Raw genomic sequence first — 72,089 nt, 5'->3', positions numbered from 1 at the left:
TCCAAAGTCACTTTCCTTGTTGCCTTATCTCTCATTCTCTGTTCAAACCTAGAAGTTTGCTTAGGACCAAAAAGCCGTCACCACCATGCCCAGAGGAGGTGGAAGGCCTGCCTTGTCACTGACATGGGCCTCATGAGCCTCCCTTCAGCCTCCCTGGAGCTGCACTCCTGTTATTCGTGTGCAGAAACTCTTCTTTATCTCCTAACACGATACAACACTTTTCTACTAAATATCAGTTCTAAGGTGTTTTGATGCCTTCGATTATCCCACAGGGGTAGTCCCAAGCTTTCTGTCAAATGTAAGGTTAAAAATGATGGCTTTAGGCAACAGAAAATGGCAAATCTCCCATCTGCAGAGCTGACAGCTTGCCAGGGAGGTTCCTTATCAGAACCAAATTTGAAATGTGGGAGTGGGTTCCGCCTGTTCTAAGAAAAGATGTAAAAATCTGCCTAACAAAAGGAGTATAATTTGGAATTCTACCAGCATTACTTTGCTACTGTCTTAAGTTTTATTTCCTCCTAAGTCAATAGAATTTCAAAGGGCTAAGAAAGGAACAGTGACCAGATAGTTGTGAGATGACTGAATAAAATTCTTTAAGGTGGACGTATTCTACACTGTGCCTGTTTTCTTCCCTTGAAACAGAAAAGAAATATCTTCATTTTTCTTCCCCTGATCTTAACGCATATATAATTTCAAATGCTGCTTTGTAAAACCTAACATTTAACAGAATCATTTTTTATATCATAACAAATCCCCCATAAGCATTCTTTGCACGGTTACACAATAGTCTACACCATGGGTGTTTCTTAACTGTTTTTCTGCTGTTGGATGTTGAGATTCGTAACTCTCTGCACAGGTGGAATCCACGCAGTGAAGTGGCATGGTCCCCTGGCAGACGCCCTGTAAGAATAGACCCCCTGGCAGATGCCCTGTAGGAATAGACCCCCTGGCAGATGCCCTGTAGGAATAGACCCCCACAGACAGGGACAGACGCCCTGTAGGAAAAGACCCCCTGGCAGACGCCCTGCAGGAATAGACCCCCTGACAGACGCCCTGTAGGAATAGACCCCCACAGACAGGGACAGACGCCCTATAGGAATAGAACCCCTGACAGACACCCTGTAGGAAAAGACCCCCTGACAGACGCCCTGTAGGAATAGACGCCCACAGGAGGGATACAGCCCGCCCCACCACTCACAGGAAAGGCTCTGCAGGCCGCACTGTATGCGGGGACTTCGTGGGGCTACCAACTCTCCCAAACGCCGTGATCTATGCCTTTTTCCCTGGGGGTGCACTGTCTTTTCTCCAGCATGCCGCGACTTTCTGTACGCTCTGCCCTCACTGCGTGCATTTTTAGCTTGGGCGAAATCCCCCTGTCTCTGGGGACGTCTCAGCTCCACACTGCTGTCTCTCGAATTCTTTCTGACATCGCCTGGGTAGAGCTGGCTGCCCTCCACTCTGCTCACAGGTGTGTCTGATGCAGTGCTGCAGGCCTGGGGGGTCCAGAGCTTTTAGGAGGCCCTGATACCTTAGCCCGCCCCAGGCGTTCTGGTTCAGTTGGCCTGGGGAGGAGCCTGGGCACTGGTAGGTCTGAAGTCCCCTCATTAATTCTATCCATGGGCAGCCAAGTCTGAGACTCGCCGGGTGAGTGGCTCAGGGCCTGGGCAACAGCATCCTGCCCCATCACTTCTTAGCTCTGTGACCTGGGACAAATCACTTCACTAGTCTCAACTTTCCCCTTCTGTAAAATGGGGATAAAAATGTACCTTGTGGGATTATGGTGGGAATGAAGAAAAATAACACAAAACATTTAGCACAGAGCCTGGTATGTCATAAGCGTTCAGTAAATACTAATTTGCTGTTTTTCAGTGATCACACAATTCTATCTTCATTGCTTACTTCCCCAACCAGACTGTGGGGTCTTTGGGGACACAGTTTTCCCCTCTGTATTCTCAACACAGAACCTGGCATGGGAAGGGTGTTTTATGAACTGGAAGTTGACAAGTTCTGTGAAATCAAAGGTGGATTATCATTCTTCTTGTGTAGGAGATCCTTTTGGGATGTTCTGTGGTCGTTCCGTGTGCCTCATTTTGCTTCTCACATCTATGAAATGGGACTTTTCTTGTCCCTCAGGAGGCTGAGGATCACGCGAGTGGTCACCACCTCTGGGGATATTTCTCACGTGTCCAGCCGCATAGTATCAAAGGAGCATCCACAGCACTGCACACAGATGGTGTTTCTTCTTCAAGGAGGTGAGATAGCAAGGGTCTTATTCTTCTCCAGGTTATTGTCTCTGAATAAGGAAATGACTCAAAAGGGAAGTGTGGACAGACGGTGAGTGGCGAGTCTCAGGACCACGACTGTTTTGCTGCCGGTAGCAAGTTCCAGTTTCTTTTCTGCCGTGACTCACTTGTTGTGATGAGGCAGGGGCACTGTCATGTCTGAGAGCCATGCAAATCAGCACGGTCAGAATTCTGGCAGATCCAGGAAGGACCGCTGGGAGCTTCAGTCTCCACGGGAGGGATGAATGTCTTCTCTGTACAGAGGCGGTGCTGTCAGCTGGGAAACTCCACTAGTTGTTTCTCTTTCTAAAATCTACTGGGCAACAGCTAGAGAAAGCTCGTCCTCTGTCTTCTCATAATCATTTCTGCCAGTAATAAAATAAACACTTTCGATTTACTTAAAGGTCAGGACAATAAAAGGACTCTGCATTTGCCTGTGGGCATGGCTGGGGACTGTGAAATGCGTTTTGAGACTCTCAGGGGCTTCCAGAACATTCTACTAAGTGCTTGTGAGGTCCTCAAATAATAGCCATTCTCACAATGCCTCTTTAGCATGTGTGGTAAAAGACACATAAAACGTACCATTCTCATCATTTTTAAGTGCAATTCATTGGCATTAAGTACATTCACATTGCTGTGCAACCACCACCACCAGCCACCTCCAGAACTCTCCTCAGCTGGTAAAACTGAAACTCTGCCCCATTATACAGCAACCCCAGACTTCCCTTTCCCCGGCCCCCATCAACAACCACTCTACTTTTTCTCGCTATGGATTTGACCACTCTATGTTCCTTCTATGTTCCTTCTATGACTGGAAACCTATAGGATTTTCTTTTTATGGCTAGATTATTCTACTTAGCATAATATCCTCAAGTCTCACCCATGTGACAGCATATGCCAGAATTTCCTTTTTTTTTTTTTTTTTTTTTTGAGGGATGAATAATATTCCACTGCTTGCATACACCACATTCTGCTTATCCACTCATCCATAGGTTACATCCACCTTTTGGTTGTTGTAAATAGTGCTGTTGTGAACACAGGTGTACAAACATCTCTTGGAGAACTACTTGAGTTCTTTTGCATATATACCCAGGAGTGGAATTTCTGAGTCATATGACAATTCAATGTTTGATGTTTTGAGGAACTGCCATATTGTTTTCCACAGCAGCTGCACTTCTTGCGTTCCCACCAACAGCACACAAGGGTTCCAGTTTCTTCACATCCTCACCAACACTTGTTCTTCTCCAGCTTGTTTGTCTGTTTGTTTGTTTTTATAGTAGCTATCCTAATGGATGTGAAGTGGAGAAATGCTTCTTTGAAAATCAGGAAATGCTTAGTATCTTCAAAAACGAAGAAGAAATCTCTGTAGCTGGACCCTGGACACTACAACCAGGCCAATAATAAGTGTATAATGTGGCCACACCACACTCTAATCCGTGAGATCACAGGCCATTTCCATTTTTAAGTCTCCTTTGTCACTGAAATCGCAAGTTAGAGGACAAGTGTATCCAGGAATTCTGTCAGCAAGACCGTGATCAGCAGCAGAGTGTCCTCGTGGCAGCTCCATGTGCCATTGGATCATCTCCTCTCATGCCCCCGAGCTCTGCAATTAGAATAGGAGCCTGAACCTCCCGTTCCATCACACAGCTAAAAAGCAGCAGCGATAAGACTCAAACTAAGGGCCTACAGGCCTCGAGTCCAGGAAACTGCAGCATCTCCGCTCATCTCATACTCCACATTTTGGTTTGCGGGTTCCCTGGACTGGAAGTTTGTAGGCCCTTAGTTTGGGTCTTGTCTCTGCTGCTCTGTAGCTGTGTGGTCTTGGGCACATCATCACGTGGTGTCTACTTTTTTTATCTGAAAAAATGAAGATAGTGACACCTTCTTCAAGGGACTGTTAAGACGGCTGAACAAACACATGAAAGTACCACTCAAAACCAACCATGAGGATTCAGCTGCCTGTAGGCCAGGCCCTGTCCAACATGCAGAGAAGAGATCAACGTTTCCCTCAGCGTAACTTAGAAGGCCACATTCTCCTCTCCACAAATGGCATAAGATTTTTCAATAAAAAGGGGACCCTTAAAAAATATTGTGTGGGTTGCGGTGAGAAAACAAAGGGACAGTGAAAACAGAAGAGCAAAATATCTTCTCTTTTGTCTTCCTCGGGTAGGACCCTTTCACCTTCCTTCCTCCCAGCATTGCAGCAATGCTGCTGTTACACAGAGAGCCCAGCCCTCTTGTTTTCTTCTTTCTCTTCAGGTAATGCTCCCTTACTCCTTCACTCTCTGACATTTCAAAAGCCAGTTCATTTAATGACCTTCCTTTACGAGAATGTGACAGGCACTCCTATATGGCCCTGGCTGTTTTATCTTCAATTCCTCATAATCTGCCTGCTGTGATTTGAATGTCCCCTCCAAAACTCAAGGTGAAACTTAATTGTCATTCTAACACTGCGGGAGATGAGGCTTTAGGAAGTGATTAGGTCATGGGGCCCCACCCACATGAATGAATGGGTTCATTATAGCAAGAATGGGCCCCTTGGGCTTTCTCTTTCACACACACTTGCTTGCCCTTCTACTCTTCCATTGTGAGATAACATAGTAAGAAGGCCCTCGTGAGATGCAGCTGCTGATCCTGGACTTCCCAGCCTCCAGAACCATGAGTTAAGTCAATCTCTATTCTTTATAAATTACCCTGTCTGTAGCATTCAGTTACAGCAAGAGAAAACGGACTCATACACTGACACACCTTTCCATAAATCAGACACATGGTTTGAAAGTGTAGACAATCTATGTATGTCTGCTTCCATAAGCCAGCACAACCAAAATGCAAAAGGCCCCAATGTCGTTGGATAATAAGTAGTTCTTGTTGACAAAACCTGTGAGATAAGCAAGGAAGGTATCAATATCCTCATTTGTAGATCAGAAAACTGATATTCCAAGAGGCTCAGGAGCTTGGCCAAGCCTGCAAGGCCACTAAATGACAAAACCGAGATGCAGTCTTAGATCTCCTGGAACTGCTCCAGCACTCTTATTTTGTGGTCTCCTCTTGTCTTAGTCCCTTTGGGCTACCCTAACATAACACTGTAGACTGGGTAATTTATAAATAGCAGAAATGCATTGATTGCAACTCTGGAGTCTGGGAAGTCCAAGATAAGGTGCCAGCAGATTCAGTGTCTGGTGAGGGCTGTTCTCAGCTTCAAGGATGGCACCATGTTGCTGTGCCCTCACACAGCTGGGATTACAGGGGAACACCATCATGTCTGGCTAATTTTTGTGTTTTTAGTTGAGACAGAGTTTCGCTATGCTGCCCAGGTTGATCTCAAACTCCTGGCCTCAAGTGATCCACCCACCTTGGCCTCCTGAAGTGCTGGGATTAGAGGCATGAGCCACCATGCCCAACCCTACCACCACAGGTTTTAACATGAATTTTGTGGGGAACACTAACCTTCAGACTATAACCCCCATTTTTCTCCTCTTTGTCACCTTTGTCTTTGGGCTTCTTTTCGCTCACTTATATTTTGATTTTCTTTATATCCAGAGGTGTTCTGGCAAACTGACTCTCTGTAGGAAAAGGAAAGCAGTAGAAAAGTAGCATTTTATAGTTTCCATTGTATATATACTCCCAGCATGGCTGGTGTCAAGCTACCAGCAGTTTTAACAACTGGCTGTCCAAATTCCTAAATATTTCACAGCCGACTCTCCAGAACATCACTGCCTATGACCCCTTCTCTGCTGTGCCATCAGTCCCCAAGAGCTGTGTGTCTGCCACTCTTGACCTGCTGTCGCCCATGCAGAATAGAAGACTAGGACAGAAATGAAATATATTAAAGGCATCCAAAGAAGAATTTCCTGCAGACCCCAATAGAAAAACGTCTACAAGGGTTGGCAAGGAGAACAGATGCTGAGCTTGGACTCAGGAAGGTGCCGGAAGCCAGTGGTCCTGGCCAGCATTTGACCCTGGCAACATGCTTGCTTGCTGTCAACTCAAATGCATCACCTGCACCTGGTGGAAACTTTCGGAAACATCTTGCCATGAAATCTCTTCTTAAAGGCCACCACACAGTCACCAAATCCAGGCACCCAGAAGAAACTCAGTGAAATGCTTCACAGCTTTATCATTTAGTAACTGAAGGATGACAAAGGCAAGGCCTTTGATTTCCAAAGAACTAAAACAAGGCAAGAGGCTGAGACAGATGATGCATGAAGCCAGACATCCTTGGATTAAAATTCCGGGTTCTCATGTGTCAGTTGTAACTTACATCCTCCAGTAAGTCACATAACTACCTTGTTTCCATGTCTATAAAAGGGAGGTCATGCTAATCTCTACCCAGTAAGGTTCTTGGAAACATTGAATTGCTAAAGCAGCCTCCTTCAACATGAGTTCATGCCAACGCTTGTCCTTGGAGATGCCCCACAGGAGAGTTCCATGATGAAGTATGTTTGGGAAACACTGAATTCTGCACCCTTAATGGATCAGACTCTGCCTTTTTGTAATGAGTGAATAAAACAGCAATGCATCTACAGATATGGGAAATTGAGATTATTTTGGGGGAATATTTTAAATGAAAAGAAAACTTAGACATGTAAGAGCAACCAAAAAGTGCTACAGAATTTCTCTTTTATAGATTTTATTCCAAAAGTATACAATAACATGGAACCGTTGTTTTGTTGTATTTAACATTCCAATAAAGGATAACAGCATTAATATTGGGCCCAAACTACTTCTTGTTTCCTAAGTTAATATTTATTAATATTATTTAATAATATTATTAATTATTAATTTATTAATAACATTAATTTAATAAATTAATATTATTTAATAATAATTATTATTATTTAATAATAACTAATTAATATTGGGCCCAAACTACTTCTTGTTTCCAACTGAGTCCAACATGGTAGAAATTGTAGGAATTGGGGAAGAGGCTGGGTCTCCTCCATGGCTCATTAGCAGATGGTAACCAGTTTCCACCCTGCCCACCCTGACTTTCTTGCCTACACCCCATCTTCCCATGCAGGCCCCAGGATGCTCTTGTATGAATCATGATGATGTTTATGACATACTTACTCTAAGACAGGTATTTATTTATCTTAAACACAAATGGGATAAGTACTATCATTAATGCCCATTTTACAGATAAGAAAACTGGGAATGTGAGGGTTGGAATAACTCACACAAACTCACACAACGAGCAAGGGACAAGACTAGGACTCAAATGCCAGATGTAGGCTCTAGGGGATGGCTCCGCCCTCTCTCCTATCTGCTGGTGAAACCTAGGGACTGCATTTCCCAGCAGCCACCTGCTTCCAAAAGTCATACAAAGACAAAAAAAACTGAGTTTGCCAAGGAAATGAGTTGGGCGAAGACCACTAACTTGGTGTGTGTCAACCTCCTCCCCTGGGATGTGGCTGCCAACTCAGGCTGTGGCCGCTTAGAGCACATGAAGGAATCCTCTCTGTCAGCCCAGCTCAGCCCATAGAAAGGAGAACAAAATGCTCCCCACATCTTCATTCAAAAGGGACAGTTTGCTTAATGTGCCACTTTGAGTCAACAAGGGAATTGAGTCTTCCTTCTGTGACATTTCTCCTACCATTTTCACTTTACATCTCCAGCAGTTTCTGGAGACAAGCGTGGGATGGAAATCAGCCCCAGAGAGTTTCCCTTTGCTCCTAGATGCCAAGGCAGCCCTTCCAGGCAAGAGGCATCTCTGTCTACAGAGGAAGAAGGGGGAGGAGAAGGAAGAAGATGAGAGGGAAGGAGAGAAGACATCAGACCCCGACATGCGCCCTCTATTAGACCCAGAACACCTGCTTTGCCATCACAGACCTGGCAGCTAGGGTGGGGAGCAAGTTCCCAGGCTGGAGGCTGTGTATTGACCACTTAAATACCGTTCATCTCACAACCCTTTAACTGGCTGTCCAAGGCCTAAATTCAGCTGACCGACAAATTTTGATTGGCTCACCAATAATTTTAAAACGTGCACATTATATTTAGTCGAGTTGTTTTTGTTTTTCAAGTGAGTCTCAGCATTTTTAAAAGGCTAGATTTCAGCTCTTCTTGAACACCGGAAGATTTGCAAGCCCTGAGCCCTCACTCCCGCTCTGCATTGGCTGGGCCGAGGAGCTGGCGCCCCGAGGGTGTGTGCTCACCCTTCTCCCATTCAGGTCCCTGCCTCATCCCTGCAGGCATGTATGTGTGTGGACCACACCTAACTGGGTTTCAAACATCATTTTAGTGTCCCTTCCTTGGGAAGTATGATGCTTAATTTCATCGGTGAACCTGGCTGGGCCATGGTGCCCGATGGTCAGACGCAAGTCTAGACGCTGCAGCGGGCGTTCACTGAGGCTGTGATGAGCACCTGTTCTCAGTTGACTCTGAGTAGAGCAGGTGACTCTCCACAGTGCCTGTGGGCCTCATCCCATCCCTTGGCTTTAAGAGCAAAATCCGCGGGTTCCTGGAGAAGGAATCCCGCCTCCATTCTGCGCTTGAGTTTCCCGCCTGCCAGCCCGTCCTACAGGCCTCAGACTCGCCCGCCTCAAGCTTGGGCACCAATGCCTTTAAATAAATCCCTTAATCTACATGCACCACTTGTGATTCTGCCTCCCTGGAGAGCCACGGCTGACAGTCAGGAATGTGCCGTGCAACCAGAGGCAGCGATTTCGGGGATGGCTAGTGGTGCAGATTTTCAAAAGGTTTCCTTTTACCCCTTCATTTCCGTTTTCACCACCTCCAGCTTCTCTCACCCACATGTGCTTTGTGCCTCTTACTTTCAGGCTTTCCTCTCCTCCCTCCCGGTGCCCCCCGCATCACACAGCACGGCAATCCCCAGACTCCCCTACTAAATCCTGCTGTGCTCTGTGGCCCCCAGAGCTGTGCCATGGCTCTGTTCTACACAAAACCAAACAGTTCTCATGCAACACCACACCAGTTGTATATTTGTATGGTGCTATTAAAAAACGAAAATTCACCAGATTTCCTATTGACCTCTGGACAGGGCTGAGAAACTCAAATTGCTCTATTAGCTATATATTTATATTACACTTTCTTCATTCAGCAAGATAAAAGCAGCCAACTCTCACCACAAACCTATCCCCACTTAACACATGCGTGAAATGAATCACCAATTCTGAGTGAAGTGCTTTTGCCATTTGAAACACATTAAAGATCTATTTAACAATAGTGATTATTTTTAACTTTTTTAAGTACTGGCAAAAGAAACCCCCTTTAAACCTGAGCAGGCACTTGGGCTGGAATACATTGGACGTTCTAGAGCAGGAAACGTGTTGCCAGAACACGGCCCCTCTGTGCTGCTGGCAGAACCTGCCAGGAGAGTTTCGGTTTCTAACGCACACGTCAGTGGCTAGGAGAATTCCTCCGGGAAAGGAAACACTCTCGTCTTTAATGACTCCTTCTTCTCATATTTACTAAAACTCTGAGGCCCTCATACATCTATTTTCAAAAGACTCCAATCCGGTTCCATAATAAGGAGCCCACGGTGCCTGGAGCACACATGTGGTTGCATTATTTTACTTACAATTGCTCTGAAAGCAATTAGAGCTTTTATTGTATTCCAAAACATTTTGTCTTTCAAAAAATTTCGAACACCAGAATCCTACAATTTTAAGAGCTTGCTGTCTAGAAAAATGCATTAGTTGTTTCTTTTGCCAATATGAAAGTTACAAATAAAAACCTGCTTAAAAACACAAAAACAAACAAACAAAAAAAAAAACAAAGGAAGGAAACAAAGAATTAAAATGTAGGCAAAATGTACTGAAAACCAGTGACTTCATCATCGAATTGCTTGGTACATAAGGAGTGTGTGGGTGAGGGAAGTGATGAAAATAGCTTCATTGGTAGACGGGGCAGAGGACACCCACCACCCTTCATGGGTGGCAGAGGGGTGGGGCTAGAAGATGACACAGACTGATCTGGAACCACCACAGGCACAACAGCCATTCATATCCAGACGGCAGATGGAGGCACCCTACGGAGCGCTGCGTAGGCGGGCGCCCTCCCCTCAGCCCAGCGCACCTTCACTGAGACCCTGTGGGGCCCCGGCTGCCCTCTGAACCACAGCAACTGTAACAGCCAGCAGGAGCCTCAGGGTAACCGTGGTTGGCAGCCAGCTGGCCCAGCATCCCTTCTTTAGTTGCAAAATATTGACATGGTCTGAAAATCTCCAGGCGAGAGTCAAGGAAGCCAAACCTACCATTTAAAAGACAAGATCTACGTAATACCCAAAAAGAGGGTTACACATTTGCTTCTCTGAGAAATTCGGCATCAAAACAGACTCAGATAATAGCACATGTTGCTTTGACCCACCTCACAGTCAACTTATTACTACTAACCATGGCTTAATAAATTCACTGCTTATTCCACGATGCAACCTCAAGACATCTCACCCACCCTGTGACTCATCTTACCGAGACAAGCCTGTAACAGCAACATTGGTGCTGTAGGTTGGACTGAAGAGTTTACGGAGAAGAAAACATCTAAGTGACAGTTATATGCCTGATGGACGAACTAGGGACTCAGAGTTGAAAAGCTATTCCCTGCCAAAGAACTCACTTTAGGGGCCTCCTATCATGCAAACAAAAATAAAGGTGATGCATTTGTAATCGCTCGAGGTGGTATTTATTTACAAAGCACATTGGAATCAGAAGTGCAGCCCAAACCAAGAAGTCAAGGATGGTTGGATGGACGTGGCCCTTGAAGTGGTACTAACAGCCTTTTCTTTACCTGCATATTAACTGGACATGGGTCTTGAGCACATGACTCTGCATGACACAATGCAGCCCTAACTTTGCTTCACCTCCATGGGAGACATAGACTACGGAAGGTAAGATGCACAGGACAAATCCATGAACAGACAGATAGGCTAGTGTATGTGAAGCAAGGAGGCCAAGAAGAGGGTGCAGCATCAGCAGGAGGGTCCTCAAGTACAACCTTACAGGGTGAGCCCACCCAATCCCTGCCAAGGGGCCAGAGAAAAGTGCAGCAGTGAGGACTGCATGGGGTCAGGCCGGGCAGGGTCCTTGAGGAAGGTCTAGAGTTGAGATGCACATGCTGGTGCCATCAGCCTGTGTGTCATCCTGAAGTCCAGGGGTGACAGGGTGGCCTGGGGAGAGCATGCAGGGAGAGGAGAAAGGGAAACCCAGCCTGGCATCAGGACCACCACTGCATGTCAGGGTCAAATAGAGTTGGAGGGGCCAAAGTGAGGCAGAGATGGAGCTGCCCACCTGAGAGGGAGGAGAGCAAAGCCCACTGCCCAGGCCCTGGAGAGGGGCTCATGCTACCTGCAGGAGGTAGCTGAGAGGCGTCTGCTGCATTGGCTACATAAGGCACAGGGCAGCCTTCTTGAAGATAGCTTGGTGGGATGGGGTCAGGGGCCAAACTTCAGGGCCTCCAGAGTGAATGGGAGCATTGGAAACAGGTAGAAGACCAGGAGAGAGGGCAGAATACAGAAGTGGGGTTCGGAGTTTGTGTCCATCTCACTTTCCTTTTTACTATTAGATTGGAACAATCTTCCACTTGACCCACGGCAGGCCCAGGGCAGGGGTGTGGGCGTGCAGCACCGCTACCGGGAGTGGAGTTTAGGACAATCAACAGGCACCACAGGTGCATCCAAGCCCAGACCAGATCGGCCTTTGCTGGGGAGGGTGACTTCTACCTTTGAAGCTGGCGATAAAGGATCAGGGGAGAGCCAACGCCCTGGGCCCTGGAACTGGCCACAGAAGATGGCAGAGCCCCTGCAATGGCACATCTCCTGTGCAAAGCTTCCACCAAGGCTGATGGGCACACGTGAGTGGGGAAGAAGGGGGGCAGGTGGAAGGATCCTGGCCAGAGCCATGGAGAGTCAGGCCTGGGGACAGCACAGAACGATGGCCCATGCCTCGGATGAGTAAATCATGAAACAAAATTCAATGTAGGTTGACTCAAACCCAATAGAAGTTCATTTCTTGCTCACACAGGAGCACCAGGCATGTGGAGGGTCAATGTATTCAGGTTCTGCTGTTTCCAGCAGCTGCTTCCAAGATCTCCTGGGTGTGCTCCATCCGGCCATCAGGAGAAAGCCAGCAGGCGCACCCATGAGTGGTTTTGAGCACCAGACCTGGAAATGATGCATTTCACCTGTGTTCATGCATCTCTGGCCAGACCTCAGTTCCATGCCCCACAGAGTCCCCAGGGGCTGGGCAAGGTGACTCAGCCATGGGCCCAGGAGGCAAGCGTGGTGGGCAGCTGTCCACGCCGCAAAATAGATGCTCTGTAGCTGGTTAGAGTGAGCGGTGAGCTGAGCAAACAGCTGATAGGAGAGATCTCAGGTCATGAACACTTCCCTGGTTGCACCTCCAGCCCCGCCACCAGCCACATTGTCTCTGTCACGTTCCCTGGAGAAACGTGAGTGAGGAGGCCCAGGAGGCTGAGGGACAGGGCCAGCGTGCTGGTTCTCAGAGAGCACCCCTGGCCATGGCCTCTGATGCATTCGTGTGAGACAGAGTCAAGTCAGGTCTGTGGAGGACGAGAGAAAGAGGGGTCCTCAGAAGGCTTTTCCTAAGGAGAGACTGCCTCCAGGCAGAACCACCTCTCCCGCCCCACCCAGACACCGGGGTCCCAAAGAGTAAGGACAAACATGAAAGCCAGCTCGCCCAGGGCCACACGCACTCCTCTGCCGTCCTAGTGCACAATCAGAGGAAAACAGTCCTATGTGCCAGGATTCACCAAGCTGGAAAAGGGAGGTTGCCTGGAATGATTATTTACCTTTCTCCTTAATTTTGGACTTGTGTAAAGAATTCTTCGTGAGTAGAGATTACATCATTTTATATATCTTCTTTTTATTAACTTAATATCCTAAAAGTCATTCTACATTATCTGCCATAAAAATATATAGAGGCTGTATTCCCTGATTTATACATATATCTATTCTGCTACATATATATTCACATAGCAAAAACATAAAATAAAATAAAAAGGAAAGAGCCGGCCGGGCGCGGTGGCTCAAGCCTGTAATCCCAGCACTTTGGGAGGCCGAGACGGGCGGATCACGAGGTCAGGAGATCGAGACCATCCTGGCTAACATGGTGAAACCCCGTCTCTACTAAAAATACAAAAAAACTAGCCGGGCGAGGTGGCGGGCGCCTGTAGTCCCAGCTACTCCGGAGGCTGAGGCAGGAGAATGGCGTAAACCCGGGAGGCGGAGCTTGCAGTGAGCTGAGATCTGGCCACTGCACTCCAGCTCGGGCGACAGAGCAAGACTCCGTCTCAAAAAAAAAAAAAAAAAAAAAAAAAAAAAAAGGAAAGAGCCAATCTACTATTGTGAATGTTAAAAGCAACAAAGAAAAAAATGAACAGCAGCAATAGTGCAGTGATATTTTTCTGAAGATTTTTTCGCCACAGGTGCAAAAAGATAGTATAAGATTCTATTAATTTCACATACTTGTTATCCAAAATAAACTGTAGAGTTTCCCCACTAAGGAAGGTGAGTGTCTCCAGGAGCAGGTGCAGGCGCTGGGAGGCGGCTCGTGCACCAGAGGGCAGCAGTTCCCCGTCCAGGGCAGGGGCACTCCTGGCCGGCTCAGGAACTCGGCTCCTGGTGAAGCCAGGACTTTAGGAATCACATTTGCTCCCCACTGGCGTGAAGTGCTAGCTCATCTATTTACATTCTAGGTTCAGAAAAGGGACCCCAAAATGTCATGTGAAATCCAAGAATCCAGTTCTTTCAATGTTAGGCAGGAAAATGAAACCTTATTCGAATGTTAACACTAATTCTAAATACAGTATTCTGAACATTTAGATGGACCGGCCGCGGGCACTGTGGTAATTATTAGTGGGCTACAGGAGAAAAGGCACCTGTGTACAGGGCGCATCCCAGGTGACCCCAGCCTCGTTGCACAGGGCCAGCCGTAACTCCTGAACGGCCTTGGCCTCGTAGGCTGCCTCGGCTACCTCTCATCTACCGCTGTGGAGATGCAGGCCCTCCCCTCTGGTTAAAGAGAAGAGTCCGGCTGCCTCCCCTCCATGAAAGCGCTTTTCTCAGTATCTCTCCCCCTTCATACATGGTGTGTTTGTGATTACTGAGTGCACGTGGACACATGGCCACCCGCTGAAGAGCGTCCCAGACTTTCTTTCCCCTGGCTGTAACCATGTGACTAAATGAAGGCTCCCACGCTGGGAGCAGAGATGATTTCCACAGCTTTCCAGTTGTGTCTTGAAGGCCACCTGCTTCCCCCATCCTGCTTCTTGTTGTCTAGAATGGAAATGGGCTGGAAGGAGGTACGGCAGCTCCCTTGGGTTAGGACAGCCTTGAGGTGAGGAGAACAGCGCTCTGCCCATCATCCCCGGCTGTCCACCTGGACTCTCGAGAGGAATCAGCCAAGAAGTAGAAAATATAAATCATTCCTGCCTTCTCTCTTAGATGGATTTACCTAAATAAGGCACAGGAATATCATCATCATTCTTGCCTTCGCTCTTATATGGATTTACTTAAATAAGGCATCAGGAGTATCATCTATTGGCAAATGCAGTGCAAGGAAGAAGATTGCAGCTGTGTGAGTCATAAGCATGAAATCCGGTCACAACAGACCACCCTGAGCTCTGCAAACACACCAGAGTGAGGGGCCTGCACCCAAATGCTGCAGCCTCTTTATTCTGTGAAATCACAAGATTGTGAGTGCGTCAGGTTCTCAGAGCAGCCAGCAGAATGTAGCATGCAGACCACCCCAAGCTCTACAAACACGCCAGAGTGAGGACGGCCTTCATCCAAATGCTGCACCGTCTTTATCCCGTGAAATCCCTGAGCACAAAGACCATGAACACGTCAGGTTCTCCACAGAGCAGCCAGCAGAATGTAGAATGCATCAGGGCAGCTGTGCTCTGTGAGGCTGCAATGACTCAAATCGTCTAATGGTAAATGTAAAATGCCACCTCCTTCTGTGTCCTACAGGAGAATCTGCCCCAAGAATGAGATTAAGACAAGAGAGAGCCCCCCTGAAGTCATGAGTCTTGAATGCTCTGTTTATACAAATAGGGGGCACAACAGGGCCTGGCCTCCCCTGGACTATCACAGCTGCTTTCTGCTGTCACAGCTGAGATCACCATCCTCAGGTCCTTGAGAGGGGGATGTCTCTGCTTTGCATATGGAGGCCACTCAGACTTGGGGAAATTCCCCACTTCCCTACCAGAGAACTGGGAGGGGAGGAGATGCTACCTCTCAGGGCAGGGACCAGGGCAGGAGGTGAACCACTGGGATCAGATGCTGAAACTTGCACCACGGGTGGGTGCTGGGGCTCAAGGCTGTGCACGGGTGGGTGCTGGGGCTCAAGGCTGTGCACGGGTGAGTGCTGGGGCTCAAGGCTGTGCACGGGTGGGTGCTGGAGCTCAAGGCTGTGCAGGTTAGATAGGCAGGCGTTGTCTCACCGGGGACCACAGCCCTTCTCTGCTATCTCTCTGTGAGATCTGTACCTGAAAAGCCGAAATGGGAATGAATGTTTGGAACATAACTTATTGGAAAGGAGGAAACTATGTAGAAAGAAATTCTCACGTGTCTAGGTTAACTTTAATAGGAAAATACGCCCTACCTTCAGGGAAATAGATGTTAGGGGCTGAATGGTGTCCCATTAAAATTCATATGTCAAAGTCCTAATCCTCAGTATCTCAGAAAGTGATGATATTTAGAGACAAGGAGTTTAGACTAGTGATTAAGTTTTAAAGGGCCTTTGGGGTGGGCTATAATCCAGTCTGACTAGTGTCCTTATAAGAAGTTTCAGCTCACAGAGGAAAAGCCATTTGAGGCCTCAGGAGAAACCAACCCTGCCAACACCTTAACCAGCCTCTAAAAATGTGAGACATAAATGTGCTATTCAAGCCACTCAGTCTGTGGTACTCTGTTACGGCAGCCCCGGCAAACCAACGTTCTAGCATACTTTAGCATAGATACTGCATTCACGGAGACCACATTCTCTGTACGTATATCTCCAGAATGCCTGTCATTTGCACACATTACCACAAGTCTTAAAATGATTGGAAAATACTGTGTTTTCCTGGCCTCATTTAAAACCCAGTCTGTCTGTCCTTAGAAGCAAATCATGTACAATTTGCAAGGTAATACTTAAGAACCTAAATGTTGAGATTTACATATAGTAAGATCTCATGTATCTAGAAATAATTGAATACTGGGAGGTTCTAACACATTGCCACTATTAACAGACAATTCTGACAAGCGCAGAGAGCTGAATTCCCCACCAAACATATAGAATAATGTTTGCAATGAGTGGAGAGGAGGACTAAAGGCAGACTGTTAAGGTTCAGGAAGAGACGGCCAGAGCCTGAAAGCGAAACCATATGGGGAGAATCAGTGGGAACCACTGAAGAACAGCTCCTTCTATCTTAATGTCTTCTAAGAGTGTCAGGTTACCATGGCACCTGTTCTGATGCCCAAGACAGCACGAAAAATGATGTTACCTAATGTACTATATTTAAGAAGAAATACAGCATGTGGTATATTTTAGAAACATTTTTATACATCATAGCTAAAATGTTTAAAACGTTATTCTTAAAGAAGTCAGTTTCATTTATCTGAACATTTAAATTACACAGAGAAGGTCATTTCCCAGTTTTGGCAAATAAGCAAGATGTTTCTGTGCCAGTTTTGAAGCATGAATCATCTTCTTAGATCACATCAGTGCATTGGTCACACCGAAAAAAGTGTCTGGGTAACAACTCCTCTGCTTTGCTTTCTAGAGTCAAACACTAACAGATTTGAAAGACATGAGAAAGCCTGAATACCACTTTCTCCGGACAGTGGGCCCCTCACTCTGAACCTTGAAGCTGAAAGACGATTCCTACTTCATGTACAGAACGCATTTTTTATTTTGCAAAGCCAAAGCCATGCTTTAAAAATACAGACTTTGAATCTTAAGACATTATTTTGCATTTTAAAGAGAGATACAGTTAAAGCTTATGAGAACAATATAAAGTTTCAAATAACATCATAGTCAGGTTTAAACATATCGGTATTTTTGTAATTCATGACAGTATTTATTTTCCTTTTTTTTTTTTTTTTGAGACGGGATCATGCTCTGTCACCCAGGCTGGAGTACAGTGGCATGATCTTAGCTCACTGCAACCTCTGCCTCCTGGGTTCAAGCAATTCTCCTGCCTCAGCCTCCCAAGTAGCTGGGATTACAGGCACCCACCACCACACCTGGCAAATTTTTTGTATTTTTAGTAGAGAGGGGGTTTCATCATGTTGGCCAGGCTGGTCTTGAACTCCTGACCTCAAGTGATCTGCCTGTCTTAGCTTCCCAAAATGCTGGGATTACAGGCATGAGCCACCGTGCCTAGCACATGACAGTACCTTCCTAACACGTGTTTGTATTTTTGTAACACAAGTTGATATTTTTCTAATGTTCATATATTTACATAGCCCTTTAAAAACATGAGTTCCATGAATTTTCTATGTTGTTGAAGAGAGTTGTTAAAATCTGATTCCATCACAAACTTCAGACCCCTTTAAAATCATTATCAGAAGCCAGCATAATTCCAGCTGTCCCCTGGCTAATCTGCAGCTCCTTATAACAAAAGTCTTCAGCCACACATTACTCTTCAACCACATTAAAGAAATGGAACAAAACTTCTTTCTACATTGCCTCAGTACAGTTGCTTTCTTTAAAAAAAAAAAAAAAGTATTCTATTTATTTAAAAAATTAAAAACATCTAACATTTTAAACTGTACAATACATCCCAACTTCATTACAATTCATTAATCACATCTCTGTTGAGTCTATTTTGTTTGCTGGAACTCCCCCAGGCACTCAGAGCACAGCCGGGAGCACGATTATTCTAGCTCCTGTCTTCACAGCACTCTCAGCCTAACGGACATTGAGAAAAGAGTCACTCATGACAGAGAACAGCTCCCAGGGAAATAAAAGCAAACTGACACTTTCCTAATGGCCCACTACAACCTGAGCTGCTTTATCCAGTTGGTGACAATTGTCACCAACACTTGTTCTGCCCTTGTCCCCATCTTCCCGAAGCGCTTCCAGGTTGTGAACACTTGAGCTTGTCTTTCCGCCTCCGTTTTACAGGGTCAGACTGTTGCCCGTATCAAAGAGAAATGAGAGAAAACACCAGCCAGCCAATCCTGCTGCTTATAACCAGCAACAGTAACATTCTGATAGATAAAATGTTTAAACATTTGCCTAAAATGAGTGATGTGCAGGCTTCCGTTTGTTTTTTTCTGTTTTAGTTTTTCAAACCATGCCATCATTTTGTGTTGTAACCAAAAGACACTGTGATCTGTGACCACTTCATGAATATTTCTGAAAATGTTTACATTTGTCAAGAATTCACTTGAATTCAGCATTTCCCAAAGGCTGTTTTGTGAAACGCCAGGCAGATATATACCCCAGAGCTACAAAACATTCCTTGTAAAGTGTGCTGGAAAATGCTGCCTATCAGAGACCACCCCACCCTGAAGAGATCACACAGCCCATGAGCACGTTAAGTCCCGCAGGAGAGACGCTTGCTTGATTTTGCTTAATTCCCACATTTTCCATGCATATTTGGCCACAGACTTTTTTTTGCGTAACATCTATGAGTATGTTTCACACATGCCTTAGGGAGACTCAGCTTCCCGTCACATAGTGAAGGACGACGCATTGTCGTTATCTGCGGTCTCACTGGTCTGCCGAGAAATGTTTTCTGAGTACCTCCCAGCACAGGAGAAGCCCGAGGACTTGTACTTCCTTCTCACACACCACAGGTCCTTCATGATCTTCAGAAAGTAGTTTCTGAACTTCTGCCCAATAAAAGCATAGAGCACAGGGTTCAGGCAGCAGTGCAGGAAAGCCAGGACTTCTGTGACAGTTTTTGTATAGCCAAGTCGCTTTTCGTTCTGGCAGGATCGGTTCATATTACCCAAATTTGCAGCCGTCACAAGCAGGACCATGTTATGAGGAATCTGACAAGCCAGAAACACAAGCACCACGGCTATGATTACACGGATGGCTTTGTGCCTTTTAGAATTCTGAGCTTGCACCAAGGTTTTGACAATGAACGTGTAACAAAATATCATGAACATCAAAGGGATGAAGAAACCGAAGAGTAGCTCAAGCCCCAACATCAGCAGCTTCCACCTGATGGGCTCCGAGACGGTCTGGTACTTGGGTTCACAGACATCGCTGCCTTGGGTGTTGTATTTCTGGTTGAAGATAAAAGTTGAGCTGGAGATGATGACTGACACTCCCCACACAATAAGGCAGATGACTTTGCTGCGCAGCAGCGTTCTGTATCGGAGCCGGAACGACTTCGTGGCCTGTACAATGGCGATGTACCGGTCCATGCTAATGCAAGTCAGGAGCAGCATCCCGCAGTTAAAGTTGATGGCATACATACCTTTCATCAACTTGCACATGGCATTGCTGAAAACCCACGCACCGGTGGCGTGACTCACTGCCCAGAATGGGAGAGTAAGAACAAAGAGGATGTCTGCAATGGCCATGTTCAAGAGATAGACATCTGTCATAGACCTGGCCTTCTTATAAAAAGCAAAAGTGATCACCACCAGAATATTCCCCAGGAGGCCAAAGACACAGATCAGGGAGTAGGCAATCGGTACAAATAGCCTGGCGAACTGCCTGACCTCCCGCAAGGAGCACAGTAACATTTCAGAATCAACTGAGTAATATGAAGTATTGACTGACACAAAATAATCTTCACTGGAGTCGAAAACATCGCTGAAATTCATTGATTCCTGGAAAGGAAACAAAGACAGAGTTAGCGGCAGTGCAATGTTCAAGTAGCCACAAAGAACCCAAATTATACTCCTTGCCAAAAATAAAGATCTTACCCCGCTCATTGTGGGCAAAAAAATGCAGGCTGGCTGTAGAAAAAGGAAGGTATGGTTCAGGCCCTTCAGCTCACAGGCAGTGGTAGCAGGAAAGTGGAAGTGATTCTAGGATGGAAAGAAGGCAGAAGGCACCACAGTTAACACAGGTATCCCTGGAGAGTCAGACACTTAAGTGAGCAGCATTCCATCTCATGTGAACAGAGTGCACCGCACACTATTGTACATACAAATATTTATTGAGAATAGGCATCAACAACCTCTTTCTGTAAAGGGCCAGAGAGTACATATTTTAGGCTTTGCAGACCATATGGTCATTGTCACAGCTCCTCAAATCTGCCTTTGGAGCTTGAAAGCATCTACGATTATATAACTGAACTGGCCTCACCGGGCTCGGTTGGCTAGAGGCTGTAATTTGCCAACCCTTTATCTACAGTTTAAATAAGGTGTTCTCAGAAATCCATAGGTTTGATCTACACAAAAATCTTTATGCAAAATTTAAAAACATTCAACAAATAGAAGTGTGAATGTGCATAGAAAATGTATAATTCATAGTCCTGGGCTTTCAATCATTCACAATATATGTCAGTGATGTTCACCCCTGGGCATGTGAGAATCTCCAGTAGAATTTAAAGTTTGACTATGAGTGCCGTTCTCAAGACACACTGAACAAGCTGCTCCAGCCTGGGAAGGCGCTGGAGAGGAATGCACCTGCTTCTCCACAGCCGCAGACCTTTCCAGTAGACATTCCAGTTCACAAGCATGAATCTGCTGTGGCAGAGGCATCCTAATTATCAGAAATCCAAGTGCTGGAGGAAAGGTGGAGGCTGGCACAGTTAGGAAAGGCTTCCTGGAGGAGGAGGCTCCAATCAGGGTCCTTGGAGAATGGCGAGGCTGTGGGCCAGTGATTGACAGAGAAGGGCCATCTCCTTCAGGTGACCAGCTCATCTCAGACTGAAGAGCAGTCCTGAGTCGTGAGCCCTTTATGTTTGTGAAACAGCTGAGCAACTAGCCTGGCTGAATCAACTGGATTGTTAGGAAACAATGGAGTATACGATGTGCTGGGAACACCAACGGTAGCGGTGCATGGGTCCATATGGAGTATACCACATGCCGGCAATGCCAGCAGTGGCCGTGCATGGGTCCATATGGAATACGCCACGTGCCGGCAGTGCCAGCAGTGGCCGTGCATGGGTTCAGGCTAAAGAAGTTTAGCAGGAGACCAGGAAGAGCTGGAGCAGTTGTGGAGGGCCTGAGGACGAAGGGCTTTGAAATCCACCATTTGAAGCAAACTTAAAAAGAAAGAAAAACTCTTCGCTATTCTCAGGCTCACTCCTGCTTTCCAGCATTGTCCCTCGTCCTGTTTATTAACACCCCCTGGGCGCCCCCCAGTAACATCCATGGCCTGAGATGCTCTGATATTAATGTTGGATGTGCTTCCCAGCCAATCGCCCATCTTCCTCCTCTTTTCCCTGCTCTCGCACCACATGGGCCTGGCCACGCCAAGCGGGAGCAGCTGGGGAAGCACAGCCCAAGGTGCACAGGCAGAGAAGGTAGAACTCCCCTCCTCGCCCCCACACTGTACCATATCAGCCCTCACTTACCAGTCCACATGGATACTGACCTTTTGGAGAGGAAGCCCATGTAACACAAAGTTCACCCTAAATTATTTTCCAAACCTATTTCTTCCATAATTTTGATTCTCATTTCATTGTTTACTCCACCCCATTCCTTCCCTGATGCCTAGAGTCACAGCTCAGAGATCAATTCTTCACTGCCCCTCAGTCACTGCTTTGAACCTAAAAAGCTGGAGGAAGGCATGGAGTCACCTCTGCACTTTTGTAATCCCAACAGGTATACAGTTGAGTGCTTTAGAGTATGCAGAAGAAGCAAAATATAGACCCCAGGGTTGCAAAAGCATGTGAAGAGGTAATCATATCAATCCCAAGAAGCACAGCAATCAGAACACCACTGCTAAACTTCAGCTTCCAGCCACAGTGGATTAACAGAGACCAAAGGCACCCCGCTGCATTAAACAACCAGAAAAACCTGCAAAATGTGACAATTTTCAGACCTTGGCACTAGGCATCACGAGATTATGGCTTTTGGCAGGAGGAAAACAAATACAGTGAGAAATGATACACGCTCTTTCTTTCTTTCTTTTTTTTTTTTTTTTTTTTTTTTGAGACAGAGTCTCGCTCTGTCGCCCAGGCGGAAGTGCAGTGGCCGGATCTCAGCTCACTGCAAGCTCCACCTCCCGGGTTTAGGCCATTCTCCTGCCCCAGCCTCCCAAGTAGCTGGGACTACAGGCACCCACCACCTCGCCCGGCTAGTTTTTTGTATTTTTTTAGTAGAGACGGGGTTTCACCGGATACACGCTCTTTCTAAGCTGCAGAGCATGGCAGGGGTGGAGGGCATGGGAAGTAAAATATACAATATGCAAAATAAAATACACCAATTGGAAATAGCATTTGGATGTTAAAACTATATATATACACATATATCATATATAATGTACATAATAGTATCAACAATTATATATATAATTGCATCATAAAATGTAAAATAGTTATGGATAGATCTAACAAAATTTATGCGAGATTTATATGCTAAAAAATACAAAACATTGTTGGGAGAAATTGAATAAGACCTAAATTAATGGAGAAATTTATCATGTTCAATTTTCAATGACTCATTTCATGTTCAAATGAAATGATTTCATGTTCAAATGTATCCATGATTCAATTTCAAGATATCATTTCTCCCCAAATCGATATGTAGATACAACATAAACTAAATCAAAATTATGGTAGGGCTTTTTTTTAAGAAATTGACAAACCAATTCCAAAATTTATATAGGAATTCAAGGAAATTAAAATAGCGAAAACAATTTTGAAAAAGATTAAAAAATTGGAGGACTCACACTACCTAATCTCAAAGCTGACAAAGAAGCTACAGTAAGTGTGACAGCGTTGGATTTCTGAAAGGACAGATACATAAATCGGTGGAACAGAACAGAGTCCAGGCACAGACCCACATATAGATGGCAGACTGATTTTTAACTTAGGTGCCAAGGTAACTCCTTGGGAAAAGAACAGTCTTCAATAACTGGTCCTGGAATGACATGAACAAAAAGTTGATCCTTACTGCTTATCTCACACCATTTGCAAAAGGTAACTCAAGTGAGTTATAAATCTAAATGTGAGCACTAAAGCATAAAACATCTAGAAGGAAAAACGGGAGAAAATCTTTGTGACCCTGGAAAAAGAAATTTCTTATATAAATTGCAAACAGAATGAACCGTAAAAACATTGATAAATTGTACTTGATTGTACAAAATGTAAAGTTCCTGCTGTTTGAAGACACTCAAGAAAATGAAAAAAATATATATTGAATACAAAAAAGTATTTTAAAACTTATGTCTGATAATAGGTTATATCCAGAATATACAAATAATTTTTACAACTCCCTATCAAAAACATAAACAAGTCAATAAGAAACAGGGGGAAATGTGAACAGGCAATTCACCAAAGAAAATACATGGATGGCAAATACACACACATAAAAGACGCTCAATGCCATTAATCATAAGGAAAATGCAAATTAAAACCACAATGAAGGCTGGGCGCAGTGGCTCAGGCCTGTAATCCCAGCAATTTGGGAGGCCGAGGTAGATGGACCACTTAAGTCCAGGAGTTCAAGACCAGTCTGGCCAACATGGTGAAACCCCATCTTTACTAAAAATACAAAAATTAGCCAGGTGTGATGGCATGCACCTGTAATCCCAGCTACTCAGGAGGCTGAGGCAGGAGAATCACTTGAACCCAGGAGGTGGAGGTTGCAGTGAGCTGAGATCACACCACTGCAGTCCAGCCTGGGTGACAGAGAGAGACTCCGTCTGAAACACATACACACACACACACACACACACAGAGAGATCCCATTTCACACCTACTGGAAGGACTGCGATTAAACAGGGGGCAGGAAGCTGGGAGAGGACATAGTGCATCTGGGGCTCTCACATTTTGTTGGTGGGACCGCAAGATCACACAGCCACTCCAAGGAGACAGTGGGGTCCTTTCTTGCACAGCTGAACATGCATCCACCATAGGAACCTGCAACCAACTCCTACATGTCTACCCAAGAGACATGGGAGGATTAACACTGGAACATTCCCAGCAGGTTTATTCTTAATAAATAAGAATAAACATGCATCCACCATAGGAACCTGCAACCAACTCCTACATGTCTACCCAAGAGACATGGGAGGATTAACACTGGAACATTCCCAGCAGGTTTATTCTTAACCGTCCCAAACTGAAAAAGACCCAAATGTCTGTCAACTGGTGAGCAGACAACCAAGTTGAAGTGTATCCATACAATAGAATATACTACTCAACCATGAAAAGGAACCGGCGACTAACGCATGCTCCAATGGGGGTGACTCAGAACCTTCGCTTGGTAACAAATCCAAACAGAAGAGACCACGCACTGCATCATTCCATCCCTAAAATTTCTAGAAAAGATACAATAACAGTGGCAGGAACGAAATCAGGGATTGTCATCGGGACGGGAAGAAGGAATTGGCTGGGGTTGGGCGGCACAAGGGGCTTTTGTGGGGGCAGAAATTTCCTCTGTCCTGATTGTGGGGGTGGCACATGGCTGTGTGCCCTTGTCAAGACCTGTTGAATTGTACCCTTCAATCGGTGACATTTATTGCATATGAATTAGCCTCAATAAAGTTAATTTAAAAATACCTGCATACTCTTCCATGCAAATGTGTTGGAACAGAAAGTGCCATAAACAGTCAAAGCAAGGATCTGCTGCTGAGCACTGAGGGCTTATGGGAGGTTCTGGGGCAAGAAGAGCTTTTAGGGACTCCCTAAGGACTGAGGCGAGGACGGTGGGAAGGAGTGGGCAGTGTGGGTGGAAGGCAGGGGCTTGGGGAGAGCGAAGGGGAGACCTGCAGCAGGGGCGCAGCTCGGGAGAACAAGGGAGCAGGGGCTGTGGGAAGCGGCCGCTGGAGGGTTGGACGGATGCCAGGCCAAGGTGGGGTCAGCAGCACAGGTTCCCAGGTGAGTGGGGCTGGGACGGGACAGGAGGGAGTGAACTCCCCATCACGTGGAGGCTGAGTTGATGATGATGGGAAGGGCAGCAGGGGCCAAAAAGAGAGGAACGGCCCAGCACGCCATGCACTCAATGCCCAGCGGGGCCCCCATTTAAGGTAAATATTTGTTTAACTGCACCGTGACACACAGTATTTTCTGAATTTAAGTTTAAGTCAGTTCAACAAATGTTTATAAACTGTCTACTGAGGAGAGGCATTGAAGTACAGAGATGAATCAAATACATACTTGAGCTTCAAAAGGCTGCCAGGTAAACAAATAATTACAAAACAGTACCATGCTAGAATAGAAAGCCAGCATTGGGAAGCCTGTGTGATGGATCCCTGTCAGCAGAAGGAGTCGGGACGGGGCCCAGAGAGAGGGGATCCAGAGGGATAGGGGTCCCAGAAGGAGGGGTCCCAAAGGGAGGGGTCCAGAGGGAAGGGGAGTCCTAGAGGAAGAGGTCCCAGGGGGAGGGAGGGAGTCAGAGGGAGGAGTCCTGGAGGGAGGAGTCCCGGAGGCAGGGGGGCCCGGAGGGAGGGGTCCCTGAGAGAAGGAGGCCCGGAGGGAGCCAGATACACAGACCACAGGGCAGGAAGTTTCCGGCAGAGATATGAGAAGCTGACCCACCCTGTCCTGTTCATAAGACACTACTTTAATTTCCTTTCATTTATTCTCATGTCGGAATAAGTCAATGAACCAAAATTTATAAATTCTGTATCTCTCAGGATAGTGTTATGCACCTGTTAGGTATAAACAATGTACAATTCTAGATAATGACAAATTTAATGTTACTGTGGTTAAGAATCAGGATTCTCAATGAAAAAGACGGTTGTCAAGTTTACTTGTATGCCAGCCACGGTCATTGGAAATGATTCGGCCTGTGCCTGCCCCAACCCACCGTTTTCACAGGAAAAATGGTGTGAATTGTTTTAAGGAAATTGTGTTGGTGACAGATCGGCATGGGTGTCACCTCAACGTGTAAAGAATCCTGTTCACAACTTGCTCCATCATCTCAAATCTCGGGCAGAGTCACCAGCAGCTTGGAGAAACAGGCTGCAGATTTCCTATTAAGGAAATTTTGATGGTGAAGACAGTAAGAAAGTTTTTTAGTAGATATTTATGTTCCTTCTTTAATGAACTGAGAACAAGATACCCTGTTATCTACCAGTGGCAGATGAGAGATGTAGGGAAATGTGCTAAGTCCTGGTGAACCAGTGAACCCACCCTTGCAAAGCAGCCACCTGCAGCACATCTCATGCTGTCTCTTTGAGGTTCAGCACTTCCTGTCTGACACGTGGTCCCCATGATGACCATTCTCACCAGATCTCACTGTGATGTCATTAAATCACATGTAAAATACATTCAGCTCAACTGATTCTTAAAGTGTAATTTTCTTGTCTTTGGAATTTAGATATTTCCCAAACAAGTGGGCAGAGAAATACTTCTAGAGCTTCTGTAGGACATACTGTTCTTTGCAGGAGGAGTTTCAGGGGCTCTAAGGAAAAGTCATCTAATGACACACTTTAGAAATGTCATTCGACTCAATTTGTTTTTGCAGTTGAGAGGCTTCTTTTCCAATATTCAGCTGCCTCAAGTAAAATGTCGATTATTGCTGTCCCAGTAACTCATTGGCACCCCCATCTGAAGGTTAGCCTCTCACAGTAACTCATTGGCACCCCCCATCTGAAGGTTAGCCTCTCACAGGACTTGTGAATCCTTTCAGGCCCCCGGGGCACCCTGTAGGGCAGGTACACTACAGCATGACACCAAATGAGAGACTCATCATGTCACATCCCCTGAGTGTCTCCTTCACCAGGGAGGCATGCCTCGTTGGCTGAGCTTTATCACATGTTCTGAAAACAAGAGAAAGCAGAATTTCTTGATTCCTGTTTTGTACCTCTCTACTCTTTTTTTAAAAAAAAAAAATTATTTCAAAGATATTCAGAGAATGTTGCAGTGAAGTTGCCTGGCTCCAGTGAATGGTGCCTGTGAAGTCCAGGAGCACAGAGCTGGAGCAAGGAAGCTCAAAACCCATTTGCAGAGAGAAAGAAGACGAATGCCTCCGACTGAGGTAAAATGCTGGGTGTTGGTTCCCAGCAGGGTGCTGAGGGCATTCTAAGCCAGTGCAGGAGCGTCTGGAATGGAAGTGGTGAGCCCTTGGGGGTCCGCGTGGGTTTGGTGATACTCGGTCTTCTCACACTGATTTCCAAGCCATGGTGGTCACAGTCACTAAACTGCAGATCAGGGAGGTTTTACAGACATTGAACACTTACGATAAAATCTGAAACTTATAAGCAATCAAGAAGAGCAACCATGAGCCAGGTGCAAGTACAATTGGGTGGCTTGCTAGGTGTCTGGACAATCGGCTCTGTGATACCACTTTGCTGGCAGGCTGGCACAAGGCCCTACTGACATTGCACTGATCTCAGCCTTCAGCTGTGTCCTGCCCATTGTTCTATTGATAAGAGAGGCAAAAAGAGACGAGGCAAGTTCTTTAGGTCTGAAGACGTCAAGAAGCCTAAAAAGATAATTAATATATTGGATGACAGAATCAACATACAAATATTCTGGACAGAATCAAGCAATGGGTAAATCTAATGTGGTAAAATGCAGTAGGGAAAATAGAAGCTTCTCCACTTAGATTTACATAAGCAGGCTGGGTGCGTTGGCTCACACCTGTAATCCCAACACTTTGGGAGGCCAAGGCAGGTGGATCACTTGAGGTCAGGAGTTTGAGACCAGCATGGCCAACATGGTGAAACCCTGTCTCTACCAAAAATATAAAAAAATAGCTAGCTGTGGTGGCACAGGCCTGTAATCCCAGCTACTCGGGAGGCTGAAGCAAGAGAATCACTTGAAACCGTGAGACGGAGTTGCAGAGAGCTGAGATCGTGCCACTGCACTCCAGTGCACTCGTGCCACTGCACTGAGTGACAGAGCTAGACTCCTTATCAGAAATAAAAAATAAAAATACAAAAATAAATAAGCAACTGTACAGATATAAAATGAAAATGCAGCAGCAGCAAAAATCTTAAGAATTTTATTTGCTAGTAAGCTCACCAAGAGGCTGGTGAATCAGTACTGTGTGGCCACAGACATGCAGCCAGCCGGAAAGCCAGCCAGATCTGCTCATCTCTGGATACTCTCCACCCTGGTCACTAAGGCTTTCCCACCCAATAATAGATGCAGAGTGCTGAGGCTCCTAACACAGGGGACAGCACTTGTCGGCAGAATCATGGCCCCATGTCACGCCTGTGGTTAGCAGAATCATGGGCCCATGCCCAGGCCCTGATGCAGGCACCAGAACCTGTACATGTGTTGCCTTACACAGCAAAAGGGACTTTGCATATGCGATGAAGCTAAAGATCTAAGGGCCTGGAGGTAGGCAGAGATCATGCTGGATTATCTTGTTGGACCCACTGCAATCACGAGTCCTTAGAGGTGAAGAGTCCTTCTCCCTGGAGATGGGAGAAGAAAAGATTCAGAGGTGAGAGTTGCAGACAGAAGAGGGGACCACAAGCTGAGCCATGTGGTTGCCCCGAGAAGCTAAAAAGGCCCTCTGCTGACAGCCAAGAGTGAATATGTGGATCTCAGTCCTACAGTCACAAAGCACTGAACTCTGCCCATGATTGGATTGGGCGAGGACCAGATCTCCTTGTAAACATGCAGATAGTATTACTAGGGGAAAGAAGCCTGGGAGCCCCTATCTAAAAGCGCAGAATAGCTGGGCACAATGGCTCGCACCTGTAATCCCAGAACGTTGGGAGGCTGAGGTGGGTGGATCACTTGAGACCAGGAGTTCGAGAACAGCTCAGCCAACATGGGATGCATCTCTCTGCCTAGTGTTTTTGTTATTGAATCATTAGTAAAGTTTGACATTAGGTAAGATCTATAGATCCTATGGATGTCTGCTTCAAAGATTCAAATCCTTGCATTAACACAATCTCTGTATTATTCTAATGCACACTTCAATTTAGGAACTGTTGCCTCTTGGGGAATTCAAGCATCCAGCATCTAAAAGTGAGTTCCAAGAGATGCTCTGGGTAGAAAGAAGGGAGGGAGACAGACAGGGGTGGGAAATGATTTCTCTGTGGCTGGTATATTAAGACATAAATAAGATGCTAACTACATCCTTCCCTGGTTTATTCCTATTAGAGCTTGTTTATCAATGGCCCTTCAGAGCCCTGATGGAATAACTCAGTATTTCCCAAACCTTCTCACTCACAGAACCTTTTCAGTTCCTGTTCTTTGGAAACACTTTGGGAAATTTTTGAGGCCAGGAGTTCCAAGCTGCAGTGTGTGATTATCGTGTCTGTGAATGGCCAGGGTGCTCCAGCCTGGGCAACACAGCGAGACCTCATCTCTTTAAAAAAAGGTAGTTTATTTATATGGTGATATAAATCATATAATCTGACTATATAATCTATATTATCACATATGTATGATTATATAAACCATATAATCAATAAGTTGACTGTATTAGTCTGTTCTGACGCCGCTAATAAAGACATACTTGAGACTGAGTAATTTATAAAGGAAAGAGGTTTACTTGACTCACAGTTCAGCATGGCTGGGGAGGCCTCAGGAAACTGACAATCATGTCGGAAGAGGAAGCAAGCACATCCTTCTTCACATGATGGCAGGAAGGAGAAGAATGAGCCCAGCAAAGGGGGAAGCCCCCTGTGAAACCATCAGATCTCATGAGAACTCACTCACTATCACGAGAACAGGATACCACCCCGTGATTCAATTATCTCCACCTGGTCGCTCCCATGACGCGTGGGGATTATGGGAACTACAATTCAAGATGAGATTTGGATGGGGACACAGCCAAAGCATAACACTGACCTAGAGGACTCTTCATTCATTCATTCAAAGACAGGTCTGAGCAGCTCCTAGGGGCCAATCCCTGTTCAGGGCAACAGCAGAGGGAAGACGAGAAGATGGCTACATGCACCCACCACCTGACTGCAGCAGCTCACAGGCCCCCCAGGGCTGGCATCACCTGACCCAGGGAATATGGCAAAGGGTGCCACCAAGGCAAACACAGGAGGAATCATTAGACAGTGTGCTGGTCCCCACACCAGCCTCTGAGTTGAAGTGCCTCCATTCCCCTAGCAATTGCATGAAATAAAACCGTGCAGGCCTCACGTCTGATTGATTCTCTTCTCATTGTGGACATATGTTAGACTTAGAAATAAACTTGTATTAAAAGATATTTTTAATGGCTTTTTCTCCCCTTACTTAGAGGCAAATAATGATAAGCTATACTTCAATATGTATTTTGTATTTTAGGCTTGAAATCATATAAATAAACTACCTTTTTTTAGAGATGGGGTCTTACTATGTTGCCCAGGCTATAGTGCAGTGACCACTCACAGACACAATAATAGCACACTGCAGCCTCAAACTCCTGGCCTCTAGCTATCCTACCACCTCAGCCTCTAGAGTAGCTGGGACAACAAGCCACCACCCTGCTTGTTTAAATGAAATGCAAATGTACTAACATCTCATGAAGATTAAATATATGCACATGGTAAGTAATAACTTAGCCTCTGAATTTCAATTTTAACACTTCAAAGATCCTGTTATCACACATTTTTAAAAGTGTTACTTTAAGAAAAACGTAATTCCAGAATAATATTTCTAACATAGCATTTTAAAAGGTTACTTCAATTTTTATTGCAATAAAGTAATGTGGCTTCCTAGTAAAATTTTTGTTATGTATAATATGCAAGAGAGTATCTCAGAAAGTAATCGTTCATTTATTAATTCATTTAGAAATGAAAAGAATACCTAATTATACGTTCTGCTAAAAAGCAGAACCAGTGGAAAGAGGGAGGGGCCGCCCCCACTATAGGATTTAAGGCTGTGTTCAGTTCTCCAAACACAGCCACACTCATCTCCCCCTGGCCTTCCACAGTGCCTCTACCTTTTATGTTTTTGGACTTTGAAGGCATTGGGAGAACTCTAATCACAGGCAAATGGCCCCAGAAGAGGTGGGTAGCCGCAGCACGCACTCTCAGGGAGGCCAGTACTGGGGCTGGCTCTGTGGTGGTAGCAAAGAGAGAGGGCCAGTGAGAGCTGTGGGGGGGCGCTCCCCAAGAGGAGCAGGGGTTGGGGGAACCAAGCAACAGACCGACTGCCATTGTTCATCCCTTTGGCCAACGACAGACTGTGCCCAAGAAAATTCAGTATGGGGAAAACATTAGTAATAGTTATCAAAATATTACTGGTAATCAAAACTGTTAACTTATAATTTAAAAACATGTAATAACTAGCTTAACAATGTGTTAAAATTAAGTTGTCAGGCAGTTTTACATTTATGCTTACTTTCATAAAGAGTATTGGCCCTGCAAAACAAGGAGCAAGAACTAAATAAGAGTATGTGTGTATGTGTGCATATGTGTGTGTGTATGTGTATATGCATGTGTGCATTTGTGCAGTGTACATATGCCTGCATATATACATGTGTTTACATCACGTATGCATATATGCATGTGTGTATATAGGTGTGTGCATGTGTGTATACAGGTGTATGTGTGTGTTTGCATGTGTGTGCATGGGCATATATTGGTGCCTGCATGTATACATACATGTGTGTATACATGCATGTGTGTGCAGTATGTGTATAACTCTGTGTGTGTGCATGTGGATGTGACTGTATGTATATATGCACGCATATGTGTATGTGTGTGTTTGTGTGTGTGTGCATATGCTGTAAATTAAGTTCTAGTTACCTGCTGGGCATTAAAATCACTGGTTTACAGCTGTTTATCACTTTTAACCTCATGAAACCCTTTAAGGTAGACATCATACCCATTTTACAGATAGCGAGCCTGTAGCTTATCTAGGACTGTGAGTACTGGTGAGACTTTCATTATTGTCTCTTACTCACCGTTCTGATTCACTTTGCCACCAGCAGGTCTTAGTGAAATGCCACAGAATTCCCACAAGATCTTAAATAATATATTTATTTTAAAACATCTTATTGATATCAGAGTTTCACAAACTATAATGGTAGGTGTTCAATACATGTATGTTCTCTAAGTTTATCTGAATCATGGGCACACCACATTTTATACTTTTTTAGATAAGCACCAGTGGAGCTGAAACTCTAGACTGGCTTCCTTCTGCTTTTGAATGAGGGTGGCTAAGCAGGAGACCAGGAGGTTTGATTTTTTTTTGTTTTCCCCCGGTAATTTGTTTATTAAGCTTCTGTGGGTTTTTTTTTTTTTTTCAGTTCCTTTTATTTATTTGGAAGTTTGCTTTTATGTTTTCTGTTTTATTTGTAGAAATTACATCTTTAACCATTTAAAGAATAGCTTTAGTTATGGCCTTGCATTTTTGTTTTCCTTTGTAACGCTGATCTCTATTATATCTATGCCTTGCTGCTAAGTGGACTTTGGAGCTGATCTCCAGCTGGAGTGCAGTGGTGTGATCTCGGCTCACTGCAACCTCCGCCTCCCAAGTTCCAGTGATTCTCCTGCCTCAGCCTCCCGAGTAGCTGGGATTATAGGCACACGCCACAATGCCTGGCTAATTTTTGTATTTTTAGTAGAGATGGGGTTTCACCATGTTGGCCAGGCTGTTCTCGAACTCCTGACCTCAGGTGATCCACCCAGCTCGGCCTCCCAAAGTGCTGGGATTACAGGTGTGAGCCACTGCACCTAGCCTGGCTCCTTTTAATATCACTGTGTATTATTTTCTGGTCATAAGATACTGGCTTCATAATCACAGTGGCATTGGCAGCCCTCATGAGAGTTTTGCAACTGAGACTTGTTGAAATTTCCACCTTGTCAGTTTCTCTTAACCCCCCTCACAAACTCCTTCCTGCTCGATCTTAGGCTGCCTTGGATGCCCACTCATCAGCCTTCATTGCATAAATGACTTACTGCCTCCAAAATATTTCTTAGCTTAATTTTTTTGTTTTCCAAAATCTTTTAGTGTATTAGATCAAGTAAAGAATCACATTCCTCTCCAGACTGATGCCCTGAGGATATCTCCTGTATGAGGAGCAAGTACCCAGACCATCACCCAAGCTCCAGTGCAGGGAGCAAGTATGAAATCCCTTACTATCCACTTAGAGGAAAAGTGGGCTTCCTAAAACCGCAAAGTCAATGCTTCCAGGAAAGGAGGTCTGCGTCGTTAAGCATAAACACAGTCAATATGCCAGCATTCTGGAAGATTAATGAGTAAAACAGTGCCATTCCTGTCAGACTAGGGGATCAAAGAAGTTACATTTTTGAAAGAAAAGTTTCAGGGGCCTTGGCATGCTCACCTCAAGCAGTACTCTGATCCACTCCCTTCAGCCTCACTCTGAGCCCCACAATCTGATGACTCCGGGTCCCCAATATGATGACCATCTGTCAATAAGATGCAGCTTCTAGCGTTCATTAAGAAAAAAGCTGTGAGCTACTAGAATTGCCCAAAAGCAAGTTCTGGATTGCCACTTCCTATTGAAAAGTAACGCCTATTCGCCCAAATGCAAATGGTTAACCATGTATATCCTGCAGGGTATTGAGTAATCGTAGGATCCCTGAAATCAAAGTCCAACCCATGGTAAAGTGGTAAGAAAGAGGGAGGCATTGTAGCTCCCCAGAGGAAGACAGCCTTTGTGTGGTTTTCAATTTGCAGCAATGAGTTTGTACCCAAACTTTCATACTCCTTTACCCGATTATCTTCTGGGAGCAAGGAGTGTCTGCAAGCCGACTGGTAAGATTCGGGAATGTTTGGAAGAGGCCGTGTGAGTTAAAGAGCTGGGTCGGGAGCACTTTTGTTTGGAGTCAGTCAGTCCTGGCTCCACCCCGAAAGCTGCGCAGCCACAGAAGGGCCACTGAGCCCCGGCAAGCCTCGGTTTCCTCTTTCAGAAGAAAGACCATGACAGCTCTAACCTCAGAAGGTTCCGAGAAATAGCCAGGCCCATCCACGGAAGCCCAGGAACAGCGCCTGGAGGAGAGGTGGTTCTCCGTACATATCAGCTATTATTACCGGATACTTTTAGACCAACAGATGAGCCCCTCAATCAAAAGCGGGGCACCTAATCTTCATGTGGCACAGAGACATAATCTCTGGGTGACAATGGGGGTCACTGCCCCGTCATTAGACATACCAAGAAAAACAGCTGACGACAAGTCACTCAGAAATTTATTTTTAGATGCAAGTGATTAAAACAATAGAAAAGAACCCACGAATCATAAGGTTATTTACACCTGGGTTGTTGTGAACCACATCTCAGGAAATAACAAAAGTTTTGCAGACTAGAGGTTCATGATCAATTCGCAACCAGGCTGATGGACTCACACTTTCTCCACCTCCCAGTGCACTGTGCCTCCCCACCCCAGGCTGCCCGCGAGGCCCCACTGACTGCTGCCCAGGTCTGCTCTGTCTTGACCACACTTTATCCGGGTCTCTCCTTCCTGCAGAGCCCTGAGCTCCACGTTCCCAAGCCTGAGCGAGCCTAGAAGCTGGAGTGTACCCCTTGTCATCTCTCCGGAGAGCCAGCTGGACACAGCAGGACCTGTGTTCTGCTCATTCCCACTGGCCATTTTCCTGGGCTTGTACAGGGTCTCCTCCAAAGACCCTGCTGGCCCCAGTGGCTCCTCCTTACTGGATAAAAGAAGAGCCTTTTCTATTTGAAGCGCCTGCAGACCCATGGTCATGGGGTCCTCTTGCTTCCATCATCCCTTTCCCTGCCTTACAACAATCCTTCCAAACAAAGCATCTCCTGACTAAGTCCTGGCTGTTTTCCTCTGACAGAGCTCACAACTTCCTTCACCCTGGGTGACCTGTCCCTCCGCCATCTGAGAGGAGCCCAGCGGCGCTGCTCCCCAGTAGTTCACCCCAACCTGAAACCTGCTGATTATTGGATGGGAAACAAAGCAAGACCCTCCCCTCTGATCTTCCAACCCCTCCCCTGCTACCTCAGCTCCATCCCCTTCTCCTCACTTCCAGCATCTCCCCTGAGGCTTCTGCTTCCTGTAGAAAGGCTGCCCATAGGAGAAAGAAACAGGCTGCCGGGGAACACACCCCCCCGCGTTCTCACGTGCCCTCTAACATTGCCCTTGGATGGTCTTGCTTAGTGTGAAGGTAAGAAAGTAAGCCCTTTTATAGATGATTAGCCCTGGCAATGCCTGCCTGGAAAGAAAAGAAAGAAAATGAAAAACAGATTGGACTTTGCAGGAGACCAAAAATGAACATTAATTAAGCAGAAATGTAACGTGTTGAACAAAACCACATTGTGTGGCCACACAGAGGGTGAGGGACCCAGGAGGCCCAATGACACCCCCTTCCTTGATGAGCAAAGAGATTCACTGCCACTGTGGGAGCCCCTTCAGTTAGACTGCACAGAGGCAGGAATCTGGAGGTCTCTAAGAGCGGCCTCCTCCCTGTGACACCCTCCCTGCCCCAGAAAGGAAGGCAGTGGATGGAGATTGGGACCCTGTTGCTGACTGGCTCCCAGCCTGGACCAGTTGCCTTTTCTTTGAGAGCTGAGGCAGATGCACCATGTGGCACTGACCTCTGCAATGCTTCTCATATCCTTTACCCCATATTCCTTCTGTAGTTCCAAGTCAAATCCAAATTATACACCACCCTGAGAAAGCTGAGACCCATTTGGTTTTTATCTCCCTAAAAATGCCCCTGTATTAAAGATCCTCTTAGATCTCACTCTTATTGAACCTTCCTCAAGTTTAAAATCACACTGTTCATTTGCATAGACACTGTGAGGCACATGAAAGGCGAGGAATGTGGTTTACGGTCACATGTTTCATAATGATAATTTTCCAGGCAGAAAATTCCACAGCAATGTCGAAAGTTCATTCCAAACAAAAGCCAGGGACAGTTTGGTAAATTCAGATAATAGTCATAAGGAGTTGCTTTAAAACTCACATTGAGGCATTTCTAGGAAAGCCATCTGCCTCTACAGAGGACACTGTGTATGGTTCAGAATGGGTCACCATGACCATTTCTCCTTGTGATTGCCTTTAATTCACAAACAGGCCCTGCACACACTGGAGGCCACAGCACACACACTGGAGGCCGTGGCACACCATGTTGTGGACATTGGTCATCTGGGTATCAGTCATCTTTTGAAATTATCAGCAAAGTTGAAAAGACAGTAAATGCTTTGTTAACCCCTAAAGTAACACTCTGTACAGACTTTGAAGAGGTCAATGTGGTGAGCTGGTTGGGAATTCTTGCTGAGATACCAGGCAACAGCAGTGTCCCACGTGCCAGCCACATGGGGGAGCCCCCCAGCCCAATCGAGCCTTCAGATGACATGGCTCCCACCCATTCTCTGATGGTACCTACAGTGGGGGCCCCAACTGAGAAGCACTCAGCCAAGCCCAGTTGACCCCCAGAGCCACGAGACATTGTAAATAAATCACTGTTAAAGCCACCATGACTCAAGGTGGTGGCTAAGCAACAATAGATAAGCGGGGCAGCTTTCTACTCTCATTGTGTGCACAAAACTTCTGAAGTAATGAACATGTTTTAAAAAAAACAAAACAAATAAAATAAAAACCTCATTTGTTTGTTTTTAAAAACCCTCCCCAGGAAAGCCTAGAGTGAGCACAGGTGCTGGGAGTGGAGGGACAGGAAGAAGAAATCTACAACAGTGACAGCGGGCGGGCAGGCAGCCACAGGCTCACATACATTACAAAGACATAGACCACCAAGCCCAGCAGTGCTTGGATCTGTGTTATGTGGTTTGGATGTTTATCTTTTTCTCAACAATAAAGTAAAAAAAGGCTACTTAACAAATTATGTCAGCAAATTCTCTAGTAGGGACAAAAACACATTTTATAGGAGGAAGTACAAGCTGTGCTGACACCTTGAATTTTGGAGTTTACAAAGACGTCAAATGGTGTATCCTTCAGTGCTCACTGCATATGCTAATACATTCGGGCCTGGGGAGACACTCTGTGTTATTCTACCCCATAAAGCAGCTGGCCTGAAAATTACTCTCCCAAATAGCCAGGAGAACACCTGTTATAAATTATTTTTCAGATACAAATCATTTTTTCAGGTAATTACTGTGTACAGCACACAAGGTACAGAAATAGTTAAAAGTGTGCCATTGACTTCCCACCTTTCAGGAATTCATATAGTTGGAAAGTTGAGGCCTAAATACATGACAATACAAGCAACATGTGATGCACAGAGAGCCTGTGTGTGATGGATCCGTGAAGAAATGCCACTGGGAGAGTCCAGTTCACAGGAGGGAGCACACAGGAGCCCCTTCAGCTCCAGCCTCCTGGACTTCAGGCTCTTAGTGAAGGGCTGGGACTCAACCAGGAATGTGACTCAGAACTGACCAGGTAGGCAGGGGGAGGAAGGCAATTCGGGGACAAACAGCATGAGCCTGGGTGGGGAGGCAGAAAGGCACCAAGGTGGAGAGCAGTGAGGACAGGTGGGGGCACCAGCCCTCAGTGGGGAGCCAGGGAGGGTGACTGCAGGACTGGAATGCTGGGGACAATGCAAAGACACAGATGTCTGTGGGCCGTAGAGGGACGGGGAGCAAGTTTACAGTAGGGAGAAGAGCAGGGCACAGGGCAGGGGCACCCTCCTCCTGGCGGCAGCCCTGCCCGACACCACAGAGCAGGGAAGGGAGCCAGGACCACGGGCGTCCAGCACGTGTGGCTGACCCTTGCCATTTCACCCGTTCGGTTTCATTAATCCTCCCTACAGGCCCGGGGCCCTGAGGTTGTCATAGTCCTCCCTAAGTGACAGATGAGAAAACTGAAACTCAGAGGAAAAACACAGCTTCTTCAAGTTCATACGCCAATAAGTTGAGCAGCCAGTCTCAAAGCCATGTCATCTGATCCAAAAGTTCATACCTTTCTGGGATACATGTGAAGAGAAAATGATTTGGGGAGACATTTTGGAAAATATCAGTAAGGAACAAGCAGAAGGGGAATCAAGATGATGCCAAATTTTACATCGGGACAGATATACGGAAATCAAACTGAAAACTTACTTTTTGTTTACTAATGTATTTCTACACAGAAGAACAGTTACAGAAACTGGTCTAAGAGGGAAGAAAATGGATGTCATTTGAAGTACCTGGAATGTGAAGAGATTGATGTCTCGTGTAACTGAAAATTCTTGGAGATTCTTGACATGACTTTAGATTCATGTCAAGAATCGAAAGTCACTTTTCAGGTTAACCTCTAGATGTCTGTCTCCTAATCAATACATAAGGATTTTAGATTTGTAAATGATTCATGAGAAGATCAAAGACAAAGTTCAAGCTTCACACAGCATTAGGTGCACAGTGACAGCTTTGTGACGATGATGATTGTGGCGGTGGTGGAGATGGGGTGGAAGTTACCCTACTGTGTCATAAAGAGGGGCTTAGCAAGAGATGCAGGGACAGTCTCGCATGGAGAGGTTGTAGTTAAACTCAGAGATGCAGATGGAACCGCTGGGAAGTTGGGCTCATGTTTACGAAGCAGAAGGACAGATCGAAGTTGGAAAAGAGACACTTCAGAAGCAGCCAGAGGATAGGTCCTAAAATATCAGTACAGTGTCTTTAAAGAAAAAAAAAAAAACCCTGCAGAGTGAAGAATTTGAGGACTGAAAACTGACCTGTGTGTTTCATCACTACTGTTCTCAGTGCTCTTTGAGACAAAATCTCTTTAAGAATGTCCGAGTGAAAGCTTAACTAAAGGGTTTAAGAAGGAAGAAGAATACATTGAAGGAATAGAGACCACAGGAGTGGAAAACATTTAAGGACTGACAGGGAGACTCAAAAAAAGAGAATAGAGGTATGGTGAGGAGCAAACACAGGTGAAAGGTTATTTCGTTAACTGTGAAAACAAGCAGGTAACACCTTCCATTTCCCTCAACCCAGATCTCTCCAACACTCTTCTGATGAAAGATGCAGCTGTGGTAGGCAGAGATGCAGCGGCAGTGGTGGGCAGGGATGCAGGGACTGTGGTGGGGACGGTGGTGGGGAGGGATGCAGAGACTGGTGGGGAGGGATGTGGGGACTGTGGTGGGCAGAAATGCAGGGACTGTGGTAGGGAGGGATGTGGGGACTGTGGTGGGGAGGGATGCAGGGACTGTGGCGGGGAGAGATCTGGGGACTGTGGCGAAGAGGGATGCGGGGACCGTGGTGGGGAGGGATGCAGGGCCTGTGGTGGGCAGGGATAAAGAGGTTGTGCTGGGAGAGGGGATAAAGAGGCTGTGGTGGTCGGAGATGCAGCAGTATTCTCGGACGCTTTCCATCTGAGCACCCAGAACTCTGGTTTTCTAAGAAGGTTTTGTGATCAGCCCTCGAGAACAGCACAGAAGTGGACAGGAATCAGTGACAGATGATGGACAGCCCTCCGGCCACAGGAGGACAACAGGAGTCATCCTCCACCCACCACAGGAGGGTAGGGAACCCTCACCCATGGGACGGGTCAGCATCTCCTGCAGCATTATCCTCCTGGCTCTTCCTGTTGGACTCCCAGGATTAGGGTCCAACCCTCCCAGTTTTCCAGAGACTTCCCGGAGAGTAGAAACGTCTGTGCTAAAATCAGGACAGTGCTGCCACAGCAGGAAGGCCAACTGCTCTGGGGCTAATAGAAGTGCAGGCGTCCAGGATTGGGAGGCGGTCGCCCTTCTCTTCTGCAATGGTTAGGGTACCCCCGGGGTGCCTCTCTGCTAGCGGGTGGCATAGGCGGGAAGCCCGGACACCTGAGAAAGCAAGAGAGTCACTGGCAATGAGGGGCGGGGTGGAGCAGGAGACCGCAGGAGCGGCTGCCGTTGGTGTGTGCAGGGTGCCTGCAGGAAGAAAGAGCAGCTCTACTCTCAGTTGAAGCAAAAGAAAAACTCTGGCCAAAAGCCATGCAGGTGGGAGGAGGTGGCTTGGGCTGGGAGGAGGGAGGACACATTTCCCCCCACGGATCTGCCGCGCTGTGGGCTGAGACGAGGCCTCAGAGAAAGGCCCAGCTGCCTCTTGTGCCGAAGGAAAGGGTGTCAAGCCAGAAAGGTCAATTTGATCTAAAACAGAAAGCATCCGGGGTGCTGGAGAGACAGAATTCCCAAGAGGGAGCGAGGGCGGGGAGGCCCCTATGAAAGACTCCAGAGGCTCTGGAGAGTTCAGGAAGGAGAGGGCGGCGTAAGAAAGCGTTCCGTCCTGCTCCAGGACAACCTCGGGAATGTTCTCCAGAGACAGAGCGAGGAGTTCAGCTTTGTCTCTCATGATCTCTTCTGGCAGTGGGACCCTGGAGCTTTTCAAGAAAGGAGACACAGCAACAACACCCATCCACGCCTGCTGGTGTGCTCCGTCCTGGTGGCAGCTACGGCTTCAGAGATGAATTCCGCCTAACCAGTACTCATTCACTTTATAATGCCTGAGGATCTTTGAACTAGGAGAACAATGGGGAGCTCTTCAGAGCATCCCCCTTGAAAAATTTTCTTTGAGGTCTCAAATTTAAACTTCCAACCCTGACCATGACATTCTAGATACAGCCTCAGTTGTGCAAAATTTTAGCAATAAAAGTGAGAAACTGACACAAGTATGAGAAGAGACATGAAAATCATAATGGTGTTTGTATAAGGAGGTAGAAATATAAGAAATGTAATAATTACAAATTTCTCCTTGTGCTTTCATTTAATAACAAAATAAGTTGGTTGTATAATGAAACAGAATTTCTAAGGAAAGCAAAAGGACTAATTATAGTGACTATTATGGATATCACTAATTTTCACTGCTGGAAAAATAACACCTTCTAGATGTTTCCAGATACACTATCGTCTGAGTGCTGCCATAGTCACAATTTCTTTCTGTGTTAGTTTCCACAACAGTGTACAATACTATTTTGCTTCAAGTGAGATATAGAAAATGGGGGAAAGACACTAGGTTTTTGGACAAGGCACCCTGCTTAAACACCAGGAATGTGGAAAAAGACTTATTGTTGAACTAACAAAACTTTATGATTAATGAAATAGCTCTCAGCAGCTCTAAAACTGACTTCCAGCAGAATCAGGTTTCCTCTGACTTACTTAAAAATCTCGCAATCATATTCCACAAAGTTTTGTTCGACTGCCAGAAAGGACAGGTCCACTCACAGAATGAGGACGCCGAAAGCCTCCTTTGCCATTCTGCAACATCTAGAGCGCGCCGGGCACTGGGGTCTGGCTGGCGCACTCTCTGACCCGCCAGCCAACTTCGAGGTGGACCAGTGAGACCCCCACCCAGCGTCTGAGGAGTGGGCAGCACAGCCCCCGTTAGCCCGCCGTTGTCTTGGCGATGTATGTGGGAGGAGACAGATTCTTTACAGAACCTGAAAAGACTCATTCTGACAAAAAGATCAAAGGAAAATGACTGATTTTATTACATAGTCATTTAATTACACTCACAAGGCTGATTTTTCGATTTACTAAAACATCTGTTTGTGTACCAGAAAGAAATCTGAAAGCCACATTCTTTTTAAGTTGGGGACCTCCTATCGAATGATCTTGCCGTTGGATAATCACACAAATTTATGTGTCTAAAGCCTCCTCCCTTGGATCTGTGAAGACATTCTCGCCTCAGGTCCTCACTGGACGCAAATCTAAGGGCCGGGGCCTCCCCTGGGATTCACTGCTCAGTGACCCAGATTCAGAGTGCTAATTTCCATTACTGCCTGCCGGGAACAGCCCCACTGACTTATAAACTGCTACAGAAATGAAAAAAGGTGACGTGTGCACAGTGACATCAGAGCCACAGGCTGGTTACAGCTGCCGTCACAGCAAGCCTCGGCCAGGGAGCTCTGCATAGAGAAGAGAGCCCTGCTCATCTCCATGCCAGGGTTTGAAATTGAGGCCACTCAATGGCAGTAACCCCTCTGAAATATGAAGTGATGCCTCTGGACTGGGGTTTTCTATGCCTAGAGGAAGGATTTCCAAGTGCACTGTGCTAATGAATTGCTTGTCCTTGGGGTTCAAATGCAGGTTCTGACTGGGTAGACCAGGGCTGGGTCCTGCAGTCCTGTGATTCTGAACTCCTCTTGAGGTCTACCACTGCTCAGAAGACCACCTCCCTCAGGAACAGGAGGGAGCTAGACCTTATCAGCTAAGTCACGTGATTTATAACCCGTCAAACCTCCATCTCCACCAGCCCCTAGGATCTCAGGCAGCTGGTGTGGCAGGAGGTGGGGACGGCACAGGGAGGGTGATGCCCTCATAACGTGAGCCTAATCAAGGGAAGGTGAGGAGGAAGAGACAGAAGCTGCCAGAGAGACCTCCCACACCCAGCTCTTGGTCTCTGGCGTGGGCTGCCGAAGGCCCTGCTTTGCATCTTTTTTTTTTGTAGATGGAGTCTCACTCTCTTGCCCAGACTGGAGTGCAGTGGCACAATCTCAGCTCACTGCAAGCTCTGCCTCCCAGGTTCACACCATTCTCCTGCCTCAGCCTCCCGAGTAGCTGGGACTACAGGCGCCCGCCACCTCGCCCAGCTAGTTTTTTGTATTTTTAGTAGAGACGGGGTTTCACCGTGTTAGCAAGGATGGTCTCAATCTCCTGACCTCGTGATCCGCCTGCCTCGGCCTCCCAAACGCCTGGGATTACAGGCGTGAGCCACCGCGCCCGGCCCCTGCTTTGCATCTTGATCCTGTCTGCTGCAATGCGGTTGTCAGAGCCCAGAGCCGCCTCTGTCACGGTTGTGTGATCTGGCCCCTACCCGGGTCATGGCTGGCCAGTCCACCCCACCCCACCCTAACAAACTCTGCTCATAAGATCTCCTGTCTATTTTATCCTGGAACCTCTTCCTTGCCCTGCCCTTTCTCCTTTCTTTGTTCCATTTTCCCTTTCTTCATCTATCAATCTTCTCATTCTACCCCCCAAATAGGAGCACTTTTAAAAGTAAAGAAGAATGCATGTCTTACCTAGATGCTCCGTCCTCTCTGACAGTCAACTGAACGCTGAAGGATGCACTGGCTGTTTACTGTATTTTACTCAGTAACACAGCAATGTCCAACCAACATTTTGGTCTTGGGGAAGCCTATTCCGAATTAACTTTCAACTGATCATTTTAAACATTTAAAACTTGGGACCTGATGGGTGAAAATATTGCTAAGACACATGATGAGATTTCTGGCTGTCTCCAGGGGAGCTGGGCATTGTACAACCCTGCCTGGGCCCCATTCGTGGAGCCGCTGGGGACGTGTGCTTTCTCATCTGTGGCAGCACACCAAGTTCCACGCTGAGATCCTTCCCAATACTTGGAACTACAGTATCGGCTTCCACATTAAATGGGTTCATGTGAGGTCTACTGAGTTGCCCTCTCTGTGTTTTGGGGTTCTTCCAGCGCACCTCTTGACTGCACCTGGCCATCTGCCATTCCTCATCACTTCCAGCATGCCTGACTCCAGCAGGTGACATTCCCACTGAATGTGCTGCTTCTAATAAGCTCTGGGGTGGGAAAGCAAACAGCCCCCCTTATCAGAACTGAGCCTAAAATAGGAGCCAGTGTATGTGAATGTGCACCTGAGGGTCTCCCCTGGGAGAAAAGCACACCAGGTTTGGGTACGGGCTTTGTAGTATCTATTTTGGTGCAGAGTTTCTTCGGGTTCATTTCCTCTTTCTCAGGCTGCCTTAGAGGTTGATCTTATGAGACAGGAGAGCTCCAGGTAAGTCAGGCCTTAGAGGTTTCAGATGTTTAATTAGGGAAGACATAATGCAAAATTAAAGCAAGTGCCTCTGAGATGGTCATACAAATGGAATCGCAATATTGTTAAATGACATAAATACAGTCACCCACCACACAGTGAAACTGATTGTCACTCGTTTATCGCTTTCACTTGGGAGACAATGGTATCACTAGAACTCCTTCTGATGCATTGCAGCATCAAGAATTCTCTTGAAGCAGACCCATCCATGTATGCAGGGACACACGTTCCAGACACATCTGTGCATTCCATGGAGCTGGCTCTGGACTTGTCTGTGTCCCCCCCACCTCACCCCTACCCCACCTTCGTCAGCACGCTGTGGCTCTTTCCTCCCTCCTGGCCTGTCCTCCTCACCTGTGATGCCGCCTGCTGCCCTTGTTCATCCCAACTTCCCTGCACACAGCCAGCCCCTCCACCGAGCCTCATTCATGTTAGATCCACCAGCACCCCCTGTTCTGCAGCAGCCACAGTCCCCAGGGTGAGCTCAAAACCAAAGTTTGGGAGGAGTGTTCCATTTTGGTTTGTGGGATCTGCATTTCTTCCCTATAGTTATGGTTCATAGAGATGACTGCTCTTTCAAAGGTGATTGCGGTCTATTAGATCATTTCCAATGTCTCTATACTTCTTTCTCTAGTGCTAGTCAAAAGTGACTTGCAGATGGTATGGAATGTCTTTGTGAGATAGAAAGAACACAGACTAGGATCAGAAAAATCTGCCTCCCAACCCTCCACGGCCATCTTCTGGCTGTGTGACTTTACCTCCCTAACTCTTTAAAACAGCCCAACACCTACCTGCCAGGATTGTCTTCAGAATTACATAAAATAACACGTACCGAAGTCTCTAGAATAGAGCATGTCACATAATAGACTCAACAAAGGTTAGCATCTCTTCTTTCTTTTTGGCATGACTAAAGTAGCCTAAATAAATAAATATTCACAATGCATGACTTGATGATAACATAAACTTTTGTAATACTCTATTACCTCCAAAGCATAAAATAATTATTGAGACAAAAGAAATACAGTATTTTCTAAATTCCAAGACAAAAATAAAAAACTTACCACTAAAGAAGAAGCTGTCTGTTCCACAAACTAGCAGCCACAGTTTCTTCTCTTAAATGTCAGACTTTGAAAAGGTTGAGATTTCTGTTCACCAGCATATGCACGCGGGCCCTCTCTTACTGATGACCACGGAGTCCTGGGGACCTTCCTGTGCTCCCAGCCCAGCTCTCCTCTCCGGCTGCACTGCTGCCTCCTTCACCCATACACTGGGTGGTGTGCTGGGCTGCCCTCCTCACCACAAGTTTTATTCCTCAGCACACACTTCAGATCACAGAAAGAAGACAAATAAGGTGGAGGAAGGAAGATGGGTTGATGTAACTAGGTCACTTGGTAATTTCAATTTCAGATGTAAATTTTTCTTTGTTTCAGAATTATTGATCTGTGGAATATTTCTTGATTCTTCTTGAAAATTACAAATTAATTCAAATGATTGTAAAGTTCTCTGAAAGGCTCTACAGGTTTCTTAAGAGAATTAAAAAAAAACCTGAAAATACCATATGACATATGCTTTATGAGTAAAGACGCAGTGAATAGAGAATCAGCATCTCACCAATATCCCACTGCAGGTCAGTGGCAGCCACAAAAGAAGGCATACCCCAAGAGTAAAGGAGAGTTTCCACCCTCAAAATACTCACGTTGTTTTGTTAGCCATTTTCTACAATCTGTGGCCCTCATGTCACAATTTAACTGATTTGAGGACGCAGAAACCCCTGAGTTTCCATACTCCCAAGGCAACTGTCAGCCCTCGGTTTAAGAATAACCTCGTAATTTGAGGGGAAATCTAGGTTACCTTCTCCACCTAAGTCTACCATAAACAAGCTATAAATCCCCTAAGGAAAGTCCAAAAATTGTCGCTTGATAGGTAAAGCCAACGGCTTCTGCAGGGACAGAAGTGAGAGTCTACAACTCCAGTTCGTCCACCCCCTCCTTCCTTTATCAAATGATTATAAATCACTTTTCAAATGATTATAAATAGCATTGTTCATTAATGCATTTGTAATACAATTTAGAAAGTACTTATCATGCTTATTATTTCATGTAATCCTGACAAACAATTTTGGGAAAATGGACATTGTGACCTTCATTTTATAGATGGAAAGAAATCAGCACAAAATGCGTTGAGTAATCTCCCAAGAAGGTATGAGCCAGGAGTAGTGAATTCAGAAAATAAGCCCTAGGTCTTCCACGTCCTCTTTGTACTACATGGCAGTTCAGTGACTCCTCCAGTAAACACTTCCTGATGCCCACTGTGTGCTGGGCACTGCTCCAGGCACAAGGGATACAGCAGTGACTGAAACAGGTAAAAGTCTTGGCCTCATGGGGTTTCCATTCTAGTCATGCAACACAGGTAATAACCAAAAAAAAAAAAAAAGAATGAAAAGATACGTACTATGGAAGTTGGCCAATACCATGGAGAAAAATCAAGCAGGGAAGTGGGTGGGGATTGTTGAGTCTGTTGCAATTTCAGTGAGGGTGAACAGGGGAGGTTTCACTGAGAATGTGGCATTTAAATAGAGCCCCGGAAGAGGGGAAGGAGTGAGCCACGTGTGTACCTGGAGGAAAAGCACCTTGGGTGAAGTCCTCGATGCAGAATTTGCCTGACATGTTCAAAGCAATGAAGGAGCTCAGCGAGGGTGAGGTGAGCCAGGGAGGGATGAGAGCTGCAGTCAGAGACTAGGGGCTGGTCACAGGGCCTCACAGTCCGCTGCATGACTTTGCCTCCTCCAGAGGAGATGGGATGCTACTAGGACTTTGGAGCGACATTATCTGACTTCCATTCTAAGATCACTCTGGCAGCAGTGGTGAAAATGGATTCAAGGGATTTCAGGCAGAATTAGGAAGACATCGGGTAAGATATGAGGGGAATATTTTGGAAACAAAGTCAACAGGATTTACTGGCAGACTGGATGTGAGATTTGACAAAAGGACAAGCACAGAGGATGGGTCCAGGTGTCTGGCCTGGCCAGTGAAAGGTGCTCTTTCAACACGACGGGAATATGAGGGGGAGGCGGGTCTGGGGTGGGAGGGTGTGTTCACAGGAAGTCGATTAGGAAATTGAGACATTAAAGCAGCCCCCAGAACATCCCGGTGCATACTCACAGGAGCCAAGACATGGAACCAACTAACGTGTGCATCGGCAGAGGAATGGGTAAGGAAAATGAGTTGTCTATACCTGTGGAATGCGACCCAGCCAGAAAGCAGAAGGAACTCCTGGCGTGCTCCGCAGGATGGGTGGAACTGGAGGACGTTACGCTAAGTTAAACAAGCCAGGAAGAGAAAGTTAAACACCGCATGTTCTCACTCATGTGTGGAAGCTAAAAAAAAAAAAAAGTGTATCTCAAAGAAGCCAAAAGAGAACAGAGGATGCTAGAGACTGGGAAGGGGAGGGGGAAGACGATAGGGAGGGTTTTGTGAGAGGACACAAGATCACAGCTAGACAGGAGGAGTAAGACCGTGTGTTCCGTGCCACTGCAGGATGATCAGAATGTATATCATATCACTTTAAATGGTTAGAAGGAGGATATTGAACTTTCCCAACATGAAGAAATGATAAGTGTCTGAGGTGATGGATATGCCAACCACCCTCCTCTAATCACTGTACATCACACCTATTGAAACATCACTATGTACACCAGAAATACGTACAATGATTATTTGTCAATTAGAAATAAAGACTAGGCTGAGCCTAGTGGCTCACGCCTGTAATCCCAGTACTTTGGGAGGCCAAGGCAGGCAGATCACGAAGTCAGGAGATCGAGACCATCCTGGCCAACATGGTGAAACCCCAGTTCTACTAAAAATACAAAAATTAGCCAGGCGTGTTGGCATGTGCCTTTAGTCCCAGCTACTCAGGAGGCTGAGGCAAGAGAATCGCTTGAACCTGGGAGGTGGAGGCTGCAATGAGCCGAGATTGCGCCACTGCACTCCAGTGTGAGTGACAGCCTCTGTGTCAAAAAACAAATAAATAAACAAAATAAATAATAAACAAGAAGATTTCAGTGCAGATATCAGGTGTGCTCAGTGAGAAATGGAATTGAGGGTGGAGCTCAGGCAGGAGGCGTGCACTGAGGAGCCACCAGCATGCGGATGGATGAGGTCACAAAGGCAACGAGAGCAGATGGCCAAGAGGAGCAGGCACCTCTAGATGGAGAGAACGTCCTGCTATGTCAATGCTGCTGATCACAAGCAGCACAAAACTGAAAACTGAACACCGTATGTAGCAACTTGGAGATCACTGTGGTCTTGGAGTAAGATCAAGCTTCAGAGCCCCCACCCGGCAGCCCTCAAGGACTTGGAGAATCCACAGGGTGGGCACATCTGGGCCCCGCCCTGCCTGGCACACACCTGGCAACCAGATGAGCTTCTCGTGCTGCGTGGGGTCACGCTCGATGGCGTGGAGGGGTGTGAGAGGATACCTGACTGGGAGAGGGATAAACACAGGAAAGAATGCAAACATTTATTCCAGAGAGGCTGTGTGAAGAGAAACAGACATGGGTCTCAGCTGGAGATGACACTGGAGCAAAACATATTTTGTTTAAGATTGGGTCATATTGGTAAGAATGACCCCATAAAGAGGAAAATGCTGACTGTGAAGGAAAGAGAAGGGAGAAGTGTCTGTCAAGTAGACAAAGGGGCAGCCACTCAGCGCACCCCCTGGAGAAGGGGCTGTGTCAGGGATGGGGCTGGTCTCCCCCGTGGCAGGTGAGGAGGCGGAGCCCAGGGGCACAGAGGCTGGGAGATAGGTGGGTGTGTTGGTGAGCGGCCATGGGAGCTCTCTTCTGACTGCTCCTATCTTCTCAGGAAATAGCGAACCAAGGCATCCGCTGAGGGGGAAGATGGAAAAAGAGGCATCCTAGTTTTAAGAAAAAAGGAAAAGGAATAAATCCGTCATCCAGGAAGAGAGAGAAGCAAGGGGCTAGAGAATTCTAACTGCCCAGTCAGCAGCCATAACCTTAAAATGAAGCAGTCGCCACGATGTTCTCTGTCTCTTTTCAGACGCATTCAGTTATGTAGGTGCAGTAGCTGAGTAGGAGGAGAGGTGAATTCAACAAGGGTTGTGGTTTAGCCAACTGAGTAAGACAGAGAAGGGGCTGGGGACTGAGGGTGGGGTGATACACATATTGCATTGCCTTCTAACCCTCTAAAGACTACCTAGTCCCCAGAATATTCTAGTAGTGGCCCAATGACAGATTAGTTAAAAGGCAGCGGGATGTTCCCTATCTGGTTTCAGACATGGGGCTTATCCAACCCAGGGCATTGTCTCTAACTTGGTTCCGAGGACTATGTCAGGATGAGATGTCATTGTCCTTGGTGTCAACTACAAATGTAAGAACACTGTTGATCAAAACCCTTGCTTCCTTTAAAAATGGATGGTGGTTTTTATCACCCATAATTTATTTAGATTTCCCATTGTTTTTGTTAATTTTGCCCCTGCCACATCTCAGGAAAATTAATTATGAAATGTTATTAGATTGGTGCAAACATAATTGAGTTTTTTGCTATTAAAAGTAATGGCAAAAACAACAATTAGATTTGCACCAACCTAATACTATCATCTATGAATGCAGCACTTCATTCCTTTTCACCCTCACTTACTTTACTCACACACCAAGTCCATTCTAATACTCTGATATTTAGTCAGCAAGCCCACGTTCAGTATAGTCAGAGCCCAAATAATAACTAGTGCTGCCAGTCTCTGCCTCTTTACAGGGTGCTATATTTGTGGAAAAGTGAAAATGCTAAGCAAAAACTAACAAGTTTCTTGGGTATCCTTGGGTGGTACAATAGATAAGAGAAGTAACTGTGGGCTTATCTGTTCCTTATTGATAAGGATTATCTGCTAATGGATGTTTTTGAATATGCTAATGTAGGCCCACAGGTCAATCTAGGCTGGAGTTGGGGAGATACTACTGGCATAATATAATAACAGGAATTTGGAGGCAGAAATTTCTCATATTTAGTTTCAGGTTGTCCTGGCCATTGCTACAACATAGCCATCCCTCCACCATCCCCACACATTAAGTGAAAGTCTATTGCGTGATTGAGACATACGCTGGATGGGCTTTAGAAGAGAGAATTTCATAATCAGACACCTTGAGTGGAAAGAGGAGTGTGGCTTAGGGGCCATGAGTGATGCTAGAAACTGGGGAACAGCAGCACACAAACAGTAGACACCAGATATCAGATATCCCCAAGTTCCAAGCTCCACTCTAATGCGTGAGACCTCATTTCCCTAGAGATGTGTCTTTCCATGCTCCATATCCCAGTGGAAGCTTCTGAAGCTCTCCCAGTGAGTGTGAAGCTGGAGGGCGGTGTTCAGCTCTTCTCCTTATACTGGCTCACTGGACTTTTTACCAACTGGGGTAATTTAGTCATCTGTGTCCACGGAAAGGAAGAGTGCCAGTCAAGGGGTAGCCTCTCAGACGTCACACTGGGCACTACCGTGATGCTTTCATTGCTGAGAAAACAGGATTAGAAAGTTGTGTTGTTGCCGGGCGCGGTGGCTCAAGCCTGTAATCCCAGCACTTTGGGAGGCCGAGACCGGTGGATCACGAGGTCAGGAGATCAAGACCATCCTGGCTAACATGGTGAAACCCCGTCTCTACTAAAAAATACAAAAAACTAGCCGGGCGAGGTGGCAGACGCCTGTAGTCCCAGCTACTCCGGAGGCTGAGGCAGGAGAATGGCGGGAACCTGGGAGGCGGAGCTTGCAGTGAGCTGAGATCCGGCCACTGCACTCCAGCCTGGGCGACAGAGCGAGACTCTGTCTCAAAAAAAAAAAAAAAAAAAGAAAGTTGTGTTGTTTTGAAAAGACACATGTGGATCAGAGGGTGGGAAATAAATCCTCCAGTCTCAAAGTGGCCTGTGTTCTTGGAGTTGTTCCCGCAGATCCAGGCATCCAGAATTGAAATTCCTCTTACCATTAAGGAGAAGGCTGAACTCTGTCGAGACCTTCTTGGATTTTTTTTTTTTAGAGACAGGGTCTCACCATATTGTCCAGGTTGGTCTTGAACTCCTGAGTTCAAATGATACTTCTGGGATTTTAGGTGTGAGGCGCTGCACCCAGCCCTTCTTTGGATTTTTAAACAACATATTTGATTACCTTATTCAAACCATTTACTGGATGACTTGAAAAGATGCCAGCTTTCTGTGGGTCTGAGGACAAGATGAGAATTCCCAGAGTGGCCCAGGCCAGATAACCCTGCTCCCAGGCTCCAATGACCAGAGGTTCTGTGAGCCCCAAGTGGCTTCCGTGGATCAGGATCCCCGGAATGAGGCTGTGGGGCACTAGGGGGAAACATCAAAAGGAGACTAAGGAGGCCTCAATTGGGAAACCACAGAGCAGGTCCCTGGATCTGAGGGTCAAGCTCTTGTTGGTATTTATAGCCTGTCCACTGAAGACCAAACATGCATGAGCTGAGTTGCCGACCTTGCACAGCGTGACCAAGGTATTACATGACCCATGTGGTCTTAAAGTCGGGCACGCTTAACCCCACTTCATCATCAATTAGGCAGCACATTCAGGCCTGGACCTGAGCAGGCCTGGAAGCATCAGTAAGTTGCATACACAGTTTGCTCACATTTCCAGCATGTTTAGCTCTATCTCAACCCAAGCCCATGGCTCCTTGGGCATTTTCTGTGCAAATTGATGAGGATGAGAAGACTTGGCCTCATAGAGCTCACAGTTCACTGTGCTGGCCCGAGTTGGAAGTGGACACGTGGCCCAGTTCAGAGCATTCTGCAATAGAGGAGAAAGATCACCTTGGGGAGGATGAGCACACATGACGGTTGGTCTGCCAGGGCCTCTCGTGAGAACCTCAGTTCATACCTGCTCAGGGTCAGTGGCTTCACCAGAGAGATGCTCAGGATGGGGAACGAGTGTCAGGGAGGTTGGAGAAGGGTGTGTGTGGATGGACTGCTGCTCTTCAAATGGGCCCAGCACAAAAAAATCATCCCATGCAATGTCCTCCAGGAGAGGCCCACTGCAAAATCACTGGAACAGCAGACTCTGCTCTGACCGTGCCAGCCAGCACTTATTGCCAGCCATGCCATCGGGCAAGGCAGGGGACTCAGCCATGATCGGGCTTCCCTTCACCAAGATTGACGAACACCTTTGCTCAACTTGCCAAACCTGAGCCCCCGCTGTGGTACTGCAACGTGGGAAACACCAGACAGCTGCCTGGAGTCAGGCCGATTACATGGGCTTCTTCCAGCACGGAAGCGCAGATCTCTGCTCTCACTACAATAGACCCTTGATTCTGAGTTTGGATTTGCTTTTCCTGCCTGTTGTACCTCTGCTCATCTCAGCAGAGTCCCTGAATGCCATGATGACTGTGATGATATCCCATTGAATGTAGCTTCCAAGAAATCCAGCTCCCTGTGAATGGGGCAAAGCTGTGTGGTGATAGCAGCAGGCTTATCCCATCCTCACCAAATCCAAGTGACTGGCATTAAAGAATGTTGGAATCAACTATGGAAGACTTATTTATAGGATTAACTGGGGCACAGCACCTTGAAATTTTATGATGCAGTCTGTATCATGTACAAATGCTCCAAGTCAATATCCATGGCTAAAATTCATGGTTCCAGGAACCAAAAGAGGGTAACTCTTCATGAAATTGCATCTGCTAAAACATCCTCAAAATTGCTGTATCCCATTCCTGAATCTCCGGGGTCTCCAAGGCTTTAGTTCCCAAGGCAGAGTCCTTCCACCCGGAACACCAGCATGCTTCCAACAAGTCTGGAGCTGAGGCTGCCACTGAGGTGCTGACTAAGGCTGCCCACGCTGCTCTGCAAAGGTCCCGTGGAGGGTCACTCTGCAGGCTGAGGGACGTGCCCTTGGCTGCCCTGGAGAAAATCGGGTTTCTCTACAAAGTGGAGCCAGAAGCAATATGAGTAGACATTTTGGTGGGGAAGATCCCTGGAGGCGCTCCCGTGTGCAATGGAAAAGGTGACTGGAAGATGATCAGAACAGAATTATTACGAGCTAAATGTGTACCTCACCCAAAGGATGTCAAGGTCCTGACCCCCAGTATCTGTCCCAGATGATCAGGTTAAAATGAGGTCATGAGTGTAGTCCTAATATCCAATAGGACCGGTATCCTTGAAAGAAAAGAAAATTTGGATACAGATACACAAACACACATTTGGGGAAATCAGTGAGCTGCAAGCCTAGGAGAAGGGCCTGGAACAGATCCTTGCCTCGTGGCCTTAGCAGGAACGAGCCCTGCTGACATCTGGACCTCAGAGGCCTGGCCTCCAAAACTGAGATAATAAATGTCAGCTGCCTGAGCTGCCCAATCTGGGGCACACCGTTATGGCATTTGTCTGTTCAGACCGCCATAACAAAGTACATTTGACCATGTGGCTTACGAACAGCAGTTCAACCTTCGCAGTTCTGGGGCCTGGAAGTCCGAGTTCAAGGTGCTGCAGATTGGGTGTCGGGTGAGGGCCACTTCCTGGTTTATAGATAGCACCTTCTCCCTGTGTCCGCACATGGCGGAAGGGATGAGCCGACTCTCTTGACCCTCTTTTATAAAGGCCCCAATCCCATTCATGAGGCTCTGCCCACATGACCTAATCACCGCCTGCACTTTCCACTTTCTAATACCATCACCTTGGGGGTGAGGGCTACAACATATGAATTTTGGGGAACACATTCAGCCCACAGCACTCACACAGACAGGACTCAGAGAACCAGAGAATGAAAGTTTGGCTCTCCACCCAGTAAAGAACCTTGACCTCCTGAGAGGCTGGTTGAGGGCAAGGGAAACAGAAACTCATCTGCAACCACAGACACTTAGAGATACCCCACACTTCCTTGTTGGGAGCCAGAGTGCAGGTGTACCAGCCCTGAGTGTCCAAGCTCCTGTTTGGCAAATGGTAGGGGAGCCTCACTCCTTCCCTTAGGGATGGACTAAGGGACTGAGAAGGAGGGACAGTCGTTTCAGCAAATTATTATGACAGAAAGTAAAAACACTCGGGTCCTCTTCCTGCCATACATTAGTAGCAGCACCCATTCACCTCCTCCAAGGCCACCCTAATATCACTGAGGCCAGACAACATGGTACTGCACCCCCTGCACAGATGGTTGCAACGCCCAACCTGGAACCTTCTCCTCCCACCACGTCCAACACTCTAGGGGAAACATTGCTCATTTGTGACTCCTCGTCCCCCTCAACGCTGACCTTGATGTCAGTGTTGACAGAAGATGTGAACATAGTGCTGAGATATGCAGTGATGTGGACGAGGACAAAGTGCTGCCTTCACTCTCTCATCAGGTCACCGGTCTCAACTTCATGGCCCCAAAGCTTCACTGAGAAATCCCTGGCATGCGGCCGATTGATTAACAAGAGAAAAGGTAAATGTATTTAATGTGTATACACAGGAGCCTTTAGAATGAAAACCCAAGGGTACTGGGGAACTTGTCTATGTTTATGCTGAGGTTCAACAAACTATCAACAGCTGTGTAGGAGGGGAATTGGACAAAAAGAGCAAGATGGAATGCTGATGAACTGAGTGGGGAACCAGGGCCTGCTGGCCTGGAAGTACTGGAGAACGAATGCCTCACAAAGCAGCAGCCTCCACTTAATGTCTGATGGGCCTTTGGTGTATAAATATCCCCACTCCCTCCCTTTGGGTGGGGAAAGTTCATGGTGCATGTTCTACCCTGGCTTGGCCAGAGTTCCCATGGGGAGTCAAGTCCAGGTATCCCCCCAAGAGCCTTCCTGGGCCATGCCCCTTTCATCAGGGACCCTCCTTTCCCACCCTCACCCTCACTTTCCAGGACGCTGGTGATGCCTCCCAGGTAACACACGCACACTCAAATGCAGGGGCTGCTGCCAGCAAACCCCAAACTAAGGCAGAACTTAGGAAACTTGTAAACACTGCCTGTTCCATCCTGGGATCAACATATGCTTTTATTGTTCTAATAGTACATTTTTTTTCAGTACACACACACATATTTTACAGGTAAGCCTTTTGTTTTGGTTTACTGAAATACACATTGTAAATATGCCGGTGGGATGCTGGCAGAGTGAGCAAAAGAGCCACTTGGAAATAAACTTTCTTTATATTTGCTGAAGAAACCAGTATTAGTACAACATTCATTTATTGTGAAGGAATAAAATGCATCCAATTTTTCCCTCCTGTAGCCAAATGGAACTGTGCTGTAGAACTCAATTATTTTTAAATGAGAACTGTCCATCACCACCGACACTGGAATTGTAAAGACTTGAGAATGTGCTACATGAGAGGAATCTGGAGATTCAGTATGAACATGAACAATCAAGGCTTAGTCATTGTAATCATCATGGTAATTACTTCCTTTAATGCATATTGCAATTTGATTATTTAGAAATATTACCTGCTGGTATCTATTATTATGCTTTGGACAGACATACTTATTAATCAAAAGCAAAGTTTTAATTATTAGAATGAAAAAGTTCAGTCTTTCATCCATTCCTGCCTCCACCTTTCCTGAGGAAGGGTGCCAAGGTGAAGCCTCACTTAAACTCTGACTAAGCTGGACGTGGTCACTGTCATTCCCAAATATAACCCTATTATTTCTTGGGATTAAATTTCTAAGCATCTGTCGCATGAAGACATTCAGACAGGGGCCACTCAGAGCTCAGAGTCAATTTTTCAGTGGTTTTTGCCTGTTTCTGTATGTTAGTGCTCCACAAAGAACAAATGGTCAAATAAAATGAAAAGTTAATAATTAAAAAATCAATGAAAAGGGGATCTGGCCCCAAATATCTGATGTTAAAGAGACAAATGATGATAAAAATAAAATATTGATTCCATTGGTATACAATTCAATCACCAAACATTTCAATGAACATAGTTCTGTCCTTTTCTTATGGAAAATATTCAAAACTCTTCAAAACAGGATAGTTTCTGGCAAACCTACCTTTCTGTGTTTCTCTTTTAGTGACTTTAAAACATTTTTCCTATCATTATTATGTTTTACAACTCTACGTTTAAGGTAGGCAGAAAATACGAAAGAAGCTATTTGTGGCCAGTTTGCTTTTTACTATCCGAAGGGCACAGTTGGGAGGCTGAAGCAGCTCCAGCTTGGATGTTAATCTGCCATGTTGACTTTTAATTAACCCCTGTTCCAGGAAGGCCTCTAAGATTTCTATTTTATTAACTGTTCCCTGGGTAAGGTCTTTTGCTTGTCTAGGTAAGATCTAAATCCTGCCCTTAGGTCAATACAACTTTGACAATAACCCCTGCCTTTGGGCAGGTTCACACAGCACTCTTGCCTTTCCCTGGGGATCTATTTCAATAGTCCTACACATCCCTTCCCTATGCGGTAGAAGCCCTGGACCTGGGGGGTCATAGCCCAGGGTGCCGCCATGTTGTTTCATGGCTGCCCAAGACCACGGGTTCTATTTGTAAGTCCCTATTAAATGTTTCTTCCTGAGAAACCAAATTTGTCAGCCTCCTTCTTTGACTTCTCGGCTTCCTTGGTCTTTGGGGGTAGGTTTGCATAGGTGTGCCCACTGCAGAACAATAATGGCAAGGATTCATTGACTTGCAGAGGCAAGAAGAATTGATACCTGCACAACAGTCCTAACAAATTTCATAGAGCACCCTTGACATAAGTAACTCCATCTTAGAAAAACACTCCGTCTTATACTTCAAAAGGCACCTCATCACAGCGACCAGACGTTTGCCTCGTCAATAAAGACTGCACTCAAGCACCAGATAAGGACATTCCCAGGCACACTCTTCCACTATTGGTCTTCACCAGAGGACTCTATGGCCATAAAGAACCTAAAGAGAGCAGGACTTCACCAGCTGGAAACGGCTGTTTCAACAGACACCATCTTGCCGTCACTCATGATAAGCACCCAGCATCTGTCACCAAACGCTCTGCCCACATCAAAGATTCTTTCTTGCACGACGCTGATGCTGACAACCACTCATGCCAAGTCAGGACATTCTTTTTGTCCATGTCACTCTCCTTGAACTAGCTTGTTAACCCTTTTTCCTATCCTCTTTCTCTTGATGTTAAATGTCACTTTGTTTACTGTGGAATGTTTAATCTATAACATCTATGTATTGATTAAGTATACTATGATGTACAGTTTGCAGTATTGACTGGCTTATGGCTTGAGCTTGTGTGCCGATGGCTCTGACAGCCGAGTGGATGGGAAGCACTAAGAATTGCCTGCTTGGGAGCTCCATGTAGCATATGGCTTTATGAGCAAAATAGCATCAGTAAAAGTGTGACATAGTGAAATGACACAAAAGTGTGTAAGACCTGGTTATCTCTGACCTTGTGCAGCCCACAACACACATCCACCATCTAATCAGAAATGCAGGCAGATTCAGGCCCCATTAACATCCTCCTTGCAAAAGCATCCAATCTAGAATCACACATGTTTGTTTCTCAGAGTCTCTTTAGTCCCCTTCAAAATCAGTCTGTTTCCTCTTTCCTGGGAACTACAACCTTGGCACATGGGACAATGGCAGCGTGTAGGATGTTCCTCAATTTGGGTTTGTTTCATGTTTCCTTATGACCAGACACAGGGCCAACATTTCTGACAGAAATTGCACGGAAGTGGCACTGAGCTCTCGCCATTGGTCCTATCAGGTGGTGCTCGGTTTCCACTTGTCCCGTTGGACTTGGATACCTGAATCTTCCCCCAGTCCAGACTCCCACATAGCATTTAGTCCCTAGAATTGAAATGTCTCCTGGGACCATGGCCTTCCGTTCCTGGGTTACTTTCTTGGACACATAAAAGCAAGAGAAGGGACATTTATCCATGACCAGTTATTCTAGTTAAAAAAGTCATTACTTAAGACTTTCTCCAAGCAGCCTGGAAACAAAGCCTGCTTTTCCTGTTCGCAAATGCCTTCGTCTCTCTTTTTCTTGCAAGTCTCTCTATTCACCTCCTGGGGCGTTGTTGTTTTAACTCAACAAGCCCTGAGAGTGTTGGTTGTCACCAGCCAAGGGTGGAAGTAACTGCTGTCCCCCACTCTCCATATCCTTCTTTCCTGCAGCTCGGCCTCCTCCTCTTCCTCCTTCTTCCTCTTGCTCCTATTATATAAAAGGCAACTCAGTGTTGGCTGACACAATCACAAAAGATTAAAGATAATGAATGCAACCACAAGGGAGTTCCCAGGATGTGAGGACTGTGGGTTGAACAGAGTCGACACCCATGACTGGAGTTCTAAGAGGAGCTACGGAAGACGGGCGTGCCAGGAGATGCACCCACAGCAGATGCTTTTGAGGGCTTTATCCCCAAGGGTGCCTGACACGGGGCAGCAGGGAGGGGAGCTAGGAGGTTCCCTGGAGAGTGAAGCCTGTTCGTGGAGGAACCCAGGGAGGAAAACTGCAGGGAGGCATGGGGAGCAGCGTGGAGGTGGCTCGGCAAGGTTCGTGCCTGGAGAGTGGAATAAGGGTGTTAGACTTGGGCTGTAGAAAGCAGGTACTTTGACCTGGGGACAGGGGCACTTCCATCCTAAGAAACTTACTTCAAATTGTTAGAATAACGTGCCCCAGACGTCCACATCCAGATCGGTCCTGGGAAGCTTTCCCGGGCGTTGAGGAGCAGGGCAGCAGGAGTAAGGTCCAGGGTGGAGCGAGCGCTGAAGGATGCAGAGGTATTTGCCACACAGACGAGTGTCAGAGAGCGCTCCAGGCCTGAGGGACTGTGTGACTCAGCCTGAAGCCAGGGAACCAGGTGCGGGGGAGAGAGCAGGGCTCCCCGATTATGACGTCCAGGCATCCACAGGACCCAACATTTGTGCAGGGCACACTGGGGTTAGCGGGGGTGGTCTGGGGCACCTAGAAGAGGCTTAGTGGAAAAAAAATGTTGCAGTCCTTTGTAGAGGAGGAAGAATAATATATGAGAAAAGTAAAACAGGAGGTATTAGGGAAGGTATTGAACTGAATCAAACTTGCAAGTGGAATCTCTTTACTTGTTAAGGGGAAAACTGAGCTTGCATCCATGAACATAGCTTTTTATATCTGGTGTTAGGCTGGGAGTGGCTCCGTGGAATCCCCTCGATGAAGACAGCTCCCGTCCACCTACCAGAGCCCTGTGTCTGGAGCGCTGGCTCCAGCACCCGGAAGGACCTGAGAAGGGGGAAACGCACCCTTGGAGCCCGAGACGACAGCTGTCCTGAGCTCCAAAAGGAAAGCTACGAAGAAACCCAGGCAGCCATGACTCGACATCAGGAAACACTTCAGGCCACACTGTCTAATGAACACTCTGTGGGCATTTAGAAGTAAACGGGACAAGCACATCCCATGCATCGGCCCCAGCCAGCCTTGGTTCGGTTCTGGCTGGGCCTTGAGCGCTGTGCTCCGGCAGCACCACCTCCTGCAGATCTGGACTTCAGCAAAGCCTCTCCCAGATTCCTTTAAAATCTCCTGAGAGGCCGGGCCCGGTGGCTCACACCTGTAATCCCAGTGCTTTGGGAGATCGAAGCAGACGGATCACCTGAGGTCAGGAGTTCGAGACCAGCCTGGCCAACATGGCGAAACACCGTCTCTACTAAAAATACAAAAATCAGTCAGATGCAGTGGTGGGCGCCTGTAATCCCAGCTACTGTGGAGTCTGAGGCAGGAGAATCGTTTGAACCCAGGAGGCAGAAGTTGCAGTAAGCTTAGATTGCACCATTGCACTCCAGCCCGAGTGACAAGAGTGAAACTCCGTCTCAAAAAAAGTAGAAAATACATAGATAAAATCCCCTGAGATAAAATGGCAAACGTAGGCCGAATGACACTGCTGCTTAGGTAGATTCCTTGCTGATTGAGTCACTTTGTACCACCAGGAATGGGAAGTGATTTTTTTCTGGCATGAAAATAATTGATTAATGAAATGCTACAGGATCATACCATTGGCCTTGTGCTGGTCAGAATTATTTTAAATCAATGAGTTGCATGGAAAAGGGAAAGCCGATTATCTAACCTGCTGAATTCTAAGATCTATGATGGACAACAGATGCTACAGATAGTGCTCAAGATTCTATATTATCTAATGTAGTTGGAATTCTGAACTGAAGATAATAAAATACGAAGATAAGGAAATTAGAATTACATAGGCTTCCAGGGCTCTGTCTGGAATGCTGCTGGCCAGCAGGGATACAACATGAGCTACACATGTCATTTTAATTTTTTAGTAGCCACATTCAAAAAAGCAAACCGAGGCCTGGTTTAGTGGTTCACACCTGTAATCCCAGTACTTTAGGAGGCCGAGGCACGGGAGGTGGATCACCTGAGGTCAGGAGTTCGAGACCAGCCTGGCCAACATGGTGAAACTCCATCTCTACTAAAAACACAAAATTAGCTGGGCCTGGTGGCGCATGTCTGTAATCCCAGCTATTCAGGAGGCTGAAGCAGGAGAACCTCTTGAACTCGGGGGGTGGAGGTTGCAGTGAGCTGAGATGGCTCCACTGCACTCCATCCTGGGCAACAGAGCAAGACTCTGTCTCAAACAACAAGCAAACAAACAAAACAAAGCAAACTGAAAGTATTAATTTTCCAAATATTTTTATTTTAACTTGATATACCTAAAAGATAATACATTCAACATGTAATCAATAAAAATTATCAGTGAGATTGTTTAGACTTTTGTAGAAAGTCTTCAAAATCAGGTGTGTCGTTTATAACACATCTCAATTCAGACTAACATACTTCAAGCACTCTGTAGTCACACACGACTGGTGGTTACCATGTTGGATGGCACAGGTAGGGAAACCGGTATATGTAAAAGTGATCAGATGAAGGTCATAGGTCACAAGTCTGATATAAGTCACTGCCATAGATAACCCAGTCTTGGGCAGTGCTGGTAGTGGGATGTATCCATTATCTATTGCCAAAACAACACTGCCAGAGAAACAGCCCTAAAACCTCAGTGGCACACAGTGATAACCATTCAACACTGCCCACTGCCCACGAGTCTCCAGGGTGGTCCTAGGGCCTCTGTGACCCGGCCCAGCACACTCCCTGTCCAGTCAATTGGTCAGCCAGTGCAGGCTGGTCCAGAATGGCCTTAGCAGGAACAACTCTTGTGCCTCACGTTCTCTGTCACCCTCACGCAGGCCGGCCCCAGCCTGCTGTCATGATGGAAGCTGGTTTCCAGCAGAGACCTGGTGGCACAGCCTGGAACTGGCACAGCCTCACTTTTCCCACATTCCATTGGCCAAAGCAAGTGTCAGGCCAAGGCAGACTTGGGTGGGGAAGCAGACCCTCCACCTGCAATGGGAGCTGTGGACCACATCCCAGAGGATGGGAGTACCGGGAGCCTAATCATGGGGGCCATTGGCACCATCAATCCACCTCAACTGGGATTCCAGATGTGGACAGCATGGGGCCCACAGATTGCTACGCTCATCAGTGGAGAAATGCATCATTTCTTCCAGGCCTGGGCACCCTACCTTAGAAGTGATGTGAATTGCATTCAGAAATGCAACCTGAACAGCCACACATTGGGGGCCACGCCCCTCCATAAAGAATTACAGCAAGTGAGTATGTTTAGTCCCAAAATGAGAAAATTAGGGGGCAACATGAGGACTACCTTCAAATTTTAAAGAGCTACTATGTGGAAGAAAATAGTCTTGTTCTCAGTTCCCCTAATATTTCCTGAGGGCTCATTATATACTGTACCAGGAACTATGCTAGGTGCAGAGATAAAAGTAGAATAAGGGAAGTTTCCGTAGATACCAGCTCATCCAAAGGAGAACTTTCTAACACATGAAACAAGTCATTACTATCCAACAATTCACTTGCCACAGGAGAGCTCTGAAACTACTCAAGCAGCTGCACTGTAAAGGGAATTTCTTGCCCAGTTGTTGGTCACTGATCTGCCTTCTGAGGGGTCTTCCAACTCTCAATGCTATAAGCTGGTTTTACGGTGCCTGTTTGGCTTCTGGGGATATCATACTTTACGTGTACAGACACATCTAATATCTAATAGAGATATATCTAATCAGATATAACAACCTCAAGCAAACCCCAAGTTGCTAGGTGCTTAGTAAATTATTTTGTTACACTGAAGGGTGAAAAAGCACAGAATGATTAAATTATCCCACATGAGACAATGGGATAAACTGGAAGTGAAACAGACTGTAGGGCGCTGGTCTGTGCAGTTCACAAAGTCCCCATTGCTGACTAACCACAGGCCCAGAGGGAAGGCACATAGACTACTGCGCCCCTGCTACTGGTTAGGTTTTTCTTTTACACAGAGAAATAGCTTGACTTTATCTAGACTGCTACAAAGCCAGTTGTTAACAGAACTAGGATTAGAATTCAGAAGTACTAGATGTCAGGTTTCTATACAAACAGCAATAGTATTCTACCGAAGCATTACTGTTTCCCAACAAATACAACGCATCTGTGAAACCTGAGGAATTTATAGTGGGAACGGCTGGGGAGAAGAGGGTGCTGACAGTAAGTGCAGGCATCGTGCACAGCTGGAGAAACTGTCTGTGGAATGCTGATCGCCGTCTCTTGGTAGAAATAGTAAGAAACCTTAGAACTGGTCTTGATTCTGGAAGGCATGGAAACAGGGAACAAGCTGGCCACTGCGGAAAGTTGTAAGACCTTTCGAGGCTGGCTCGACTGCAGCTTCCTTTTGCTTGGCTGTGAGTTTGCAAAACTTTGAGGCTCTTGGAGGAACGTAGCTAAATCTGTGTCAGGGCCAAGGGCACCCCTGGGAAAAAAAGAAACACCTTTTCTTTAGAGGTTTAACTAGACTAAAACCTCTCTGATGATTCGGATGGCCTCAACGGAAGCCCACTGGCCAAAAGAACATTGAGAGTTCCCAGGGGAAATAGGTCGTGAGGGAAGGAAGAGTCAACAGGAAACCAGGACTCAGGATCCTGGGCAGATTCGGCTGGTTTCAGCACAGTCTGAGGCTCATCAGGAAGCTCTTCTCTCACCGACCATGGCACTCAGCACTCAGGGAGCGCCACTGAGCATGCGTGAGAACAGCAACCCTCAGCTCGCGGTGGTGTCAGCTTCCTTTGAAAACCCCCTCTGGTCTGTGTGCACAAGGTTCTGAACTAACCCTAGAGGATCACCACGCATGGCCCCATCTCAGTGCCTGCTCTCCGCTCCATATGAGGGAAGCAAGAGCAGCGGAGAATGCGTCCCACGCAGTCAAGCCAGGAATGGGCCTCAGGCTTCCTTTCTCTGTCCGCGATGCCTCTGGAAGCAGGATACGGCCCTCGAGGCGGGCTCCTGGGATTCCTGGGAATACGGGAGGGTGAGCCATGAGCAGGCGAGGGGCAGGGCAATCATGGAGACTGGACTTTTGCTCATCTGGGCAGAAGAGTGATCTGGAAATTACTCTGAATGTGAAAAGACATGGCCAGTGTGTAACCTCCAATGCTCTGGGAGAACGCAACCCCGGCTGGTAGCCGGAGGCCAGAGGTCTGAAATCAGGGTGCTGTCAGGTTTGGCTCCTTCTAGAGGCTGTGCAGGGAACCGTCCCCAGCCTTGCTTCCCATTTATGGTGGGGTCTGCAGTTCCTGGCGCCCCCTTGACTTGCGAAGGCATTGCTCCAATCTATGCCTCCATCTTCACAAACCCTCTGTCTCTGCGTTCTCTCCTCTTTTTATAAGGCCTGCCATGAATGCAAGATAATTTCACTTTCAGTCCCATAACTAATTGCAACTGCAAAGACTATTTCCAAATAATATTCTGAGGTTCTGTGTGAACATGAATTTTGGGGAGACACTATCCAGTTAATGATCATATTAACCGACTCCACTCCTACACGCTGTCTTCAACCTAGAGCCTCCCGTGGTACTCCAGACACCGGCCCCCACTTAGCGTATTCAGAAGAGTCTCAGATCTGAAGCCAAACTCAATTTCACTCCCCAGACCTGTTCCTCCAACATGTGCTGTCATCAAAGCAGCAGTCAGTCCTTCCAGCTGCTCAGGCCCCAAACCTTGCAGTCATGCTTGTATTCTTTCTTGGCATCACATACATCAGCAAATGCTCCTGGCCATCTCTGGGATGTATTAATAGTGTATATCCCACATCCATAGCCAGTCATTCTCACTCCTCCCTGCCCCATACTTTTGCCCTCCAGAGAAAGCAAAGCTTTTAGCATGATTCAAATCATGTCTGGATTCTGTTCTGAGCTCCCCAGGCCACCCTACATGCTCCAGGATAACGCCCTGTGTCCTTTCACAACTTAGAGGCCCCGTGGAGGCCTTGCCCTCCCCCTGCTCTCTTCCCCGCTGCCCTGTGTCCTTCCCGGCTCTGTTGTTTATGCCAGTTGCCCCAGCAATCACACTCTGTCTGGGATCTGCTCAGACAGTCCCTGCTGTAGGGCCCTGGTCCTTGCTGCTTCGTCCCCAGGTTGCTCTCCAGATAGCCACACTGTCGGCCCCTTGGGTGTCTCAGTTCAAGCTTTCCTGACTACCCAGCTCAAAAGAGCTTCCCGATTCCAACTCCCTTCCTGGCTCTGATGCTGCTTCCTTTTCTCCTCGGTGCTGGTCCCCACCTGGCATGTTGTCGCTAGGATGCAAGGCCCCATATGGAAGGCGCTTAGCCCATATGCCTGCCTGCCCAGGGTCTAGCAGACAGCAGGCGCTCAAGAAAGAGTTGCTGAGTGAACATGTGAATGAAGACTTGATGATTGACATAAAAAATTAAAGAATCTGGGTTTTTGTTTTTTAAGCTTGTCTCGTTTTTTGCAACAATCTTTAGACCTGATCTTCTATCAGCCTTTAGCTGATGTATAGATAGGGTGAGGTTGCCACAATCTGGGGCAGATCGGCTTTGTGACTTGTCATCTAAAAAGGGGAAGAGGTTTCAGCTTGAAAGAGAAAAAGAAACAGTAGGCGACCTTTATGTGGAACAGTTACGTGAAGCCTCATCGGTGGCCAGGCAACTTCCTTTCCAACTTCTTCTTACTCGGGACCCTCGCCCGTGTTTACACCTTGCCAAAGACCATGGAAACTGGTAAACATCTTGCCAATAAAGCTGTTTAGACTGACTGAACATGCAGAGATGCCCTCTGGCCCTTAGACAACTATAGGTCAGGGAAATGAATGGAAGTCACATGAGAATCTACTCTTTCAAATTCCCTTTTAAAGTGGAAATTCCCTCGCTTGGTTATAGTATTAAAGGGAACAAGCCTAAGAAGTGGAATTACATGAAAAATGGGCACACGAGGATATGAGAGTATAGATGGTGTACGCTCATAGTCGGTATAGAGTAGATGGGTGTCATTTGGATAGAGAGACACAAAACACTCTTTGCTGAACTTGAAGATGATATTGCTGGTTAAGAGCACAGCTTTGGGAATTATATCAGCATTTGATTCTTGACTCTTGACCCTACTGCTTCCTAATGGGGTGATGTGTGTAAAGTTCTTAATCTTTCTGAGCCCTACCTGCCTCATGTGTGCTATATAGAGATGCTGGTACCTCAAAGGCCTGTGTCTGACACATAGTGGATGGTGAAAATTGGAGAGCTGGAGAAGGAAAGGCACATAGGTCTTGCCTAAGTCATGAGAACATACGAACAACAGAAATCAACAATAGAAATCTAGCTTCACTTGATTGATCCAGCTTGTCAGAAGATCGCTAAGAGATTCCACTCAACAACTAAACCACCGTTCCACACTATGATTGCTGACTTGAGGCTGGTAACACCTTTTGGGAACCATCTCGTGGGAACGTTCACAGGAAAATTGCTCCTTTGGGTACGAGGTTTTGAGGTACAATCTCTGTATCAATGAGTACTCTACATACAGGAACCCCAAAATGGAGGAAGTAGGCTATGGAGGAACAAGAAAAGAAGGAAAAAACAAAGCAGCCGCAGAGGCGACGTGGCTGCTCCCCTTCCTGCCACCTGGAGGAAGTTGGAGGCTAGTTCTGGAGACATCAGAGTTTCTATTACTTTGGTTACTTGGCGGAGCCTAAAAACTTCCTCTTGAGTGGAAGAAAGAAAATCCTTTCTGTGTTGCTCCCTGGAGGGAAGGAGACTGAGCTGACTCTTGCTTCCATTTGAGGAGCTCAAAGGAAGCCATTTCCCACAATGGTTCCCCAAGCACAATCCCACAAGGAGCCCAGCCCTGGCCCACAGCTCCTTGACTACAATCCCCGCATCCCATTCATCACCCTTGCCACTGGCCCTATTCTTTGTGACTTGGCTCAACACTGGTGACTTCTGCTTCCATATTTACCTCCAGTCTGAGACTCAGGAGCATGTGGCCACCTGGTGCCACAGAGATGCCACACACGTGGCCCAACGCCAACAGGGGCGCTTAAAATACATTGCTGATCTGCGGCCTATGTCTGGGAAAGGGGCCAGTGGGATCCTACAGTGACCCAAGAGGCTCCTATTCTGAACCACAGAGAGCACCACACAAAGAGGCTGGTGTGATCTGCCGCTGGGCCCACAGTTTTCATGGGCCCCATGCGCGTGGAGCAAAAGGTCCTTAGATCAAAGACATCCAGTGTTCTGGTGGGTTCCTGTTTCTTCACACTGACCACTTCAATAATGCAACCTTATTCACAGGACGGGGATTTTTTTGGCTTTGACCAAGGCTGCAGTGTCTCCAGAGCTGAAAACTCAAGTTACTTCTGCCTGGTTCTGGCCTACCCTGACTCAGCTCAGTCATTAACCAGTAAAACTAGTATCTCCCGTTCTAGAGGGAGGTTGTCATCCTGGTGGAGGGCCATGCATCAGGATCTGCACCCCTCTGCTTAATTCTCCAAGAAGGTTACTGCAGCTGAAGTCAACTTCTTTCCAGAGAAGCAAAACCTGTTGACTTCAGAGGCTGATTGTTAAACAGAGAGGCATTACCTCCAGGAGATGTGTGACATCAGACTTTTCAGGGGTGGTGCCCAGACAGCTCAGAAACTTTGCTTAACAAACTCTTCCAGGTGATTTTGATATTAGCTACATTTGAAAACCACAAAATTAAATGATGTTAGTTTTTTTCCCCTCAAAATTTAAGTTTCATATTGACCTTTGAACTACTTATACTGAAAACATTTCAAACATTGATAGGTCATTGATACTAGCAACCGATCTGAAATTATTACTTTGTCTTTAAAAAACTGACAATTTCGGAATATTATCATTCCTTAGTAGTTTGCATTTATGACATTATATACTTCCAACTCCTTCTTCCACTTTGTGCAAATACTTTCATGTATCTTATTTCTACATCTGTCATAAACCCTGTTTACTATTTTTAATTTAGTCAACAATCTTTTTTTTTTTTTTTTTTGAGACAGAGTCTCACTCTGTTGCTCAGGCTGAAGTGCGGTGGTGTCATCATGGCTGACTGCAACCTCAACCACCCAGGTTTAACATCCTTGCCTCAGCCTCCTGAGTAGCTGGGACTACAGGCATACACCACCATACCCAGTTAATTTTTGTATTTTTTGTGAGACAGGGTTTCACCATGTTGCCCAGACTGGTCTCAAACTCCTGAACCCAACCCATCTGCCCATCTCAGCCTCCCAAAGTGTGGGGATTACAGGCATGAGCCACTGCATCTGGCCACCATAGTTAACAGTCTTTTAAAGAATCAGCCATGAGAAAATGTTTTTCATATCCACTTTTACTATTTCTGGTGCTTGCTTCTCTGTATAACCCCAAATTCTTATCTGGTATAATTTTCCTACAGCCTAAAGAACTACCTTTAACATTTATTGTAGCACAGGTCTCTCGGCAATGAGTTATCTTAGTTTTTCAGGGTCTGAAAAGGTTTTATTTTTGTCTTTAATTTAAAACAATATTTTTACTGGATCTATAATAGAATAATAGAATTCTGGATTAATTGTTTGTTTCAGTACTTTAAGATGTCAGTTCATTAACATCCAGCTTACATGTCTGACAAGAAATCTATTATGATTGTCTTTCTTCTTGGGTATGTAATGTCCCCCACAGCCCTCAAATGCATTTTACATTTTCTCCTTATCTTTGGTTTTTAAAAGTTTGATTTTATGTGTCTAGGTGTTTTTTGTTTTGTTTTGTTTTGCTTTTTTGTATGGAGGTTTTTTATTTGTTTTTGTATTTATACTGTTGAGATTCCCTGAGCTTCACGAATCTGAGGTTTGCTGTCTTGCATTATATTTGCAAATTATCTCTTTAAATATTTCTTCTGTTTTATTCCTTGTTGCTTGTTTGTTTGTTCTGGGACTCCAATTGCATGTATGTTAGATGATCTCACAGCTCTTGGAGGCCTTGCTAGACAGAGTTTTTCGCTCTATTTTATGTTTTTGTTGTTTTGTTTGTTTGTTTTCTGAGACAGAGTGTCACTCTATCACCCAGGCTAGAGTGCAGTGGTGCAATCTCAGCTCACTGCAACCTCTGCCTCTGGGTTCAAGCGATTCTCCCGCCTCAGCCTCCCAAGTAACTGGGACTACAGGCATATTCCCCACATGGCCTTGCTAATTTTAGTATTTTTAAGTAGAGTTGGGGTTTCACTATGTTGGCCAGGCTGGTCTTGAACTCCTGATCTTGCGATCTGCCTGCCTTGGCCTCCCGAAGTGCTGGGATTACAGGCATGAGCCACCGTGCCTAGCCTATTTTATGTTCTTTGTGTGTTATTTTATATGATTCCTGTTGACCTATCTTCAAGTTTCTTAATCTTTCTTCAGCTGAGACTAGTTCATTGATAAACTTTCTGAAGGAATTCTTTATTCCTTCAGAATAAAGGAAGGAATATTGTAAAGGAATACAAATATTCTTTTGTAGCATTCCCACATGTATTGTATAGTCTCTATCTCTCTGCTGAAATTTCCTATCTGTTCATGTATGTCATATGCTTTTTCCTCTAGATCATTTAACAAATTCTTCAGATTTGTTTGATTTTGTTTTTTTGAGATGGAGTTTTTGCTCTTGTCTCTCAGGCTGGAGTGCAGTGGCGCAATCTCAGCTCACTGCAACCTCTGCCTCCTGGGTTCAAGCAATTCTCCTGCCTCAGCCTCCCTAGTAGCTGGGACTACAGGCAGCCAGCACCATGCCTGGCTAAGTTTTGTATTTTTAGTAGAGACAGGGTTTCGCCATGTTGGCCAGGCTGGTCTCAAGCTCCTGACCTTAGGTGATCTGCCCACCTTGGCCTCCCAAAATGCTGAGATTACAGGTGTGAGCCACCATGCCTGGCCTCATCAGAGTTATTTTAAAGCCCCTGTCAGAGTTCCCACATCTGGGCCATCTCGAATTCTGGTTCTATTGATTGATTGCTTTATAAGTTGACTATGAGTTGGTTTTGTTTGTGTTTTATTTTGTTTTTGTAACTGTCATCTTTTGATTGACTGCTGGAAATCATGTGTAAAAGTAGACACTGTTTATGCCCTTAAAAAATAGCTTCATGTGTGGTGCAGGGGATGAAGTGTTTGCCCGTCCAGTCAGGAGTGGAGCTGGATTTGATATTTTCTTTTATAATTATCACCTTCAGTGCACCACAGGCTTCAGAACCCTCCAGTGATAGATGCTGGGGCTGACATGAGGCTGACCTATGGAGAGTTTTTCTCAGGATTCTCTCTCCATCTTCCACTTTAAGCCATTCCCATGGAGGACCAGGAAGATGTGGCTGTTTTCTCCAGCGACCCCATTAGAACACTGCTGCAGTGACTGATTTCAACTGAGAAAGGGTGAGGCCCAGACAGGCAAGGATCAGAGATGAGGGACGTGTCTTTGGGTCACTTGTTGGGGCTGAACACTGTGTCATTTGCTGTTCTGTAAGGAACGCCTGTAGTGGTTCTTGGGGACCAAACAGTGGAAGAGAAAAAACACTCCTCCTTCTTCTCTCAGAAGTTGAAGATTCAGGGAACACAAAGCCATCTTCATTGATTGGCTGTGCAACAGCCCATTTCTTAATGAGAACCCCAGAAAGTGTAACTTCTAATTCAGAAAGGATGCTGAGGTGTTCTCTAGGCTAGTGCTTCTCGAGCTTTCATGTGTGGACGAAGCACCGCAATGTGAATTCGTGTGGATTCACAGGTTCTGATACAGTAGCCCTGGGAGGGCCTAAGAGTTGCATCTCTAACGAGCTCCAGGTGACAACAAGGCCCTGGGCTGGGACCACACTTTGAGCAGCGAGGCTCTAGCACACAGAACGAGAGCCAGACCCAGGAACGCACTCTACTGGAGGCAGTGAAACAGAATTAGAAACTCCACAAGTCGACTGAAAGGATGTCTCAACTTGAGGATCTGAAACTGACACCCTTATCAAGGGCCCCACTGGAACAACTGGGACTTCCCCAGGTTTCCAAGACAGACCAAAAAGCACAGCAGCAGCAAAAATGGCAGTGCCCCTCAATGGCTGTGAGTGACATGACATGTGGCAAGCCCTGCTTTGAGCCAGGCCCTAAGCTAAGCATGTTTAGGAATGTACAGCCTCGTCCCAGTGTTCATGGTGTACTTGCTTTTCAAATGAATGTCCCACCTGCAAATCACATATTATCATGCCTGGAGAACATAAGAAACGTATTGTTTATATTTCATTTTGTTTTCTATAAATATTTCATATCCCCCTCTGAAGCCCAGGAATCTACTTTGCTGGCCATAGGACTTCCGCTTGTCCTTTGCATTATTCACAGCCCCGCTAGAGGTTCTGCCTGTGTGTGTCCCTCTATATTAAGGAATGTTTCATTCCACTGATGCTAGAGCACAGTAGACGTCTGCTGCTCCATGAGTGTTTCTAAAGTTCCCACCTCTGTGAAAATGCGCATACTGGGGATCTGTGCTATATTTAAAGGAAGATCTTAAAAGCCAATTCCCCATCGTAAGATAGAACTCGTGCAGTGTCATCTAATAACAGATCTGATCCAATGACATGAAAGTTTTCACCAAAAGTAAAGAAGTTCCTGCTGATGCTTCCATGGGAATAGGGTCCATAGGACTCTGCTGTTCTTTCCGAAAAGGTTTCTTATCAGCACCTCAGCAGCACTCTGTAGGAAATCCTTACTTGCTATTAGAAGCAACTATACTCAGATTTTCATTATAGAAAAGAGTATTGCTTCAGACTCCAAGTCTACAGTCCCAAATCCAACTTTATCTGATCATTAGTTCCTAGAAAAAGGCATTCCTAAATATCACTTTAAATTAGACCATAAAATGATGACTCTTATTTTGAATTTTCTTCTGTGAGTAAAAGACTGTCATCAATTGTGACATCTCACACAGCACAGGCATTTATAGAATGTTGGAGTCATGTTATCTGAAAGTGAAGTTAGTGTGCTCAAGAATCTCTCACTTTTCTCCGTGTCTGTGGGGCAGTCACTTGTGTTTCATCAGTGTTTCTAGGTCTCCGCCTTCTGAGCCTGGAGTAGATCAGCCTCCATCACTGCTGGGGGTTGCAGGACTTGCTCTGCTAATTTACTGAGACAAGGCAATGTGTGCACTTCTGAGTGAAGCCTTCTGGTTCTGGCGTCCGATTTGCTCCGTTCTTTCCTCTCCCTGGTACCCTACAGGGTGGAACCACATCCAGCAGCCTTGTGGGACAGGCCTGGGAGGACATGGAGCCAGGTGAGACATGAGGCTGTTGGTTACTGTAGGAAAGTCTAGCCTATCCTTACTGATATGGGTGTTTTATCATAAGTAACAGATTTGGAAAAATCCAAAGGCAAACAAAGATTTGCCTAAAGATAAACAGTCTTAAAACTGTCTTACCCTCTTAGAGCACTTCTGCAAGAGAAGTTGCAATGGACTGGATTATGTCTCTCCAAAATGTATACAGTGTAATGGGCTGAATAGCTGTGTGGTCCCCAAAATTCCTATGTTGAAATCCTCACCCTTAAAGAAAGGGATGCTATTAGAAGGTGGGGCCTCTAAAAGGTGATTAGGTCATGAGGGTGAAACCCCATGAATGGGATTAGTGCCCATATAACAGAGACCCCAGAGAGCTCCTTCGTCCCTGCCCCCTGTGAGGATGCAGTGAAGGCAAGAAGGTGCCGTCTGTGAACCAGGAATTGGGCCCTCACCAGACATTGAATCTGCTGGCACCTTATCTTGGACTTCTAGCCTCCAGAACTGTGAGAAATAAATGTCTACTGTTACAACAGCTGGAATGAACTAAGACCCAGATGTGTTTTTGACAGACTCTGAAGGCTATTTATATGCTGGGATCATTGCAATCTGTTCTTCACCTTTTTAAGAGTGTGGGATTTCACTTCCTAGATGTTATCAAACAGGCTGCATTCATACATT

The 72,089-nt window shown here is 46.2% G+C and overlaps 2 protein-coding genes across 3 annotated transcripts in view; one reads left to right on the top strand and one right to left on the bottom strand.

Annotated features, from left to right (window-relative positions):
• GPR31 (G protein-coupled receptor 31) overlaps nt 1-597 on the top strand; it is a 2,721-nt gene extending 2,124 nt beyond the window's left edge. The window contains exon 1 of the mRNA XM_023223575.2: nt 1-597. This exon is cut by the window's left edge and continues 2,124 nt beyond it. The gene's annotated coding sequence lies outside the window, so the exon portion shown is untranslated.
• A 17,044-nt stretch (nt 598-17,641) lies between these two features.
• Nucleotides 17,642-45,202, bottom strand: CCR6 (C-C motif chemokine receptor 6). 2 transcript variants are annotated; one of them, XM_023223578.2, is made up of 3 exons: nt 44,941-45,202; nt 20,131-20,235; nt 17,642-20,034 (listed from the first exon to the last, which is right to left on the bottom strand). In XM_023223578.2, exons 2-3 carry the CDS (start codon nt 20,137-20,139, stop codon nt 18,919-18,921), a joined length of 1,125 nt encoding a protein of 374 aa, XP_023079346.1. In that variant the 5' UTR covers nt 20,140-20,235; nt 44,941-45,202; the 3' UTR covers nt 17,642-18,918. The 2 variants fall into 2 exon arrangements, with proteins under 2 accessions (XP_023079346.1, XP_023079347.1); XM_023223579.2 differs by lacking the exon at nt 44,941-45,202 and adding an exon at nt 33,517-34,023.
• Nucleotides 45,203-72,089: the final 26,887 nt, after the last annotated feature.

Source organism: Piliocolobus tephrosceles, chromosome 5 (assembly GCF_002776525.5).
Source record: "Piliocolobus tephrosceles isolate RC106 chromosome 5, ASM277652v3, whole genome shotgun sequence".
Taxonomy (NCBI): domain Eukaryota; kingdom Metazoa; phylum Chordata; class Mammalia; order Primates; family Cercopithecidae; genus Piliocolobus; species Piliocolobus tephrosceles.
Note: the sequence above shows the minus strand (reverse complement) of the source record. Positions and strands in the feature narration are given on the sequence as shown.